This window comes from Cervus elaphus, chromosome 4, assembly GCF_910594005.1.
Source record: "Cervus elaphus chromosome 4, mCerEla1.1, whole genome shotgun sequence".
NCBI lineage: Eukaryota > Metazoa > Chordata > Mammalia > Artiodactyla > Cervidae > Cervus > Cervus elaphus.
Genome location: NC_057818.1, coordinates 24,575,607 through 24,647,695, shown reverse-complemented (window position 1 = coordinate 24,647,695; position 72,089 = coordinate 24,575,607). Strand labels below are relative to the sequence as shown.

The 72,089-nt window shown below is 46.4% G+C and overlaps 1 long non-coding RNA gene across 1 annotated transcript; it reads left to right on the top strand.

The window, feature by feature from the left end:
* Positions 1 to 11,677: 11,677 nt before the first annotated feature.
* On the top strand, positions 11,678 to 70,487 carry LOC122691721. Its single transcript, XR_006340489.1, has 5 exons — positions 11,678 to 12,155; positions 12,251 to 12,379; positions 13,074 to 13,194; positions 31,060 to 31,124; positions 69,896 to 70,487. It is a non-coding gene; the product is annotated as an uncharacterized LOC122691721 (long non-coding RNA).
* The last annotated feature ends 1,602 nt before the right edge of the window (positions 70,488 to 72,089 follow it).

Genomic DNA, 72,089 nt, shown 5'->3' with positions numbered 1-72,089 from the left:
CTTCGGGGTCATCGAATCCATTCCCAATTGAGGAAAGAGAATAATAGCATAGCAAGCCCCCTACACATGAACCTTCATGTTGTGAGCTTTCAAAGATGCAAACACACGTTCCATCAGCATCAGGCATGGGTGAGTGCAGCTTGTCCTCTGTCTCCTATTGCTGACGATCCTTCAGCTCTCCCATCTCGTCTCCCTCTTCCGATCCTTCAGCTCTCCCATCTCCTCTCCCTCTTCCAGTCAGTAGCTCTTCTTGCCCATTTACTTGATGGCAGCCCCTGTATGCCAGCAGATGTACTTATCACTGTACTTTTCAAGGTACTGTACTGTAAAATGAAAAATATTTTATTTTTTGAGTTTGTTTTTTATGTATTATTTGTGTGAAAAGTATTATAAACCTATTACTGTACAGTATTATATAGTTGATTGCGTTAGTTGGGTACCTAGGCTAACTTTGTTGGACTTATGAACAAATGGGACTTATGAACGTGCTCTCAGAGTGGAACTCATTCATAAGTAAGGGAATTCTTACTGTAATAAGACTTATTAACATGTGATGAACATTTCCTATGTAATGGGCATCCTGCTAAGGGCTTTCTGTATTTATTTCTCTCAACCATCCTAGGAAGTAGTTACTATAGATAACTCCAATTTGAGGAAAAGGAAATGAGGCACAGAGCATTTAAGCTATTAGATTAAATTTATATAGGAAGTAAACGTGTTTATTAAGATTGCATTTGCTCTATAACAAATAATCCCCCAAATGTTAGTGTTTAACACGCTAGAAATTCACCTCCAGACCACCTCCCCCCTCCAACATTGCAGGTGTTTCTGATCACTGGGTGGGGCCTTCTACAACACATGGTGCTTTGCAGACCCAGGCTCCTTCCGTCTTATAGCTCTGCTGTCTCCTAGAGCCTTGTAGGTCAACCACCCCCACCCAGTGAAAGGAGAGAGAAAGCACGGAGATGGGGTAGCTACTTCTTGAACCTTGACTCAGAACTGACATGCATCTGTCCCTTTCATATACTGCTGATGAAAGTCCGTGATGGAGGCAAACTTAGATGCATAAAGGGAAGGCAGATACTTCTCAGAAGCAACTCTGAAATGTGGATTAAAAGAGAGAAAATTGAGTGACCACTTGCCATTTTGTCACAGTAAATCCTCCCTGAAGGTAGAAAGCAGAGGGAGAAGGAAGAACTAGACATTGAAACTTCATCGGTTTCCTTGAACCAAGACTGCATAAGCTTTCCCAGAACCTCTCCAGCAGACTTCCACTTAGGTCTCATGGGCCACAACTGGGTCACATGTCCATCCCTAGATGCCCAGGATGCTAGGAAAACAGAGTAGGATTGTCACAATCTGTTTTCATCCATCGTGTTTCATCACCTGAGACTGGGTACATTCCCTTCTGGAACTAAAATGGGTTTCAATTAGCAAGAATGAAAGTGAAAGTGAAAGTGTTAGTTGCTCAGTCCTGGCTGACTCTGCGTCCCCATGAACTGCAGCCCACAAGGTTCCTCTGTCCGTGGAATTCTCCAGGCCAGAATGCTGGAGGGGTTGCCGTGCCCTCCTCCAGGGGATCTTCCCAACCCAGGGATTAAACCCCAGTGTCCTGCATTGCAGGCAGATTCTTTACCATCTGAGCCACCAGGGAAGCCCAAGAAAGAGGGGCTGGGCCTTGAGCAGTCAGCTCCTTGAGTCTATCACACATTCATTTATTCAAAATCGATTCCACAAATCCCCAAGCACCGACTCTGTGCCAGGCACTATTTTCTATAGTCCAAAGCCACCCTGCCTCCTACCCAGCACTTCAGTGAAACTTTCCTCATCCAGGTTACCAGGTACCTCAAGGTAGATACATATGAGAAAAATCCTCCAGGGATCAACTCCATGGCCCATTAGATGCTTTTGCCAAAGCAAGGTCACCTCTCTTCTTTGGGGTTCCCAAGAACAAATCCCAGAGCTCCAGGTTTAGGCATGGGAAAAGTATGCCCACTGTGGAGGTGGTCTCCCTAGCAACTACATCAGCAAAAGGGATGATGAAGAGCCAGGAGCCCTACCCACCAGGGGCCCCCTGCTTGGCTCCCTGGAGGGTAGTTGGGAGGGGTCTTTTACCATCATTTCTGATGCCTGAACCAAGTTCATGTTCAGAATGTATATAAAGTTATTTGGGCCAAATTTCCATGTTAACTGTTCAGATCAGAAATGCTCAATGTCAGTTAAATTTGGTTGGATTATAAGACAACACAGTCAAGATCAGGAACATGTGGCCTGATGTGATTTAACCCAGAGAAGAAATGCCTGTTCCCTTCTGCTCAGCTATAACATTATACGTATAAAGATACATACGCGCTTGCTCTCTGCCAGAAATGTCAACTGCTTTTGATCTCTCCCTTTAGATATTAAAGTTTCCCCCTGCTTGCCCCTCTGCTTGGCAAGCCCCTTAAGGGCTTTCAAACCAATAAACAAGCCCGGAGCTGCTGAGAGGGTGGAAGCTGTTTGCCTTTTTGAGCGGGTGCCCTGTGGCCCGAAGGTCGTGTTTAATCAGCCTCAAGGTTTTGCTTAACATTGACTTGGAGTTTAAAATAGCATTTCAATAACCTCAGCCCCTTCCTGCTCTCCCCCATCAGCCATGGGAGGAGGAAGACAGGGGCCCACGGGTTTGGGAGTTTGTGTGTTTGTTGTTAAGGTTCTGAAGCAAATGAGCTGTGTTTGGCTGGTGGCCATGGCGGAGAGATGCCCTCCTTGTTTCGGGGAGGGGCTTGGCCCTAATGCTAGGACCTGGTCCCGAGTGCACAAAATAATAGACTTATTGTAGCAGAATGCAGCTGGAGGCTGGGGTTGCATTTCTTTCTTTTCATCTTTTCCGACTCTAAAGATAGCTAATGCTCTTTCGAAGAGGGCGTGGAGCCACCCTGGTGTGTTTCTCAGTTATGCCCATAATATGGGGTGGAGGGTGAGAATAGTACATTACAGTCTTACCTATGAGCTAACTGCAAACTTTCCCAAGACTGAGGCTGATATAAAGCCCTTACTGCTGTTCCTTCCCTGGGAGGGATCTTTCATGCCACACAGTCTGGGATGGGCATTGACTGCTTCTGCTTGCTCTGGTTCTCCTCCCTCTGACCTTCCCCTACTTCTTGTTCCTCCCTCTGAAGGATCTTGGTCCTCCCCCGGTGGCATGATTCTTCACCCTTGGAAGCTGGTGTCATCTAAGACAAATTTTGTTCGTCTTACAGAGTCTGCCTGTTAAAGTATTCTTCCATTGCATCATTATACTTAGAAACACCCTCCTCATCTGGCCAACCAGTGAGTTCATGGACTCCTCACCAGTCTAGTATCAAATAGTTCAGTCACCCAGTATTAATCAGGATGAGTTCATTTGTGTTGCAGTAACAAAATAGAATCCATATCTCCAGGCACCGAAACTCAACAGACGTTCATCACCCATGAAAACTCCTGTGCAAATGAAGCTGCTCTCCAAGGCTTCTGGTTCCCCTGCAGTGACTAAGTGACCTAGACAGCTTCCACCCTCTTAACACAAGGCTTCCATGATCACAGAAGAGACAACTGGAAGGTTGACAATCAGCTTTCAAATGCTTTGGCCAACCCAATAATGCTCACTGCTTCTGCTCATTGACCAGCTCTAATCACACAGTCCTATATATTGCAGGAGATCTGGGGCGATATATGGATACTGGATGAGCAGGAAATCCCACACACCCCTGTGTCCACATCTCTGAACCTTCATAATAATCCCTAAGAGGGTGCTAGGATTCTTCCCAGGCTATGGGACGTTTTACTTCTGAATCTACTGAGAGCCATGAGATGCTAGTATCAGGACCCCGTTTTCCAGGGCAGGCTGCTTTGTATTTCTTTTTTAAAGATGGTCAGTCTGGGGCAACCATTAAGGACACTTGGGAAAGCAAAGTTTAATATTTATACTCAGGGGTCCTAGAGACAGGAGACCTGGCATGCTATGCAGAGCCACATGGGAAAGACACCAGGGTGATAGGAGGCAGAAGACAGCATGGGGCAGGGAACGCTGAGGCCCCAGCTCTTATTGGGATTCCCGAGGGACAGGCAAGGTAGGATTCAGTGAACCACCTCAGACTGGCTGGGGTGAATCATTTCAGCAGGTGTGGGCTGGAGGGGAGGGGGGCCTGTTGCTGACTGGTGCCTGGCCCTGTGATGACGAAGACAGAGGAATGTTGCCTTCTGAAGTGCAAGGCCACATTGAGAAGGGGTGGCAGACTGGTTAGTTTTCATATTAAAGTTCCGTTCCTGACTGGGCCTTTGCTGTCCAGGAATTGGCTACCAGGGAAAAACAGTTGCAACCTAGACAGAAAGTTTTTTTTTTTTTTTGCTTATTTATTTTTGGTTATGCTGGGTCTTCATTGCTGCAAGGGCTTTCTCTAGCTGCGGAGAGTGAGGCTACTCTTGGTTGCGGTATGTGGGCTTCTCGTTGAGGTGGCCTCTCTCATCGTGGAACACGGACTCCAGGGCGCTTGGGCTTTGGCAGTTGTGGAGTAGGGGCTCAGTACTTGCAGCTCCCAGGCGCTAAAGCACAGGCTCAGTTAGTTGAGGTGCATGGGCTTAGTTGCTCCGCGGCATGTGGGATCTTCCTGGATCAGGGATCAAACCTGTGTCTCCTGCATTGGCAGGCAAATTCTTCACCACTGAGCCACCAGGAAAGGTTTTGTGAGATGTAAACATATCATAATATACAGAAAATGAAAAAACAAATTTTCCTAGGGCTCTTTTGCTAGGGCCTGCCCAATACCCAGGCTCTAGTGAAAGCAGGAAGTCAAAGTTCAGATACTTAAGATCCTGGATAAGGGACAGCCCCATTTTTCACAGGTGGACACTGAGGCCCAGATACACTAGGAGTGGGTCTCTTCCTTTGCCTTCTTCCAGAATTTCTGGACACCCTAAGACTTCTTGTTCAGAAAAGAGACCCCAAACTCACTCCTCGATGAGTACCTGGGGACTTGATGCATCACCCTGACCAGGAGGGAACAGAGCAATTTTTAACCAAAAGACAGAGCAGTGCTTATCTCAAAGGGATGGAGTGCAGAGACCACTGGTGGCTGGATAGCCAAGAGGGAGGGAGAGAATTTTTGAAGGAGAGCAGGGGGCCGGCCTTATTACTGCTTCAAAACCACAGCACCCCTCTCTTGAAAGTGAAAGTGAAAGTGAAATTCGCTCAGTCGTGTCCAACTCTTTGGGACCCCATGAACTATACAGTCCATGGAATTCTCCAGGCCAGAATACTTGAGTGGGTAACCTTTCCCTTCTCCAGGGGATCTTCCCAACCCAGGGATCGAACCCAGGTCTTCCGCATTGCAGGCGGATTCTTTACCAGCTGAGTCACAAGGGAAACCCCCTCAAAACCCCCATCTGACCTGAAACTCTAAATATTTTCTTTGTTTTTGAACCTACTTTCTTTTCTCGCTCAAGGTCAATTCAGAAATACTTCCTTGAAATATTTCAGTGACTCCACCTGAGATGAGGGACAAGCTGCTGGGGGCTACTGCCCTGAATGACCTTATTGTTTGAGGATGCACTATGGGCTCCCCAAAGAGCCTGAGTTGAGGAATTTGCTAGAAAGCCTGGGAAAGGAAACCCCCATCCCTGGCCCTCACCGCTGAGCGAGCCCTATCCCAGTCCAGGCAGGTTTGAGCTTCGGTGCTCAAGTGGAAGGGAGCTAGTAATATTCCCTCTGAGCATCTGGAAACAGATGCCTCCAAAACCCATGGATTACTTGCCTGGCACACATGACCTGCTAATTAAGTTTTGCTATTTACCTCTGGAAAGAGAAGGGGCTTCCTGGACTCTGGAGAGGGCCTGACCCCTCCCCTCTCTCCTTTCCATTCTCCACCCCAATCAAGCCTGAAAACTCTTCTGGCTCCTAGAGGGAGAAAGGGTGGGTGAATTTTGGGGTCTGGAAAAGGGGAAAAATTATATAAGCCCATGCCCATGCCTGCCAACCCTCTCCCCCCAGGCTGCTCTTGAAACTGAAGAGCAATAATAGAGGGTAGGGGGTATGAGAACGAAGTAGTTCAGCCAAAGCGAATTAGCTCCTTCTTGCTACTTGACATTGAGCTCTCTGAAGGTCACTTTCCTCATTTGTAAAGTGGAAGAAACAATCGCATCTCCCTGTGAGAACTGTTGGGAAGGTTAGAGTGTTTGTGTGGGAGAGTCTGTTAGATGCCACCTCGATGTCTATTTGCCTTTTCTCATTACCAATAGGCCTTTGAGTCTTTTCTAGGGCAGCAAAGTGCCCAGATAGAAGACAATAATTACTGGTCTCCCTTGAAGCTAGGGATGACCTCTGAGATATGAGTGGAAGTTATTGGTGGTGGTAGAGTCTCCAGGAACATTAAAGGGGTCTGCCTTAACTGAGAGATAAGCCTACTGCTCTTTCCTCCCTGTTTCATTCTCCTTGTGTTGAATGCAGACTAGATGGCTGGAGCTCCAGCAGCCATCCTGGAATATAAAGTGATCTTAACAATAGATCCACGTGCCAAAGATGGTGGAATAAAGAGATGGAGATGTCACACTGGCCCTGGGCTGTCTGTTTCTGGATTTCTTCTAGGGGATGGAGAATTAACCTATTTTTGTTTAAGTCAGGGATTCTCAAGCTCTAGCCTGCATTGAAATAACATGGAGAGCTGGTTAAAACAAAGATACCTGGGCTCCAGCCCCAAGAATTTCTGGTTCAGTGGGCCTGGGGGTGAACCCTACAGAGTTTTTTTTTCTAACATGCTGTCAGGTGATGCTCATGGTGCTGGTATGGGAAGCACACTTTGAGAATCACTGGTTCAAATCATCATGAATAATTCTATTTTCCAAAGCATAATCCAACCCTAACTTACACAGAAGGATAAGGGCTTCACTCTCAATAAATGTAATTAATATTTTTGTACAGAATGAGGAAGGTACCTGTTCCCTTCCAAGGACCTAGTCGTGGGAAGAAACTAGAAGCTCAGTAGGCTGGAAGGGAGGGCTAAGCTATCTTGATGGCCAGCCTTACCCCCCACCACTGAAGGGCAGTCTTGATCTTAAGAACCCCAAGAAGACTGGGTAGATGCAAGGCTATGTGTGTGATGAGGTTGAAGCCCCACCTCGCACAGGCCTGTCGTGTAGCATCTCCTGTTCCTCCAAGTTCCCAGAAACTTAACAATATGCTTCATGATGAGAAGGCTTTTTTTTTTTTCCAAAGCAGGGACCATGTGTAGATCCAAGCATTCTGTGTGTATTATCTCATTTAATCATCACAACCCTCTTCATGGACGAGGAAGCTGAAGCTAACAAAGGATAAGTAACTTGTCTGTAGTCACAGAACTACTGAGCAATGAAGCCTAGATTTGGACTGGAAATGCCACACTATAAAGAGCCACTCAAAGCTGAGTCAGCCCTGCCCTGGCATTGGGCTTTGCGTGCACGCTAAGTCACTTCAATTGTGTCTGACTCTTTGTGACCGCAGAGACTGCAGTCTGCTGGGCTCTTCTGTCCGTGGGATTCTCCAGGCAAGAATACTGGAGTGGGTTGCCATGCCCTCTTCCAGGGGATCTTCCCAACCCAGGTATCGAACTTGTCTCTCTTATGTTTCCTGCTTGGCAGACAGGTTCTTTACCATTAGCATCACCTGGGAAGCCTGGCATTGGGCTATGCTTGACTGTATTTCCAGAAATAAGAAAGCAAGAAGGCTTTGAGGCAGCTGGGGCAAGGGTGGGGTGACTGTCAGGGGCCACCCTCCCGCCTCTGTGTCTGTGGACCCTCACTGAGGACTGAACACCAAGCCCTGGAGACATTGAGAGGAGGCAGACTCTCTTTGGGGCAGGTGGGCTGTGTTGATGGATTAGAAACCATGTCTCTCCCGAGGCAAGGGGGTCAGTGGCCCTGCGCTGCCTGCTGCTCCGATAAAATATGAAGTTCAGAAACTCCAGGCAATCTTCTCTCTCCACTGAGTGATGACCTTGTAATTGGCTCTCAAGCTGGCTTGATTTATCAACTCCAACCTGGGCAGCCAGAAAAGGATGAATTAGCTTCTGGGGGCTGCCGAGGAGAGCAGGGTCCCTGGGAGCACGATGCCATGGGCGTGGGGGCCGTTTGTCACCACCAGGCCCTGCTTAATTGTGGGAAGATGAAGCGAGGAGGTGTCGGATTGCACTGTATAAATCACGGTCTCTTGTAGTTCAACCTGGGCCGAGGCAGCAGCAGAGAGGAGGCTCCTGTTTGGAGGAAGTTCCGGGACAGAGACCTGTATCTCTGCCCAGCACCGCTTCACGAGAGAGGCAGCTTGGGTATAGGTTTCAAAGAGGGCCCTTTAGGGAGGACTGGAGAGCTAAGTGGTGTTACAGCCTCAGGGGAATCCTGTGTACTTTGCAGTCAGTGTTCCTGGGTTCAAATCATGATTCAGCCATTTACCAGCTGGGGGACAGTGGCTGAGTCACGTAACCTCTCCCTGTTGGACATCATGGTTAAGAGCGCTGAGTCTGGGACTTCTCTGATGCTCCAGTGGTTAAGAATCCACCTGCCAAGGCAAGGAACAAGGGTTCGATCCCTGATCCAGGAAGATTCCACATGCCGTGAGACATTTAAGCCCATTCACCACAGCTACTGAAGCCCGTAAACTCTACAGCCTGGGCTCTGCTACAAGAGAAGCTACCACAATAAGAAGCCCGAGCACCACAGCCAGAGAGCAGGCCCCACTTGCCGAAACTAGAGAAAGCCCATGTGCAGCAACAAAGACCCACAGCAGCCAAAAGTTTATAAGTAAAATAAATAAGTGAATAAATGAATTTCAAAAAAGAAAAGAGCACTGAGTCTGGATTTGAATCTGGACTCTGCCCCTTACTGGCTCTGTGGCCTTGGGCAAGTTACATAATCTCTCTGTGCCTCAGTTTCCTCATCTGAAAAATGAGGATAATAATACTATTGAACTTATAGGATTGTATGAGTTTCCTAGGGCTGCCATGACAAATTGCTACAAACTGGGTGGCTTAAAGCAACAGAAATGTATTGGTTTATAGTTTTGGGGCTGGAAGTCCAAATTCAAGGAGCTGGCAGGGCCATGCTCCCTCCAAAGGCTCTTGGGCAGAATCTTTTCCGGCCTCCCTCACCTTCTGGTGGCTCCAGAGTTCCATTGTGTGTGGCTGTGACACTCTAGTCTCTGCCTTTGTTTTCCATGGCCTCCTCTTCTCTGTTCCCCTCTTCTGTCTCTTATGAGGACATTTGTTATTGGATGTAGGACTCACCCACATAATCCAGGGTGATGTCCACTCAAGACCCTTAACTTGATTGCATTTGCCAGGACCCTTTTTTCAAACAGGTCATGTTCACAGAACTTAGACATATCTTTCTGGGTGTCACCGTTCAACCTACTACAAGGGCTATTGAAAATTAATGAATTTGTAGGAATATTACTCAGCCATATAAAAGAATGAAATTGTGCCATTTTCAGAGATGTGGATGGACCTAGAAACTGTCCTACAGGGTGACATTAAGTCAGAAAGAGAAAAACAAATATCTCATATTAACCCATATATGTGGAATTTAGAAAAATGGTACAGACCAATTTGCAAAGCAGAAATAGAGACACAGACATAGAGAACAGACGTATGGACACCAAACTGGGAGATTGGGATTAACATGTATACTCACTGTGTATAAAACAGATACCTAACGAGAACCTACTGTATAGCACAGGGGGGAAAATAGAAGGTACAGTCGGCTTGTAGGACATATGTTAAGTTAACCTTAGAAATGCATCCCAGTACACAGTGCTGTGTGTGTGTGCTCAGTTGCTCAGCTGTGTGACTCTTTGTGACCACGTGGACTCTAGCCCACCAGGCTCCTCTGTCCATGGGATTCTCCAGGCAAGAATACTGGAGTGGGTTGCCATTGCCTTCTTCAGAAGATCTTCCTGACCCAGGGGTTGAATCTGCATCTCTTGTGTCTCCTGCATTAGCAGGCAGATTCTTTACCGCTGTGCCACCTGGGAAACTCTCCCAATATATAGTAGGTGCAGACAAATACTGTTTGATTCCACTTGTACAGGGTACCTAGAATAGCCACATTCATAGAGTCACAAAGTACATTGGTGTATGCCAGGGGCCAGAGGGTGTGGGGTGTGAATGGGGGAGTCAGTGTAAATACTGGGGGCAGAGTTTCAGTTTAGGAAGGTGAAAAATTCAGGAGACGGCTGATGGTGAGAGTTGCACAGCAATGTGAATGTACTTAATGCCACTGACTTGTCCAGTTAAATATGGTTAAAATAGCATGTTTTATATTATATGGCTTTTACAATAAAAATGTTTTAAAATATTTGTAAGGTTCTAAGAAGAGGACCTGGCACACAGCCAGAACTATACAAGTATCTGATACATGAATGTGCGTATATATAAAATTGTATATATAATGTGGCATGCTGCAGTTCAAGGGGTCACAAAGAGTCAGACATAGCAACTGAACGACAACAAAATATATGCTATATATTTAAATATATAATATATTAACATATTTAATACACACAATATATACATTAATATTAATGCATATATTAATATATGTACATTAGCACATATTAATATAATCAATCTACATGTATATGTACAGAAAATAATGGTACACATTTTGTACAAGTCAGGCTATTGGAAGGATTAGAGCTCATGATGAGCATATAGTAGCCGTCACTGAAACACCCTCCCCCCCGCCTTTTTTTCCTTTTTTCCTTTCTCCATCTCACTTATTTTGCTCCTTTATTGCTTCCTGGGTTATTTACCAAGGAACAAAAAAAATACATATGTTTACATAAAAGCAGGTGTGCAAGTGTTCGTAGAAGCTGTAGTTGGAATAGCCAAAAAGTGGAAACAACATAAATGTCCCACATGTGGGACATAGATATACTGCACTTTATCCAGGTGTTGAAATACTACCCAGCGATCAAAAGGAACGAACTGCTGAGACAGCAACACGGCCAATCCCAGATGTAGCATGTTAAATGAAATGGCTACGATATGTAGGCTCTCATCTCCACAGCATTGTGAAAATAGCAAAAGTCTGTGGAAAGAGACAGATCACTGATTTCTCAGGGTGGGGAGAGGTGTACAAAGTTGGGGGCTGGAGAGGGGAAGGGAGGGCTGACTCTGGCGGAGGCTGACTCTCTTCTGTTCTTTGTGGTCAGAGTGACACAACCGTGTTTATTAAACCAGCAGAGTTGTGCACTCTAAGGGTGCATTTTTACTGAATGTAAATTATACCTTCATTTAAAACTGAAAACAAAAATTATCTGAAGAAAAGTTTCTATCGCTATGGAACAAAAGCTGGAAAATCCCCAAATTGCCTTAATGTTAAAGGTCTTTCCCAGCGTGTCAGTGTGGGTTCCTGGGGAGATTCAGATGGCGCCCTCCCCTGCTCTGAGCTCAGGCCAGGGGCTTGGTCGGTGGATCTGTTACCCTGTGTCTGAGCATCTGCTGGGTGCCCCGCCTGGGAGACACGGGTCCTCCCCGCCCCTCCCGGTGTGGCCTCTGCTGAACAAACACTGACCCCTGCTGTCTCCATCAGTTCCTCCTTCCTTCCAGCCTGGTCTTGGGGCCAGAAAACTGTGGTCCATTCCCAGGTCCGCTGGGGCAAGAATAGGCAGCCAGCGCTTCCAAGGGGTGGAGGAGGTGCTAGGAAGTCGCTTCCATACCCGGTGCTGGCACAGGGCAGAGCCAGGGCAGGAAGCCTGGAGCTCTCAGGCCCACCTGGCTGCCGACTTGTCCAAGCTTCCCAGCCCAGGCCCGGGTGTGGGGAGGAAGGAGGAATCAAGGGAGTCCGTAGATGGGGCAGCCCTGGGGGCAGACCCAGGCCTCTCTGGGCCTCAGTCTCTCCAGCTGTTAGGTGGGACTATCAATCCCCGCTCTCTGACTTCACCCATTTATTCATTTATTGATATGGATACTGAGCACAAGCACCGCAGTGCATCCTGGGATGAGCATCAGTGCCGGGGCCCTGGCCGCACAGAGCTCATAGACTCACAGGGATTGGGAAGTTCATGGAAATGTGGTGCTGACAAGCTGTGGACACGGCCAGACCAGACTATGAGAAGCACCTGCGGCTGGGTTACTGTTTACACCTTCTTTGCTGGGGACGACCTGGAGAATAAGGTGAGGCAAAGCCAGCTGGGAGCCGGAGTGTGGGCTGCAGGACCAGGTAGATTCTGCACTTCCTGGGCAACTTCTCCCTAATCCTCCCATCCTAGAGCTGCCCAAAGATGTCCTTGGATGCTTATTCCAATGAGATGACCTCAGTCCTCTGCGGTGAAGACAGCCTAGTTACCTCTGGGGTGATCACATCCAGAGAAAGAGGAGGTGCCTGGGCCAGTGACAAGGTGACTAAGATTATACGATCATGAATGTACACTTGCCTACCTGTATATTTGTGTGTAGATACATGTGCATATGTGTGTGTGTGTGTGTGAGGATAAGTGAGCTACATGTACATATGAGTGTGTGTGTGTGAGGATAAGTGAGCTACATGTACATATGAGTGTGTGTGTGTGTGAGGATAAGTGAGCTACATGTACATATGAGTGTGTGTATGTGTGTGTGTGAGGATAAGTGAGCTACATGTACATATGAGTGTGTGTATGTGTGTGTGTAAGAATAAGTGAGCTACATGTACATATGAGTGTGTGTAAGTGTCTGTGTGAGGATAAGTGAGCTGCATGTTCATATGAGTGTGTGTATGTGTGTGTGTGTGTGAGGATAAGTGGGCACGGTTGTGTGGATCTCTCAAGCATGTGTGGGTGTAAGTGAATGCGTGTGTCTGTGTACACGTGGCTGTGTGCATGGCATTGTGGCCTGCGCTTGCCTTTGTGTTCCTGTGTGCACGCGCAGCCTCAGTCTTGCATGCATGGCTGCATGAGTTCACGTTTGTGTTTCCGGACCTGCGGGGAGATGGCGTGTGTCTGTGTGCGTCTGTGAGGGCATATGTGCTGTATACTGGGGGAGCCTGCACGTGTGTTTGTGCGTGCATGGTGGGCACAGGGCTGCCAGGATCCAGACCTGCTCTCCCTTCCCCAGGAACCTTGTCTGAGGAGGGGGCTGCTACCCCTGCTGCCAAAGGCTGAGAGCCCAGGGAAGCACACCCCAGCCTTCTTCTGGGGACCGAGGTGACGGGGGTGTGACACCGGAGCCTCCCCAGGTAAGAGCAACACCCCCGCGGGGCAGGGCCAGGCGGGGCACGGTCGGCCAAACACTGACAAGCTCCCTTCATGTGGTGGCTTGGGCCTATTTCTGTCTTGTTTGGCTCATCCTGGCCGGGTGTTCCCGCCCAATAATGCCCCGTTTCTCCACCCAGCTATTTCGGCCGAGGAATGTGCTGTCTGTGTCTCAAGCAGAAAACCAAAAACCCCCATTATGGTTAGCTGTCCTGCGGCTCCGAGCAGCCACTCACTTATTTAGGTTTCTCCTGGTCTATATTTGTCGACGGATGACATGTTGAACTTGGAAAGCACGGCGTGGGGGTGGGGGACCCGGGCCTCTTTAGGCAGGGAGGCGGGGTTATCCTCGGCCCTCCCCAGGGGTCGGGGCAGTGTTTGACTTCTCCGCTAGGGGGCGCTGGCCTTTTTGCTCTCCTCTCCCCACCCTGAGTCGCCCGGCGACGACTGTGCATGGGCCCCCAGACCTTTGGATTCAGCATGAGGTCCAGGCTAGCTCCCTGTTCCCCCTGCTGGCCTCAGCTGCAAGGTTGCCCCCACCCACCCCAACCCCAAGCCCACCCCGCTCCACCCCCACAGCATTTTCCCCAGCCCGGCGTCATAGGGATGGGTAAGGTATGGAATCTAGAATGAAACTGTCTGGTATAAGCCTTGGCTCAGCCATCTCCTAGCTGGGTGACTCAACCAGTTACTTATCTTCTTCCTGTTGTCATCCTTTCATCCCTGAAGCAGGAGTAATACTCTATTTCGCTGGTTTAAGACTCAAATTTTCACACTCTGTTGATGGCCACACAATCAATGAAGCATGGCGTTATTTAATTGGCCACATTTTTTTCTATGTCTTCATGATAAATACACAGAATAATGACGTGGTTTATAATCAAAGGCGTTTAGCGTGCTATGAAATATGCTAGTATGAATACTAGTGCTATTACAGGTGGTACATTTAAATTAAGATAACATAAGGAGGTTTTAATAAAGGAGTACAACATGTGGGCAGGATATAGGGGAACCACAGGCCATAGTGAGATACCTGAGACTAGCAAGAGAAGGGTTGTTATGATCTCAGACTTCAAGACAGATGTTGGGAAGTGCATCTTAGAGCCATAAAGGAGACAATTGGTACAGATAACCATTGAGAGCAGTGACCTTCGTGTGGGGTGGGTGGTGAGGGTTGGGGGGCACACAGCCAGGTTGAGGCAGGCTACTGGCTCTACTATCTGTGTGATTTAGGGTAACTTATTTATTCATGTTTTAGTTTATGTGCTCAGTCAGTCGTGTCCAACTCTTAATGACCCCATGGACTGTAGCCCACCAGGCTCCTCTGTCTATGGGATTTTCCAGGCAAGAGTACTGGAGTAGGTTGCCATTCTCTTCTCCAGGGGATCTTCCCAGCCCAGAGATTGAACTCAGGTCTCCTGCATTGCAGGCAGATTCTTCATCATTTGAGCTACCAGGATTGTTGCCCAGGCTTAAATAAGGAAAGACAAATTGAGTGTTTAGAACTTCTCAGTTCTAAAGTGAAGTTGCTCAGTAAAGTGAAGTTGCTCAGCTGTGTCTGACTCTTTGCGACCCCATGGACTGTAGCCTACCAGGCTCCTCTGTCCATGGAATTCTCCAGGCAAGAAAATTGGAGTGGGTTGCCATGCCTTCCTCCAGGGGATCTTCCTGACCTAGGGATTGAACCCAGGTTTCTCGCATTGCCAGTGGATTCTTTACCATCTGAGCCACCAGGGAAGCCCAAGAATACTGCAGTGGGGAGCCTATCCCTTCTCCAGGGGAACTTCCCGACCCAGGAATTAAACCAGGATCTCCTGCATTGCAGGTGGATTCTTTACCAGCTGAGCTACCCGAGGAGCCCAAATCAGCTATGTGTATACATATATCCTCTCCCTCTTGAATCTCCCTCCAACCCCCACATCCAGCCCCTCTAGATCATCACAGAGCACCGAGGTGAGCTCCCTGTGCTATATAGTAGCTTCCAATTAGCTGTTTTACACATGGTTGTATATATATGTATATTTGTTCATTGGGAGTTTTTTTGTTTTTCTGCTTAAGTTAGCTCAAGTTGATTTCTGTCGCTTGCCGCTAGAAAACCTTAATGCTACAGTGACGCAGCAGTGATGTAGGACTGAGTCAGGGTCCTCCCCAGCAGACACTAGTGATGCACAGTCTCTGCTTACTGCTGAGGGCCAGCCCCCGCCGTACCCCTCCCCACCCCTCCCAGCCCCCATAGGACCAGAGCACAGAAGACAAGCTTCCATGGAGACTCTCTGATTGACATGGGAGTAGAGGGTCAAGAGCCTTGATCCTCTCATTTTTCCCCTTCTTCAACCCCCAGCACCTCAGTCCTAGAATCTTCTAGAATACTGGCTCCCCTACAGTCATGTCCACAGTCCACTTTGGGCAAACCGAAGCCCCCAGACCCTCTGTCTCATCCTATCTGACGGGCAGAAGGAAAAAGGAGGCCCTGAGGACATGAAAGGGCCCCCGGGGTAGCACTGCAGAAGCTCACAGATACATTCTGCGAGAGAAATAAGGGCACAGGGGTGATTCAGAGCCAAACAGCAACACCTACATGTTTCAGAGTCTGGTAGTTATTGGAAAATCATGGGTCCCACACTCACTGGTGCAAATATGCCTCCCTGCACGCTGTGGGGTTAACCAACCACCCGCCACAAGCTACAGTGATGACGAGGGAACCAAACCAACAGTTACTCATAATTAAATGTAAGAATAGCAGCCACTGCAAACCAGGGCCAGCCCGAGGCAGCCCTGCCGGGGCCCGAGCATCTCGCGTGTGAGATCCCGGCCTGTGGGAACATGTGGTAGCATTCTGTGATGCCGCCAAGCCTTGCACGGCAGCCCATCTTCTTTGCCAAATGCTGAATCAAGTCTTCAGGAAGCTCTCCTAACCTGCTAATTTTCGGTTATAAATATCAAGTTTTGGTAACCCTTATTGACTCACTGGATCTGTGAGTGAGTGGCTATTTATTTGTAGGATTGTGTATCCTTTGCTGGAGGAAGGCTCTTCCTTTGGAAAGTCATTCAGTCTAGATCTTGAAGTGGGAAGGAAAATAGCCTGAAATAGTCTCATAAAAGTTGAAAGACCTGGGTTCAAGATCTGGTCATATACCATCTGAGCCTCCAAGTCTCACGAGAAATCACTACGGGAAGTTGTACCAGCTGCTGCTCTGGCTGCCCTGGGCAAATACCTCAGAGCTGGCATATAAGGAGCTTTGCATCCCACTGGAGTGGGGATTTCATCAGACAGGCAGCAGGGCTGGGAGATCCAATAGCTTGGAGGAAATTGTGGAGAACCTGGTTCCTTTGTCTCTCCATTCTGTCTTCCTTGGCATGGCTCCTCCGTGAGTTATTCTGAGAAGCAAATGCACAAGGATGTGATTAGGGAACCACCAGCTGACCCTGAGTGAGGAGAGAGGGCAGTGAGGTTGGGTGGGAGTGTCCTGGACCTCCAGGCAGGCCTGCAGAAGGGTCAGTAAAGCTGTTGGGGAGTTTAAGAGCCACAGTCCCCAGGTCACCATTAGAGGAGTCCCATGTCTCTCTGGATCTAGCTTGGCTTAGTAGCCCTGTCACATCCATTCATTGGCTGGGAGCAGCCTGTGGGGGGAGTGGCCTGGGTATAAAGATGGAGATGGATCTTGGAGCTCAGCAGTTGCTGCCCTTGGACCATTATGGTCCCTGTGGTTAGAGGTCGGCCGGGGAAAGCCTCCACTGAGCTTTGGAGTGATGCTGCTTCCCCCCAAACCCAGGGTCTTCTTGATGGCCTCGGTGGATGCTGTTCCTGCTGGGACCTTTTGTGGAAGTGAGTCCTCTGATGGCTCTTCCCACCTCTCATGAGATCTACTTCAGCACACCCACCTCCCTCAGCCTGCATCTCTCCCTCCGCCTCCTGCCTGGGGCATCTCAGACATTTCCAGTGGGACTCTTGTGAAGATCAAATTGAATAATAACTTTAATTTTTAAAAATTAATTTTGGCTGTGTCACACGGCATGTGGAATCTTAGCTCCCTGACCAGGGATCGAACCTGAACCCCTTGCATTGGAAGGTGAAGTCTTAGCCACTTTAAGACTTTAACTTAATCTAGAAAATAACAATGAGATCCTAAGATGAAATACTCTAGAAAATAACCCAGTTAACACAAAAATAATTTTGAAAGATTTCTCAACTGAGACACTGTTTCCTCTAGGCTTCTAGTAACCACCCTAGTAGTGAGTTTGTCCCGTTTTCTGGGATCCTTGGTGGCACAGTGGTAAAGAATCCACCTGCCAAAGCAGGAGACGCAGGTTTGATCCCTGAGTCGGGAAGATCCCCTGGAGAAGGAAATGGCAACATGCTCCAGTATTCTTGCCTGGAGAATCCCACGGACGGGGAGGAGCTTGGTGGTCTAGAGTCCATGGGGTTGCAAAAACTTGGACACAACTGAGCGACTCAGCACACACATTGCGGTCCTTGCTGGGGTGTGAAGCCCTCAGGCCCTGAGAAAGTGCCCTCGATCAATGAATTCTTGTTTATCTAGTTTTATACTCCAGCCATGTTGAACAAGATGACTTAAGCCCAACCCTAGGAGCATGCCCAAGGGTGCTGCCTGAGCCACAACACAGTGCTAATTCTTGCATTCTTTAACCACATAACCCCTTCCTGTCATCTCAGGCTTGGCACTAATGTGGGATTTCACCCTGGTGGTCAGCTCCCAGGGGAAGCGTTTATTGCCTGGTTGAGGAGACCCTTCGTGGCATCTCCTAGCACAGAAGAGGTGCCAGCTCTTTTTAGGGAAGGGCAGGTCACCTCCGCAAACATTGAGGGCCCAAGGGAGTTGTAGAATCCACATTCTCCAGGACATCCACCCGGGGGCTCCCATTCCATACTTCAGGGTCCCAGGTTGTCCCAACTAGGGTCCTGACCTTTGCATCACTGAACTGCATTGACGCTGTGTTGGACATCCGTGGAGTCATGCAGTTCTTACAACTGAGCCCTCCACCTCTGCTCAGCTGTGTCCACCCTTCCCGGACAGGTGATAAAGGACTCTCTCTGAGCTACCACCAAAGCCCTCTGGTCCTCACACTTGCTATTAACTGCCTGGGAATTACTGTCAGTCTCGTATCTACCCATAAACTGCAGGGGTCGACACAACTTAGCATCAGCCAGCCAGCTCCGCTGTCTTTGTGGGTGTCGCTCAGCTCATATATTTCAAATACCTGCACCATCATTCCGGCCTCAGCATCCACCTCCACTAGTATGTTTCCCAGGTCGTCCCAGTAAAATCTTTGACAATTGAGCTGGCACATTGTGCAGAGGATTATCCTGCTCCACCTACCAACCAGGACATCACCCTCTTCTCTCACCAGGTGCTGGGAGAGTCAGTCCTGCACCCTCATCTTACCACCTGTTGTCTCAGGCCACTCCTGGTACCCCAGGGGTTGAAGTCTGAAAAAAAGATGCCAGAGGAAGAGAGAGGGGAGGAAAGTTGGAGAGAAGTCATAGACAGTGATGCAGTCTCAGTGTGGTTTATCAGGGGCTGAGAGCAGCCGGTGGGAAGCAGGACTTTGGCACAAAGGTGGTGATGGATTTCAGAGCAGACAGGACATACACCCACCTCTAAAGCAACAAGAATCCCATGGAATGCCATGTGTTGAATGGCTCAAATCAGCCAGAGTTTCTTTCTGGAGCCAGAAATGCAATGGAGGGATCCTGAATAACACCCGCACTGTCAGGAGGAAGGAAAAGGCAGGAGGGCTAGGAAGGTCACCAACCATGTCCACTACAGAAGCTGCCTTAGAAAGAACAAGACCCCATCTTCTTGCAGATGAAGGAGGCAGGGGTCTAGAGTGGAGAGGAGAGAGGTACGCTCATAACTGGGCACAGACAGGACTGGGAGCTGTGTCGGCTCCTTCCCAACGTGGTTTCACACCACTTCTTCCTGGCAGCCTTGCAGTGCCCAAGGCTGCATCAGGTCAGGAGATCTGGGCCTTGCTTCTTACTGAGCTGGCCTGGTACAAACCTGCCCTTTTCAGGATTATCAGCTGTTTGGGTTTCTTGAGCATAATCTGGGGCATGGCCACTTCTCCCTGGAACACTGGATCAGTACCAGGGGTGGGAGGCGGGTACTCACAGTCAGCTCTCCTGAGATATTTTTAGAGCAATTAAATGCAGCAATAACTCCTCACTTTCTCTTAAGGCTCATTTCCTATTTCTCTATTAAAGGGAATAAAAGCCCATCCTGGAAGGATGCCCGACACCCTCTTTGGGGAAGGAGGTGGGACCGGATGCCAGGCAGTGCTGGTCAAGGTCAGATGGAGTTTGCCTGTGAATCCCCCAGGAGGCTTGTTTGATGAGTAGCCACCTCCACCTCAGCAGGCTCTTCTGAAGTGATGTCCAAGTTCCTTCCACTATGACCTGGGCACCAGGGATGGTTCAACAACGGGGGCCGACCTTCCTGGTATGGCTCAGGGGGCTGTCTTAGCTCCATCTTAAATGTGCCATCTAAATTATCCTCAGGCTTCCCAGGTGGTACAGTGGTAAAGAATCTACCTGTCAACGCAGGAGACACAAGAGATGCGGATTCGATCCCTGGGTCAGGAAGATCCCCTGGAGTAGGAACTGGCAACCCACTCCAGTATTCTTGCCTGGAAAATTCCATTGTCAAGGAAACCTGGTGGGCTACAGTCTGTGGGGTCGCAGAGTCGGACACAGCTGAGCATGCACACACACGCATCATCTTTGCCTTCCTGCAGCCTGCCAGAAAGTCTGTATTTTGACATTTTCTCTTGTTGGATAGCAGAGGGTTAATTCCATCGTTAGGCATTTGCTCTTGGGGGTTGTCGCTCTGCAAGCCACCTACTTTAAAAGAGAAGTACTCTTAGAAAGAAGATCTAACATCAATGTGACTTAGTTGGGAAAGAGTGTTGAACCCCGGGCTTGGAGGCTTACACTTGAAACCTGCTTCTGCCATTTAAGAGGTGAGCAATCTTGAACAAATCATTTCTCCTCTATGAGTCTCAGTTCCCTCACATATCTACTCTGAATACTTATCTTCATAGGCCCTCTCTTCTGGGGCTCTTGTGAAGATCAAATTGAATAATAATTTTAATTTAAAAAAAATAAATTTTGACTGCGGCATCACATGGCATGTGGAATCTTAACTCCCGAACCAGGGATCGAACCTGAACCCCCTGCATTGGAAGGCAAAGTCTTAACCACTTTAAGGCTTTAAATTAATCTAGAAAATAACAATGAGATCCTAAGATGAAATACTCTAGAAAATAACCTGGTTAACACAAAAATAATTTTGAAAGATTTCTCAAAAATAATAAAATCTAAATAAAGCAATCTAGAAAATCATCTAGAAACTAAAGAAATGAGATAATTTGTTGTGAATGTCTGCAAAAGATAATTTAAAAAGTGTTACTAGGAAAATGAAAAGGAGGGCATCTAGATTTGCCTGAATCTTGTTTGATGAGTCAAATCCATTGATCAAGCCCTCAGATGCTGTGTTAATATCACATTGCTATGGAAGTAAAGTGAAAGTCACTCAGTCATGTCCAACTCTTTGCGACCCCATGGACTAAAGAGTCCATGGAATTCTCTAGGTCAGAATACTGGAATGGGTAGCCATTCCCTTCTCCAGAGGACCTTCCCAACCCAGGGATCGAACCCAGGTCTCCCGCATTGCAGGCGAATTCTTTACCAGATGAGCCACTAGGGAAACCCATGGAAGTAAAGGGTTCCCCTTGATTTCCATACTTATCTCCTGGTGGATCAGTTTTGAAGGTGTGTGATTCATCACTGATCCCTGAACACACTTCAGAGGCTCTGCTAGATGCCAGCTCTTGGCGGGCAAAGCCTGCATTTCCCTAACAAGGAACACCCAGCTCAGCGGCCCTCAATGTGGGAGATATAAGATCCTGGCTGATGAGTCATAGAGACCCCCAGCCGTGGCCAGGAACATGCCAAGGAAAATCTCCCCACACCGTTAATGGAATGCTTACCCCCAAGCCAGAGCCTTGCCCCTGGAGGGGTGTGTTTTAAATTTTCCTCTCTTCAGATTCCATGTGTCCCCCTCTGTCACCCCATACTGACTCTTCTGAGTCACAAGCATTTATAGCTTTTGACTACTCAAGTCTATATTAATTAAAGAGCAGACTCGAGATAGGAGAGCCAAGTGTCTTATTTCATAACGTAGATAATGTTAGAGATTTTAATTTACAAGGAGAGCGGAGACCGGGGTCTGTCTGCTGCAGAAAGAGCTGCAGAAAGCTTCTTAGTTTCTGAATCTGATATCTCGAGACTCTCTGAGTTGCCATAAATTCTGATAAAAATGTCTTCCCAGCGGCAAAAGATAATTTTTATAAGCTTTTGGAAGGGGACTAATAAAGCAGTAATCTACCGTCTTCCATTATTTAAAGACCTGGCTTGAGGGATGTGATTTGTAAGGGTTTTTATATATAAATATATAGACATATATTAATTATATGTCTCAATCCATCACCCTCTCTGGAAAGGAACTGTGGCAGAGAGCTTTGGTTTTCCCAGGTCTGGCCTCTTGCCTCGGCTGGAGCTGGAAAGATCTGTCTCTGAGACCTAGCCCTGCCGATCTCCACGCCTCCAGGAGAAGTGATCAAAGGTGATGGTGCAAACCATCTGCATCCCTCCCCTGGACCCATGTGATAACCTTAGGGTTACAATTCATGTCTGACAAACATGATTCCACTGTGACAAGGCCCAGTGGCGATGAGGGCGGCTTAGTCATCATCTGACAACAGACACATGTTGGGGACCTTCCCATCTGCCCCTTGCCCGAGTATTCTAGCTCCGGGGTTATCATGCAGACACCAGCCTGAGCATCCAATAACAACCGGCTTAAGCTCAGAGCCAGGGAATGCAGTCCTTGCATCTGACTCCAGGAGACCAGGACCCCTACTGGATGAGGCAAAGCAGAATATTGAGGCTGTAGGATTTGTGTGGCTTATTCTGTGAGAACCTTCCATGCCCCCATAAAGGGCTTGTGATGCTACAGGTTCAATCAATATATGGTCCAAGTCCCTGCCCATCAGTCTCTCTGACTCAGTCAAGCCAAGGTGCCTTGGGATGGTGACAAAGAGCTGAGTGAAGATGTTCCTTAAAGGGACAGAAGTTATTCTGTATCTGCCGTTTCCCCCGTGTCCTCTTATACTCTGAGCGCACAAGGGGACCCAACACGAGGAAGATACCAGTGAAAATGGTGGTGTTTCACCCCCAACCTCTTCTCCCTTCAACCTCATGGTCTATGACCCCCTCAGTGTGATGGGCAAGGAAGCAAATGCAGACTAGTGAGATCCAGGGGCAGAAGCAAGATTCAAATCCAGGTCCCACTGACCCCAGAGGTTGTGTGGTATTTGTATTTCAATACAAACATTGACATATAGATAAGGAGAATACATTTTTAAAACGAAAAGAGAAAGAGACTTCCCTGGTGGTCCCGTGGTTAAGACTCTGCTCTGCCAATGCAGGGGGCATGGGTTCGATCCCTGATTGGGGAACTAAGTTCCCACATGCCTGAGAGGGGTGACTAGAAGTGGTTTTTTTGTTTGTTTTTTTTTTTTTAAAGGGGGGAAGGAGAGAGAGAGAGGAGGAAAGAGGAAGGGCTTGGCAAATTTGAATCAGCCACCTGGATTAGTTGCAGATTGCTGTGCTAAAAAGGAGGAGAGCGTCTATTTGGAGAAATAGCCCACACAAGTGAAGGGGAGGTGCAGAAGACCCTCAGAAACCTGCAAAAACTCTGCAAGAGACCCTGAATGACAGCTCACTGGAGAGCCCAGGGCTGAAGCCAGGAAGATAGCAATAAAGACAAGGTCTGGCCATCATTTCCAAAGCCAGAGGTCTCCTCAGCTCCATGGGAGAGAAGCCCTCCCGGGATGCCTGTTGGCTTCCTCCCAGCTGTGGCTGGACCAAGAAATAGTTGCTCTCTGGCTGCACCAGGAGCCTGGACCAAGTTGCAGGGCTTGTTACTTTATCTGCAGTCCCTGCTCTGGGAGCCATGGTACAGCTTCAAGGCTTGGGTAGCGAGACCCTGGGGGGCATTATGATCCCTTGAGTAAGACAAGAGAGGGGAGACAAGGATTTTCCCATCGTGAAACCAGCAGCAACTGACTTCCTGGGATGTCCAGACCTCCTACTACAAAGCTCACACACTGGGGCCATGTGTGGCTGAGGTCACAGGCAACAGCTTTCTCCCTATTTGTGAAAGTCCAGATTTCTTAGAAGTCAGCAGCAGCCTCCCCAACCCTTGCTTTCTCCCTACCCCCTACCACCTTTCAAGAACTGCACCCTTTTTCAATGCCCTAAATTAAAATCTTCCCTCTGGGGAATACCCAGGATGATGCCCTGGCTGAACCCTGAGTGAAACAGGAGACCAAACTGTAACTGCCTGCTACCCAGAGGAACAGACACCTAATCCAGTTTTGTAAAACTAAGAGACCTTCTCATGCTTCTTTGCACATCTGAGTATACAGACTGGTAGTCATAGTCGCTACATGCTTTTGAAATAGTTGGGGCCCTCAGGAATGAGCTGTGTCTCCTACCCTGTTGCAGATCTCGACATTTACAAGGCACTTTCACAGCCACCACTGATGCCATCAACAAGCCTGCAAGGTGGCCACGATCTCCATCAGTGGATGGTTGTTGTTTAGTCACTAAATTGTGCCTTACTCTTTGAGACTCCATGGACTGTAGCCTGCCAGTCTCCTCTGTCCATGGGATTTGCCAGGCAAGAATACTGGAGTGGGTTGCCATTTCCTATTCCAGGGGATCTTCCTGACCCAGGGATTGAACCCATGCCTCCTACTTGGCAGGTGAATTCTTTACCACTGAACCACCAGGGAAGCCTATTTGTGACTTAGAAACATGGATCTCTGGGATAGGAGCAAATGGAAACAAGGTTTGGACCCTGCATTAGTCTGCTTGGGCTGCGAACAAATACCACAGACTGGGTACCTTAAACAACAGAGATTTATTTTCTCCTGGCTCTGGGGGCTGGAAGTCCCAGGTCAGGACTTGGCATGGATGGTTACTGGTGAGAGTTCTCTTTGTGGTGTGGGCTTCGCTGGTGGCTCAGACAGTAAAGAATCTGCCTGCACTGTAGGAAACGTGGGTTCAATCCAGGTTGGGAAGATCCCCTGGAGAAGGGAATGGCAACCCACTCCTGTATTCTTGCCTGGAGAATTCCGTGGACAGAGGAGCCTGGCGAGCTACAGTCCACGGGGTCACAAAGAGGTGGACATGACTGAGTGACTCACACTTTCACTTTCTCTTCTGGGTGTACAGATGGCATCTTCTCTCCTTGTCTTCAGGTGGCCCTGCCGCTGTGTGTGCATAGGGAGAGGGAATGAGCTCTCTGATGTCTCTTATTTTTTTTTTAAATTTTATTGGAGTATAGTTGTTTTATAGTGTTGTGTTAATTTCTTCTGTACAGCAAAGTGAATCAGCAACACATGTACGTATATAACCTCTTTTTTCGATTTCTTTCCCATTTAGATCACTACAGGGTACTGAGCAGGGCTCCCTGAGCTACCCAGTAGGTTCCCATTAGTTGTCTATTTTATACATAGTGTCAATAGTGTATACATGTCAATCTCCCAATTCACCCCACTGCCCCCCCCACTGATGTCCATACACTTGTTCTCTATGTCTGTGTCTGTATTTCTGTTTTGTAAATGTCATCTGTACCACATTCCTAGATTCCACACATATGCATTAATGTATGATGTTTGGTTATCTCTTTCTGACTTACTTCACTCTATATGACAGATGCGAGGTCCATCCACATCTCTACAGGTGACCCAGTTTCATTCCTTTTTATGGCTGAGTAATAGTCCATTGTATACATGTACCACATCTTCCTTACCCATTCCTCTACTGATGGATGTTTAGGTAGCTCCCACGTCCTGTCTGTTGCAAATAGTGCTTCAGGGAGCACTGGGGTGTTTGTGTCATTTTGGATTATGGTTTTCTCTGAGTATACGCTCAGTAGTGGGATTACTGGATCATATAGTAGTTCTATTTTGGTGTCTCTTCTTATAAGGTCTGTTCCTATAGATCAGGCCTCATCTTTAGGACTGTCTTTAACCTTAATTACTTCCTGAGAGGCTCTACTTCCAAAGACAACCATATTGTGGGGGAGAAGGTTTCAATATAGGAATTTGTGGGGACATAAACATTCAGTTCATAACCACACCTCTAGCTTGCTGTTCATAACATCACACTAGGAAACTGAATGCATTAGGGAGAGGCATCTGAGGAGGGTGAAAAGAGAAGGAAAAAAAAAAAAAGGATGGGGGTGAAGGTCTTTGCCTAATTTCAGCATAAATCAAAGTGTCACACTATTTTCCCAGCCTTGAAACAGATACTCCCCCTCCTCCCACCCCCAGCCAATGTATTGAATCTGGAAAGTCTGTCGACAGGCAAACTGCAGAGGCTTTTGCTTGGCCTACTTAATACCTTTTAGAAATTTGAATTTGTCCCTCATATTTAAAGCTTGGAAGACTTCCTATAAAAACCCGGGTTTCTGGCTTCTCTTGAAAAATCAGATTATTTCTCACTGGGACTGCCTGTCAACCTAGCAACCGTCAGCCTGAGTTCCAGCGTGACCTTCTCTGATGGAGCATCTGACCTATTCCCTCGCTCGGCCCCCAGTCCCCACCCCGGTCCCCTGGCCCCTGGTCGGGGCCAGGCCCCCCACCCCGGCCCCTCTGGGAACACACTGGCCCCGTGGGCCTGGGGGAGGTGGGGTGCCATGGAGCAGCTCACCCTCCCTGAGCTTCTTTGCAGAGGTGACGGCACAGCATGTGTCCTCTTTGATTCCAGGGCTGCTCGTTCAATGTCCAGCTGCTCCTCTCCCCCACGACAATATCGCATAATTCACATGAAAGCGGATTAATATACAGGCAGGAAATTCAGACATGCGATATGACTTCTAAGGGCCTTTTTATTTGTATGGGAAAAGGGAACATCCCAAAATATTCACTGCTCCTCCCCGCTGGGGTTTGAAGATCATCCTTCAAGACCTTGTCCCACTGACCACTTGGACGCTAACCAGAGAATCCTGAGGGCTGAGGGTGGGTGGCTTCCTGGGTACCCCATGCTGGCTGCCGGCAACACAAGTCTTCCATGTAAAGAGTCCGATCTTCACGTTTATTTATTATTAAAAACTCGGTCTCTAGCTCTGCATCCTTTACTATTTTTTGGCTCTTGCCTGAAGCCTCTCCCACCACCCAGCTCCTGTGATTATCTGTGTTTAAAAGTTTCCTCTCCTGACCCAAGAGGAAGCAGGCCTGTTATCCACCGTGCTGTCTAGCCCTGAAAAATGTGGGCTGAGGAAATGGTAATAGTTCCCCATCCTCCCACGCGGCTCCCTGCTCCTTAGCTGCGTGACCTCGGGCAAAGCAGTTTACCTCTCTGAGCTTCTGATCGACCTTGGGCAAAGCAGTTTACCTCTCTGAGCTTCTAATCGCTCTTCTCTTAAGTGTGTTTTGCCACACCTCAGGGAAAATCTACTGTGATCGCAGATGAGGAAAAATTTTTGAAAGATAGAAAACAATAAATAAAGCTTAGCCACAATGAATTTGTCAGGAGCCCTAAAAGAAGACACTTCCCTGGTGTCTCAGCTGGTAAAGAACTGTCTGCCAATGCAGGAGACCCAAGAGACACGGATTTGATCCCTGTGTCGGGAAGATCCCCTGGAGAAAGAAATGGCAACCCGCTCCAATATTCTTGCTTGAAAAATTCCATGGACAGAGAAGCCTGGTGGGCTATAGTCCATGGGATCACAAAGAATCGGACATGACTGAAGATGCATGCGTGTCTCCTAAAAGGAAACAGACGATAATTCCAAACAGGTAACAAAAGACAAGGTTAATGAAAGGATAAAGGAGTGGGATGGGTTGAGGATACTGACAAGGGACGGGACAGCCCCCTGGGGATGTATCTGTGAAGGTCTAAGCAAAGAAGTAACTCTCACGGAACCCAGGAGTGGGCTGAATTAAGAGGGCTGTCTGGGAGGAGCAGTGGCCTTCGGTATGGTGTGCAGACAACCCACGGTGACTGACAAGGGTGGGGAAGCTGGAGGAATAAATATCCCAGTGTGCTTCACCCCTCCCCCTCTAGTGTGCTGTTGGGACTTCCAGTGGCTAAACCCACCGAGAAGCAAGAGAGTGAGGGAGCTCCTTGGCCCTGTCTTAGACATCAATGTCTCAAGCCCCAGAGCAGGGTGGAGAAGAGTGGAGATTGGATCTGGAGGAGCAAACAGAAGATGTCTGGGACCACCTGGGAGTGAACAGTCGCTGTGTTTCTAAAGTGCTCCAGACATCATGGCAATGCTTTGGATCACCATCTCACTCTTCTCACCAGCCCAGGGAGGTGGGGACTCTATTGTCCCCATTTTACAGATGAGCAAACTGAGGCTTAGACAGGCAAAGTGACGCCCTCAGTTACTAAGTGGTAGACACAGGAATTGAAAATAAAAGCCTGGACTCCTTGAGAATGCTGCTGTGTCATCTCTTGGATAGAGAGCGAGAGAGACACTTATTGTATCATCATCCTAGATCATGGCACATATTGACACTTTCTGCTTTGTTCAGTATTCAGGGATCAGGTCCTGTCTTCAGGCTTCCCTGGTGGCTTAGATGGCAAAGAATCTGCCTGCAGTGCAGGAGACCTGGGTTTGATCCCTGGGTCAGGAAGAAACACTGGAGAAGGGAACAGCAACCCACTCCAGTATTCTCGCCTGGGAAATTCCGTGGACAGAGGAGCCTGGCAGGCAACAATCCATGGAGTCGCAAAGAGTCGGACACGACTGAGCGACTAACACTTCCACTTCCAGACCCTGTACTCAGCACCATGGAGATATGCTGTCCTGGCCGCAAGGGCACATAACGTGACCAGGAGCCTGGTGAAGGCAGGAAGCAGGGCCACCAGTGCAGGCACGCAGGGTGGATGGGATGGGCGATGCAGATGGAGAAGAACGTAAGGCTCAGGGGATAATGAGATCTGGGGAGCGAGGAGACAGTCATTCCTCTTGATGACCCCAGGGCTTCCCCAGGGTGGAGCCTCTTGTCAATAGATGGGGAAGTAAGTGGGAAGGTGGTGGAGACAAGGAAGGAGTTCATTTTTAGATGCCTGCAGAACATGCCACCAGACACGTCCAGCCAGCTGTTGGACAGTGTGGGGCTTTGAGCAGGTTATTTAGCTCCTATTTCCCAAGAAACCAAAGCAGCAGGGTTGCCTTCCCTTTTTTCCGTCATCCATGAATTCACAGAGAGGTCAGCAAGGCCCTAGGGAAGCTGAAGCCAAAATAAAGAAAGAGCTCTGGTCTCCAATCACTCAGGAGAAGCCATCTAGGTACCAGGCACTCCTGTCTGAGACTACTGTGTGAGTAAGCAAGATAACTTCTGTTGTGTGGAGACACTCATGTTTTAGGGTTTATTGGTTAACAGCAGATACAATTAACTCGCCAATGTATGAAGCTTCTCTGTGGCTCACATCCTCTCTAGAAAGACTCAGCAGGCTAGGAAGCTCAGAACTGCCTCCAGAGGGACCCCTGGCTTCTAAGAGTGGCTTCTGCAGACGACACAGAAGCACATCTTCCTCCAGGGAGCCGGCTTCAGCCAGGGTGAGGAGAGCCCAGGCTGAGAAGGAATTTATCCCCCAGAGCTGGGGGCCTCTGAGCGAGGGGCTTCTCTTTGGGGATCTGTGCAACTGGGTTTGCAACTTTGTTCTGCAGAGACCCGGAAGTGGCTTGGGCCCTGGGGCTCCACAGATAATTGTTCCAACTTTAACAACAGGCTTTGGGATACAGTGAATGTCTGCAGAGGGCTTCCCAGATGGCGCTAGTGGTAAAGAACCCACCTGCCAATGCAGGAGACATAAGAGAAGAGGGTTCAATCCCTGGGTGGGGAAGATCCCCTGGAGGAGGGCATGGCAACCCAGCCCAGTATTCTTTTTTTTTTTTCCTAATTAATTAATTTAATTTGAGGATAATTACTTTACAATACTGTGATGGTTTTTGCCGTGCGTAACATGAATTGGCCACAGGGATACATATGTCCCCCGCCCCAGACCCAGTATTCTAGCCAGGAGAATCCCATGGACAGAGGGGCCTGGTGGGCTACGGCCCATAGGGTCACAAACAATCGGACACAACTGAAGCAACTTAGCATGCATGCATGCATGAGGGTCTGCAGAACTCTGTGGCAGGGAATTTATATCCAATTCCCTCACTTTCTTATTGTACATTGATTGAAGCAGTTCTTATTTAGCTCAAAGTCTGCAATACAGAGCATTTTTTAAAAAATAATCTTGTTTTTTTTGGGGGGGTATTTTTCCCCAAAATGAAGCCACTTTCCGTTGAGTAATTGAGACCCATCTTGCTTGTTTCCCCTCCAATGCTGGCCCCACCGCCACTCTCCCGGGAGCCCCAGAAGAACCAGTGGGGCAGCAGCCAGGGCTTCCCAAACCATGGCCTAATTCAGTGCTATTTGATATTCCTGCAAACCCAGGACCCACACGATGCACTGGGACAGTTTGTTTGGAGAACATATTTCCGCCCCTTTGTACTGCACGCCTGGGACCAAATGACATGCATGTCTTTTCTGCAAATCTGGAGTTTGCGAGCGAGCTGGAGGGAAGACAGCTTGAAACCACGTAGCCAGGCTAGTTTCTCTATCCATGAGATGGGCGCGTGGCTACATGGCCCCGCCACTTCAAAGGGTAGTTAAGAGATTGCCTGGGAAAATCTCCTTGTCAGGAATGCCAGCTTCAAGGAAGAGAAAAGCCTACGATTGTGATCTGAATGAATAGGGGTTTCTTTTCCCCCCATTACCAGCTCTCTGGAGGTGGCAGTTTGGGGCACTGATTGGCTCCATGATGTTATCAGGGCCTAAGGTCTAGCTCATCTTTCAATTTCCTCTTCATTCCTTGTTGACTTTGGATCTTGTGCAATTGCTTCCTAGTCTCCCAATGGCTGGTGACTCTCTCAAACTCACATCTGCATCCAAGGCAGAACGGAGTCAAGGCCAAGGCTTTATTTACTTATTTAAAATATGTATTTATTTATTTATCTGCCTGCCTGGGGCCTCAGTTGCATTCAAGTGGAATCCTGAAGGACAAGGAGGAGTGAGCTGGGGTGGTAATCCTTGGTGCACTCCCTCTGGATGCTGTAAGTGGGACTCTGATGGCCCACAACTGCCCTTTCTCCAAAGACTCATCAGCTGGAGGAGCCACTTCACCCAGAAATGCATATGAGATTCCATGTTCCCCTGCCCCTGTGATGGGGAAGACACCAGTCAATGACTGATGTGCAGGCACAAAAATCTAGACTCCTTGCTTTAAGAAGGAACAGCTCATACCATCACTCTCTAGAGCTCCCTGTGGATCAGGCTGAGGACTGACTTTTGCAGAATCCACAGCTTTGCCCAGTTTCTTCCCCTGCCTCTTCTTTCATCACTCTAAGGTTCTCCTGGGAATGAGTCCTCAAAAATCACTTGTATAAGTATCCCCACATCAGTCTGTTCCTAGGAGCTTATCCTGAGACATCAGATGGCCAACAGCTCCAGCGCCAAGGAACAGTTTATAGAAATCTTTTCAGTGACAAGAGAAAATAGGGGGAGGTCAGGAGAGCTGTAAGCCTCCATTCAGGGTGAGTGGCTGAGCCATGGAGTCAGGGCACAGGGTGATGCCCTAATGCTGCCATCCCCTGCTGAAAGGCCCAGAGTTTCTACCCCAGCTGTTCTCTGGACCTGGGTCTGGTGAGGTACCAGTTGTAACCAATTTGCTCCCTCTGTGTTATCTTTTCCAGGAGTACAAGCCAGCCCAGCTTTGAGAGATAGAGAGCAAGAAACCGATATCCAGGGGAAGCCAGAGGTATGCCTTGCTGGACTGTAATGCACTGAGTGTTTTGCAGGCCCTGTGGATCAATAGCAATGCATAATTGAGAGATGAAACACTGCCTGGTTACACAGCCATGAGCCTGAGAGATGCTGTGGGCCCTAGCCAGCCCCAGAGTCCTTCTGAGGCTTGCTGCCTGGTTTCAAGGCATCTCCCTCAATCCCTACCTTCTCCATACTCAGGTAGAACAGCCTCCATCTAGTGGAGGTGAAGCACATGCCAGATATGGGCAGTGTGGGATAGTGGTTAAAAATGCAGACTCCGGAGTCAGACTGTATCAGCTAGCCATTGCCACAATAATGCTGTGTAACAACAACAAAAAATGTTTTTGATAAAACCTCATGGCTTATAAAAATGGAAATTAATTTAGCTGATACCTCTCTTGGTAAGCTGAAACAGCACCACTGTTAGCTGGGTTTGCTGATGTATTTGTGGTTCATTCAGGAATTAGCTGATCTAGGCTGTGGAGCTGGAGTAGCTCTACTTTACCTAAAGATCTGTGAAATTTGTTCCACTTGTCTGTTTTCTTTCTTGGTCCAGTGAGCTAGCCAGAGAATGTTCTTACAAGCAAAGAAAATGGAAACACGAAACCTCTTATGGCCTAGACTTAAACTGGCACACTGTTACTTCTGTCTCATGATCTTGGCCTAAGAGAGTCACATGATTCAACCCAAAGGCAAGGATGGGGAAATACACTCCACCTTTTTTACTGAGAAGTACTGCAAAGTCATATGACCAAGGACAAAAAAAAAAAAAATAAGCACCAATAATGCAATTTATCCCAGACTGCTTCTTTGGAATTCTAGCTCTGCCACTTGCTAGCTACGTGAGATTGAGCAAGTCACTTAACTTCTCCGAGCCTCAGTTTTTCCATCTATAAAATAAAAATACTAACGGTAGCTTCCTTTGGGGTGGTTGGTAAATAATTGTTCTTAGCACCATAAAGTTCTGTAGTCAGGAGGAAACCATCCTTGGGGTAGAGCCAGTTCTGGGGTAGCAGAGAGGAGATAAGAAGGAATCTAATCCTTGAAATCATTGAACTGCTTGACTGAGTGACCAGAAGCTCCCTAACAGTAGATTTCTGTAAATGTATAAATTTTCTTACTGTTTAAACCAGGGTAGGTCACTTTTCCATTACTTGCAGCCAAAAGCTTCCCTTATGATGTAGATGTCTTAGTACATATGGATTGCTACAACAGAATACCATAGAATGGGAAGCTTATCGGCTTCCCTGGTGGTGCAGATGATAAAGAATCCACCTGCAGTGCCGGAGACCTGGGTTCAAGCCCTGGATTGGGAAGATGGCCTGGAAAAGGGAATGCCTACCCACTCCAGTATTCCTGGGCTTTTCTGGTGGCTCAGACAGTGAAGAATCTGCCTGCAATGCAGGAGCAACAGAAATTTATTTCTGACAGTTCTGGAGCCCAAGGAGTCCAAGATAAGGTGCCAGCAGGATCCAGGTCTGGTGAAGACCCTCTTCCTGGTTACAGACTGCCGGCTTCTCATCATGTCCTCATGCAGTGGATGTGGGGAGGAAGCTCTTACAGGTCTCTTTTACAAGGGCACTAATGCCATTCACGAGAGCTCCACCCTCATGACTAATCACCCCCTTAAAGCTCTGCCTTCTAATAGCTTGGGAGTTAGGTTTCAGTGTATGATTTGAGTGGGTGGGGAGGATACATTCGACCATAGCACTAGACCAGACTATTATTGTTTTACAATCTTTTTTCTTAATCCTTTATTCTTTTAGGAATGAATATCTCTTGAAATGAAATAATCAGCAATATTTTTAGTTTCACAAGTTTATTTTTCTTCCATTAAACTCAAGTTAAATATATTCAATAGCTTTTTTTAAGAAGTCTGAATGGTAGGAGCCCATTTGTATAATTTGTTTTTATCCATCTGTCCATCTTTCTATCAATCTACATATTGTTCATCATCATACATCTGAGTGAAACAGCAGGAGTAATATGCATTAGTGTGGAAATGGTGATTTCTTAGTAGTAAAATTTAGAATGATTTTCCTTTTTCTTTTCATTGTTCACCTTTTAAAATTTCTTGTTTCTTTTAAATGAACAGGAAACTTTTTATTTTAACTGAAACTAGAAGTTATTATATATTTTCTTTGTAATACCCAAGCTGCTGCTGAAGGCAGTGAAAGTGAAAATCGCTCAGTCGTCTCTGACTCTTTGCGATCCCGTGGACTATATAGTCCATGGAATTCTCCAAGCCAGAATACTGGAGTGGGTTGCCTTTCCCTTCTCCAGGGGATCTTCCCAACCCAGGGATCAAACCCAGGTCTCCCACATTGCAGGCAGATTCTTTACCAGCTAGGCCACAAGGGAAGCCCTAACAGCCATTAGCTGAGTGCCCAGTGTGATCTAGATGAGTCTCTTGCAAAGTAGACTAAAGGTTGCATAGCTCTAATCCAGCCTTCTTCCTCTTCCCTCCCTTCCGGCCAAGTTTACTTCCTCAAAGGTCTTTCATCACCATTATCTTATGGCCTCAAGACACACCTGTGAAATAGCAGGTCCCAAGTGTAATTGCTAACCCTATCTGACAGCAGGGTAAATTGTATCCAAAGAGGTTAAGTGGCTTGGCTAAAGCCCTCAGCCAGAATCCAGGTCTCCAGATTTCCAGCCTGGAGCCTCCCAAGTTAGGTCTATTAGGAAGTTTTTGATTCAAGCCTAAAGGTGCATCTTCACAGTTCAGGATTTGGCACATGGGTTCTTTGTCTTCTGCTGAAATCCCATTTGAGTTCAGCCTGATCTAAAACTGTCTAAATGAGACTTCCATTCTAATGCTCAGAGAGGCTTTTATGAATAACGATCAGCATTGGGGACATTTTTTTTTTTTAAGTTGCTAATATTAATTTTACAGAAATAAAATCTGATTGAATTCCTCCTGGCTTTCCCCATTAACTTAATGTTATGGACTTTTAACGGATGTTTTAATTAGACATTCCTAGTAATGGGAATAGGGCTCAATTTTCAAATGAGGGCCTAAGCTGCCAATATTCCCATTTGGACTTTTAATTAAGGTGAGAAAATATTAACCAATTACACCAGGTTATTGCCGGGGCTCTTTGTAGGATGGTGAGGGTCACAACAGAGCAGGCACTCAAGGACCTGAGGGTAAAGGAGGGTGAAAGTAGGGTTGGGACATCAAAGAAGGGCAAGCCAGTACCTTCGGAGAAGGGGATTCTGTGTCAGCTATTTCACCATGTGAAGATGCAGATGTGGAATCTGGCTCCAAGTACTTCCCTGCATTTCTCTCTGATTTTTTCTGAGGTTTGCGGAATACTCAGTTGGCAAATGTTATCAACTTGCTTTTGCTGTGTAACAAAACACCCCCAAATGTCATGGCTTTAAAAGCAACCTTTTATTATCTCACAATTCTGCATAACAGCAATTTGGACTGAGTTAACTGGGGATTTCTTCTGGTCTAGGCTGGATTTGGCTCATCCTGACCAGACTTGTTCATGTCTCTGTGGTCAACTAGTGGATCAGCTGGGGCTGGCTGGATGATGATGGTCTTGGTTGGGATAATGGGGGCCTCTCTCCTAGTAGGTGCTCATTCCCCGACAGGCTAGCCCAGATGGCAGGGTTTCAAGAGCTGCCAGAGCATAAGCTCCCATGCTCAAATGCTTTCCCAGTCTTTGCTTGAATCTCATGTGCCACTGTCTCATTTGGCCAAAGAAAGTCATGCAGAGAGGACAATCCAAGGATGAAGATTTTATAAGAAGCATAATTAAATTGGGACAATCCTGCAATTAACCCACCACAGCAGGTTAGGTGAAAAGCAGCTGAGACACTAAATCAGAAGTCCCAAATACAAGTGCCAGCAGAGCATGACACGAGAATGGATGAAGTAGGAGGCCCTGAGAGACCCTGGTGACCACACTCTGACTAAAGGGACTCTCCCCTGCTCAGCCCCAGTGATCATCATCAAGCAGGGACACAAGCCACCAGTGGCCGGAGAGTCTCTGTTCTCTACTGTAACCAGATGTCTATATTTTAGGAGACAGTCCTTCAGTTTTTGAAACTTGGAAAAAATTTTAAATGCTATACAGCTATTAGAGAAATGGGAAGAAAATTTAAACAGGAACTCTACAAAGGAGGACATCCAAATGGGCAATAAACATATGAAGTGGTGGTGGGTCTCATCAACCATCAAAGAAATACAAGTTAAACCCAGGATGAGGTATCGTTCACAGCATAATCTCAGATGCTGCTAGTTGGAGGGAAAGCTGGGACAAAAAGTTATTGAGAAGAGTTAAAGATATGCAAAGACTGTATGCAGAAATTCCACTCCCTGGCACATATTCAGAAGTGTGAGCCCCTATTCACCAGGTGATACGGTCAAGAATGAGCATGGCAGCATTGTACCAAAGAGAGCAACACTGGAAACAACCCAAATGTCCAACAATAATCGAACTGATAAATATATTGTTGTGTAGCAATACGATGGAGTACTATACAGCAGTGAACATGACCAAGATACCAAGATATGAAACAACATGGTTGAATCTCACAGATGTGATGCTGAGCAAAAGAAATAAGACACAAAAGAATGCATACTGTGGAGTCTCTTTCTAGAAAGTTCAAAAAAGTGTAAAACTAAATACTGTATTTACATAAGATAAAATAATTTTTAAAAGAGATAAAGCATCATGAAAAAGCCTAGACAGTGGTTATCTCTGGTGACAAAGGAAGGGTGGTGATTGGCGGAAGGCGTCTCGGGGGCTGTCAGTATTCTCTTTCCTGACGCGGGTGGTGGTTTCACAAGCTGGAAATCCCATTCTTGGAGCAGAGCAATTTTTCTGCTCCAAGTGGTCTTGCGTGGGGCCACTTGGTGTTATTCAGTGGGAGGCTGGGCTAGTTTGGAGGATCTAAGATGCCTTAAGTCACATTTTTTTTTTTTTGGAAAGACTGGGCTCATCTGGGCTCCTGTCCCTACCCCTGTGGTCTCTCCAGAAGAGTTGCTGGCATTCTCATATGGCTGCTTGGGGCTCCAAGAGTGAGCATACCCAAAGACAGGAGGTAGGAGCTGCTGGTCTTGGCAAGCTCAGGGCTGGAAACTAGCATTTCTACAGTGCTATCATCATTACAGCAGTCACAGTGCACCCAGGTCCAGGGAGAGGGAACGTGACCCCACCTCTTCATAGGACGATGTCAAAGAATCTTTGGCCACTTTTAATCTGCCATAATACAGCAGATTATTACATAATTATACACTATTATATAGCATATTATAGTATATTATGCATATAATATATGCATATATTATGCATATTATAGCATATTATACAGTATTATGTAGCAATAACACATTATTATTATTGCTATTATTATTGTGTATTAATTATTGTGGTGTTGGAACAGACTCTTGAGAGTCCCTTGGATTGCAAGGAGATCAAACCAGTCAATCCTAAAGGAAATCAGTCCTGAATATTCATTGGAAGGACTGATGTTGAAGCTGAAACTCCAATATTTTGGCCACCTGATGCAAAGAACTGACTCTTTGGAAAAGACCCTGATGTTAGGCAAGATTGAAGGCAGGAGGAGAAGGGGATGACAGAGGATGAGATGGTTGGATGGCATCACCAACTTGATGGACAGTAGTTTGAGCTAGCTCCGTGAGTTGGTGATGGACAGGGAAGCCTGATGTGCTGCAATCCATGGGGTCGCAAAGAGTTGGACACAACTGAGCGACTGAATGGACTGAATTATGATGATTATCCCCGTGTTAGAAGTTTGAGGAAGCAGCACCAGAACCAAGGTTTTCCTATTGCTCTTGTTGAAGAAGCAGCCTTGAAAACTGGCTTCCTTCTTCATCTGCGGTGGGAGTCCTGATTCCTACCTTGTGACTATCCCTCCTTGTGACTATCAGACGGAGGGAGATGAGCAGGTTTTTGGCAGACTTGTGACCCAGAGGCTGTAGGCCTTTTCTCTTCCCCGTTCCCTGGGCCCACACTTCCAGAGCTACCTTCTCCTCCCCCATCCCCACACCCCAGAGTTGGGGGCCCTGCCCTGCCCCAACTCTGTCTCCAGGGAAACAGAGTGTGAGTCCCTTGATGAGCCTGCCAAGAGGAGGCTGTGTGTGACTGGGCATCACATCCGTTCCCTATCCACACCAGGATTTGCCTCTCCACTTCCTATTTTATTTGTCAAAAGATTTTAATAGAGTGGTAGATTAATACAGAGGTGACAGGCCTGCCCTTTGGAGCTGAGCTATCAGGGTTCAAATTGTAGTTCAGCCATTTACTGACTGTGTGGCCTTGAGTAGGTCATTTAATGTCTCAATGCCTCACTCTGCTTGTCTGTCCAACGGGGATACTAATGATTATATATCCCTGGTGTGGGGCAAATATGAGGATGAAGTGAGCTATGGTAAAAAAGCACCAAGAACAGTACCTGCTCATAGTAAGGACTAGGTAAATGTTTACCCTTATTTTTATTATTGCAAAGGGAAAAAGTACCTAGTAAGAATTATCTAGAAGAGCATATGGTGAAAAGTCAGTCTGCCCACAATTGTGTATTTTCTGCAGTTCTCCCCAGAGGCAACCTCTACCAGTAGTTTCTCAGATACACTGCTAGAAATGTTCATCCCAGTGTGTGTGTGTGTGTATGTGTATATTTTTTAAATCATATATATATATATATGCATATACCACACACACATGCACATACATAAACACACATATATTATGCTGCAGAATACTGAACACTTTTTAGACAGTTGTTTACACTTTGTTTTCTTTTCTTAACTCGGAATCAAGAAGATGTTTACCAGCACTCTTCACTCAAGGATTAGAGCTCTAATGGTAGGAGTTCAGGATAGATAGCCTTGGTTCAGTCTTTACCCTTCTTTACCCTAAGGAAGGTACAAAATCCATGAGGAAAAAATCCTTTAGGAGGTACTCCCCAATGTACCAGTTAGGTAGTTCCTGACCCTGCTTATGGCTTTTAAAAGTTTTGTCTCAAGTTGACTGTGTAACCTTGGAAAGTCCCTTCTCTCTGGCCTCAGTTTTCCCATCTGTTAAATGGGTGCTGGACAGGTTAGCTCCAAACCCCTCTGGAGCAGGACATTCCAGGGTTTTAAGGGTACAAGAAGCCTCTGCTCTAGCCAGGACCCAGGGACTTTCAGGCGTCAGCCCTTTTCTGCAGCCAGAGAGTTGCCTGGCCTCGCTTCACACAGCCTCTGTGAAGGGGCTGGGGACGTGTGTCACTGAGGCGGGGAGAGTCGGGTAATGAGGCCAGAGCGGGAAGAAGGCAAATGTCCTGGGACCGCCTGAACCGAACCCAGGGCACCCGGAGACGCCAGGCGGGCGGCTTCGGTTTGTGTTGGATGCCTCACAGCCCGCCCGTGGTAACCGAACCGGCTTTTGTTTGTTTGTCTAAATAGGAAGACAGAGGCTTGGGGCTGCCTGGGATGGCTCCACAAACAGCCCCGCGGCCAGAGTGGGCGGCCGGGGGCTGAGCTGGGCAGCCAGAGGCCTCTGGGACTGAGGCGGGGAGGGTGCCTGGAGGCCAGGCCAACCAAGCCCCCGAGGGGAGAGTGTGACAGGCAGACAGGACCTGGAGAAGCAGGGTGGTCATGCTGCACTCCGCTCGGAGAAGAGGAGGACAGGACAGGAGACTCTGGACTAGCCCAGAGCTAGTGCTAGGCTGTGTTAGGCTGCCCTCCCTCCACCCTGGCTTTGCTCTGCAGCCTCTGACCTCATCCCCGGGGATGTAGACGGGGGGCCCAATGTCTGTGGCTTGCCTCCTCCCTGCCCGTCAAACACAAGTCAGTGTCAAATGGTCCATTGATCCCTCCCTTCTATTGCGGAGGGAGTGGTGGCTGGTTAATTAGGGCCTCCCCTGGTCAGCAGAGGGAGCGGAGGGGACCAGCTCACTCTGAGGCCAGGAGAGCTGGACAGCTATCCATGGGCCTCCTTGACCCTCGGGTCCCCGAGGCCTTACTTCCTCTCTATCTCAGGGTGGCCAGGCTCTGGATGGTGGTGATGGGGATGAGCGATAGTCCCAGATTCAGAATTAGAGGAATGTTTGTGTTTTTGTGTGTGTGAAAGAGAAGGAAATACTGATCTAGATTATACAGATTTGGTACAGGTACAGAGCTAAATGGGCTTACCCAGTGACTCAGCAGTAAAGAATCCACCTGCAATGCAGGAGACACAGGTTCAATCCCTGGGTCAGGAAGATCCCCTGGAGGAGGGCAAGGCAAGCCACTCCAGTATTCTTGCCTGGAGAATCCCATGGACAGAGGAGCTGGCAGACTATAGTCCATAGGGTTGCAAAGAGTCAGACATGACTGAAGTGACTGAGCATACACACATGTACACATAGAACTTTTGAAGGTGCCATTTTTATAGCTCAAATATGGTCCAATACTGTCAATTTCACGTGGTTCAACTTAACAGTTGTAGTGATAGGATATATAACACAGACATACAGATGTATACACATATACACAGATATATAAATATGTTGCTGTTGTTTAGTTGTTAAGTTGTGTCTGACTCTTTTGCAGGAGAGGGGAAATTACTTAAAGGAAATTGGGGTGCTCTTTCCAGCAGGAGGGTTCAAGGAAGCTGGGTGGTCAAAAAAAACTCATGTCCACCACACACTTGGAATATAATCACACAAATACATTTTCCTTGAAATAATATGGTCAAAACGTCAGGGAGCTTGGAGAGGCCCAGATATTAACCACCTACCCAAATGTCAGCTTTATAGAGATTTTATAATTTAACAGTTTTACAAGCTATATCTGATGATTTCTCCCACAGGTGGTTTTTCCTCTTATGTCCTTACTCAACTACTCCTCCCAAGCCCCACCACATGGGCCACCCCCAAATATCCAATTTCCCAACAGGCATGTTTCCTCTAGAAAGAATCAAGGTGACTTCAGACCCTGACAAGGAAGAAGGCTCAGGACAGAGACCCTGGGGCTCAAAGGTTTTGAAAAGGAAAATGGCGTCAAATCTCATCTGTCACCAAACAGGTGATCAGTGCAACTATGGGAGGCTCAGGATCTAGTTCTGCCTCTTTTCTTTCACTGATCTCCACTGGGCCCACCTGCAAGGAAGAGCTCTGATCTCAGTAACAGACCCTTCTCAGTCCCAATGCCCCATCTCCTGAAGTCAGCACCCTGATTTCCTGTTAGAGACTCACCCGTCTCCCTCAGAGGCATTGTTTGTGTGGGATGACAAACTCCTGAGCGATACTATGCTGTGTGGAAGCCACAGGCCAAGTTCAGTCCTTTCCTCTCCCTTCTGCTCCTGGTGGTCAGTGTAGGATCTAGGTGTGACCAGCCAGGTGCTCTCACGGGGACTTCATGGAAACAGTGACACAAGGCTGAAGACATGGATGGCTCGCATCTTGACCAGGTCATTCCTACTGTGACCCCATAGTTGTGCTGGCCTTGCCCAGGCTCCCCTACTATATCTCAAGCTGGGGATTCCTTCATGTTCTGCCCATGAATTTCCTAATGCTAATTGCTTTCTGTTGCTTACAAACCAAGGACCTAAACCAATCAGTGCTCTAAGGACCCTTTCAGTTCTGAAGTTGTGTGATAGAATGACCCTGACAGAGACCACTCTGGAACACAGAAAACTCACTTTCTCCTCCTTCCAGGTAGCACCACCAGGTTGATTTCCCAGCCTCCCTTGCAGTTAGGAGGGACCACGTGACTTAAGTTCTGGCCAATGGGATGTGAGCATCCTGTGATGTGCGTCACTTCCTGGCCCCGCCCACAAAACCTCAGTGCAATTTTCCACCCGGAGGACTCACGGGTGTTAAGAGACTGGCAGGGCCGCAAGATGGAAGGACCTCGTCCTCAGTCTGTGCCACTGTTTTGGCTTCACACGGGTGACAAATGGAGTGTCATGGTTTCAAGCCATAGAGACTTTGAGGTGGTGGTGTGAGCCCTAAGCATACATACAGTAATGTTCCAGGTAAACGGTGCCTTCAGGTTACCAATGGAGATACCTGGCAAAGGCAGGAAGTGACCACTAGCTGCTGCATCCCTTGTCGGCCAAAGTGGCAAGCTCCCCTGGACCGGGGGCCAGGCCACATCTCCTGTTACACAGAAGTGGCTTGATTCGGGAGAGGCAGCGTGAGGTGGATCATGGGGCTGCTCCTTTATGGCTCCGTCAAGTATAATCTCCAGTTACATGGAGAGTGAATTTCCATCCAGGGACCCAGGGATTTCGAAGTGACTTTCGGATGATCTGGAGCCTTCCCCTCTGAGTTCACTGGGTTGGGCTTCTTTTCCCAGAGAACTCTGGGAAGATCCTTCCCCGAGTAGAGAAGCAGATGTTGATTTGCATATATGCATGTTTCTGGCCTCTGATGAGATTAGGAGGTGCATATTTAATCAAAGCCTCCAGCGAGGCTGGGCCCTGGGAGGCAGACTCAAGGGGGGAGAGGAAATGTCACAGCAAAGAGGGTGTGGGCCTGGGAGAAAGCGATTCTCAGAGCTGAGCCTTGTTTATAAAATCAGAGAGGGTCTGGAGGGACTCTGTGGCTGGCAAACAGGACTGATGATGGAGGCAGTCTTGGAAGTGAGGTCACGTGCCCCAGCCCCTGTATAAACTGCCTGTAAACTTTTGAGGCTCAGTTGACCCTATAAAATGGAGAGTTGGGGTGATGCCGCTGGACCCACTAACCAAGGGGCCACAGATCCAAGTCCAGGGGTCAAGGGTTCTATCTTAGGGGGAAATGCCCTTTTCCCACCAGGATGTACAGCTTAGCTAGAGGCCCGTCTGGGGTTGGCATGGCCCTTTTGGTAAACAGGGATGCCTTGCTTGTTTTGGAGGAGGAGGTTTAGAAATGATCCTAGGGTGAAATCTGTGCTCCTTGAGGTGTCTAATTCTGAAAGTGGAATACCCTGAAGTCTTTATAAAGGATGAACTACATCTACATGTGTTCTTTGAACACATGAAGTATTTTGCCCCCTCAGAACCTTTGCATTGGCTAGTTCCCTCTGCCTGAAATGCTAGTGCCTTGTCATTTACTCCTCAATTCCATTCCTGCAGAAATTCCTGCAGAAATGTTACCTTTTTGAGTAGAGGTAACATCTGAGAAGGAAACCTGACCATCCTGGCTTCCCACACCATCCTGGTTTCAATTCTTCTCTGTGACTCTAGCCCCTATCCCAGGATTTCTTAGTTTTCGAACTGTTGATACTTTGCACTGGAGAGTTCTTCACTGGGGGAGGCTGTCCTTTGCATTTTAGAATGCATTTAGAATGTTTAGCAGCATTTCTTGGGTCTACTTATTAGACCCAGGAGCATCCACCTTCCAAAGGTTATGACTCCAAACATGCCTCCAAACATCATCAAATGTGTTCTGGGGGCAAAGTCTTCCCAGTTGAGAACCCTTAGTCTAACCTGTTTTCTTTTTCTTTGTAGGACTTGGCACTACCTGAAGTATATTTTATGTCTGTTTATCATCCATTTCTGCCACTAGAATGTGAGGTCTTCTTGAGCAAGGACCTGGTCTTGCCTTGTTCACCAGGGTGGCCCCAGTCTTAGAGTAGCACCTCACATGTCAAGGAGCCCAATGATTGCTTGTTGAATAAATAAGTGAGTGAGGGGGAAAAAAAAAGCACCTTCAGCGAGAGGGTGTGGTAGGATGCCTTTCATGTCTGTGTGCACACGTATAACAAGATGCAGAGAGCTGTGTTCTCATGGCAGCTAGTGCAAAAAGCCTTCCAGGGAGAGGCCAGTTTCTACCTGAATGACATCATTCTTTGCAAATCCGCTTTGAGCAAAACGCCCCTGTGACTTCTCAAGGTCAGCTCTCACCTGGGCTTGAAATTGCTCTGCAGGAGACCAATACAGGACCCTCTGCTGGTTCTGACCACATTCATAATAAAAACTACTGTGTGTGGACTGAAATGCAGAGATTCTGCAGGACCTCCATCCCACACCTCTCTGTCCCTCTTCTTTATTCTCCCCTTTGTGAACTCTGCCCCTGTCACACTGGCTACCTTGGTATTCCTGGAACACAGCATTCATATGTTGCCTCAGGGCCTTTGCACTTGCCACGGCCTCTCCTGGGAACACTCTTAAACTTCTTATGTGGATTATTTTAGTGGCTTGCATCCTTCCCAACTCCTTGAAATGTCTTCTCCAAAGTTGCCTCTTCCAGGAGTCCTTTCCTGATTGCCTTATTTACTGAATGCTATGTTCACTGTCTTCCCCAAGAGAGTGTCAGCTCCTCCAGGCAGGCAAACTTGGTGGTTTCATTCTCTGTTGCATCCCCAGCGCTTAGATTATTCCTTGGTATGTTCTTGGTCACATGTGCATGTGCACAGGTGTGACTTATTTAACACATCGGGGTGAAAAAAATGACTGGCACACAGGTGGCTATTAAGACTGGGTTCCCCAAGTCAGACCCTGAGCTGGAGTCAGGTGAAAGTGATGCCTCAGGAAGCATTTCTGGAAACAGTCCACAGGGAGTGGGGAAGTGGGACAGGGAAAGGAAGGAAGCCGAGAGAAGATGTGTATCAACAAAGTCGTAGAGAGGGGACCTGGAGCTGGAGATAGCGTGTCATTCATTTGCGTTGTCCTGCTTAAGGGTGGAGGGGATCAAAGCCTTTACAACCCACATCCACCACGGTGCTCTAGAAGGATGTCAATGTCCAGGCACTTCTGGCTTTCTGTGCATGCAGGTAAAGTGTGTTTCAGCAACTTGAGGGCTGAAAAAAAAAAAAAAAGCCTCGATTGCAATTGGAGCACTCCTGTAGCTAAAGAAATGACCTCGGAACTTCCCTGGTGATCCGGCTAAGAATTTGCATCCCAATGCAGTGGACACGGGTTCAATCCCTAGTCTGGGAACTAAGATCCCACATGCAAATAAGCCCATGTATCACAACTACTGAAACTGCACATCACAACAATAGATCCCACATGATGCCAAGAAGATCCTGGTGCAGCCAAATGAATAAAGAAATATTTAGAAATTAAAAAAAGAAACATTTAAAAACTTACATAAAAAAGACCTCATTTCATGCGACCACACCTTTGTCCCTTGCAACCCACAATTCATTTTATAGGGGACTTGGACCTGCCTGCAGAGTGTGACCTGGGCTCAATGAGTGGGCATGTACCATGAACCCACATCCCCGCTCCCTGAGGTTCAGGCAGAGTTGCTCCAGCTCTCGGCCAGCTTGTCTGCTTTGCATCCTGAGGTTGAGTCTGCAGAGACCCTGTTACGGGAACAGACCTCATTTTCATCTGCTTCCTCTGCTGCAACTCCAGTATATTTCTGCCTTCTCACCACCTTCCCCCACCTCCTCCACTCCTCACCTTTATAGAGGCTGTGCTTGGAATGTCCTCTTTGCCACTTTCTACCTTGAAATACATTTTCCTTCCCTCCTTTCTTTTCTTCTTTCCTTCCTTCCTTCTTTCGTTTCTTCCTATCAAACATCACTTCTGAAGTGAGTGAACCCACTCTGCCCCCAGCTTCCATCCTATGGGACTACTACTCTTGTTGGTTTTCCTGTTTGGGTGGCAGCAGGGGCTCTGTCTCTCTGTACCCCCAGTGCCTGCTAGATGCCTGGCTTCTAGGACATGCATGGCACATGCTTAATGAATGAACCCACCACCCAATGACCAAAAATGACAAGTGGAAGGAGAGACGCCACTTAAACCTGAGCCCTTCTCCAAGGCACCTTCTCCCACCCCATGTGGACCTGGGGTCGAGCATTCAGAGGCTCCTCTGGCCTTTGAGGTAGCCACTGGGGACCCTTTTTCAGAGCCTGTCCTCCCTGGCACCCGTTTTCTGTTCTATTCCCCTCACCCCAGGTTCCCCCCTCCCCGACTTCCTCTTCCTCCCAGGGATCTGCCCTGGCCTTCCTCCCATCCCTAGGTCCTCAGTGACCTCCCCTACTTGATTTCCTGTGTCAGAAACTTTTGGAACCAGATCAGACTCCAGTGCCCCAAGAGTTAACCACCTCAAACGCGGTGCACACTGTTTACTGTCAAATGGATTTCTTGGGCCAGCCAGAGTGCTGGGGAGCCCGAGGCCGAGCTGGGTCGAGTAGAGGTTTATTTTTCTGCTGACTACTGTCTCCCAGTCGAGTATCTTTCCCAGGACAAATCTTCGGCCCCGTTTTCCCTGGCTCGCTCTCTCCCGGTATAAAAACAACTTTATCTCTAAAGAGCAAATAACACCCAGCGCTCATAACAGATGCCAAGAACTATTGCTGTTTTGATTTTTGAAAATAAAAATTCAACTGTGTTCAATAAAATTCAGAAGCCGCTTCCCTCTGTGGAAATTAAAGGAATCCAAGACGCTGGAGAAGCCACCGACCTTCCTAATTAAAGCTGCTGCAACGGCGGGAATCCGCTTCCTACAACCAGCTCGCTCTTGCTGAGCAGAGAACAAAGCCGACCCCCATCAATATTTCATTCTCTCTTTTCTTCCGCGATAACAATGCTGTGTGTTCTGAGTGCACCCCCCAAAAAAGACATGCAGAGCTATGTTAATTAGGGTTTAAATAATTGACGCCCCAGATCTCACTGTGTTTCCGGAAGTGTGCACGATGGGTTGTTGGCTCAGCTTATAATTGCATCTGTTTGCAGTCACAGCCTGTCTTTCTGTCTGTCTGTCCAATTTGGCAGGTACACTTAGGGAATGACTAGTAGTCCCAGTTTCGAGAAACTGCTTCCGTCCTGAAGTTCTGTGTGGTTTTTTGCTTTGGGTTGTAGATGAGAGACTTGGGGTCTCGGAGGAGGAGGGGAGCTCTGCACTCTCTCTTCTCTGGGCCAGTAGCCAGGCCACCCCCCGACCCTCCCCAGGCCTCTGACCCCAATCTGGGCACCCACTCTGGATGCCTGACATGCAGGAAAGTCATAGCAAACAGTCTTTCAGTGAAGGAAGGAAAGAAGGAGGGAAGGGAGGGAGGGAGGGTGAAAAGAAAGGGAGGATAAAGAGAAAGAGGAAGAAAGTATAAATGGATACATGGATAGGTGGATGGGTGGGAGCATGGATGGGTGGGTGAATGGAAGGATGCATGGATGGGTGAGTGAATGGATGGATGAGCTTTTCCTGTGGACCCATAATGATTATCTCTCCTCCTAGTTGGGAAATTTAAAACAGGGTAGGCAGTCTATCTGTCGGTCCTTATGGGCAGACAGCAACTTAATATCTTGTTCTATAAACTTGATGAAAGGAGCTGTGGTATGGTGGTTAAGAGCATGAACTCTGGGTCAGATTATCAAGGTTTGAATGTTCTTGCTTCTCTGTGTATCAGTTCCCTCATCTGTAAAATGAGGATAATAATAGTACCTACTTCATGGGGTTAGCTGTGTTTATGTCAAGCATTTATAAACTCCTATCCTAATTGTTCATTACAAAGGGTTGAATTCTAGGCAGTGCAGCAAAGCAAACAGGATAGAGGAGAGACTTCTAGGGGGACTTCAGGGGCTTCAGTACACAAAGGCATAAAGACAACCAAGGGATAGAGCTTCGGGGGGTGGAGAGAGAACTGAGGCTGCTAGCTGCTGTGCTGGAGACATGTCTGTTGCGGCTGTTGTTACTGGTTAGTTGCTCAGTCGTGCCTGACTCTTTGCCACCCCATGAATTGTAGCCCGCCAGGCTCCTCTGTCCATGGAATTCTCCAGACAAGAATACTGGAGTGGGTTGTTATTTCCTTCTCTAGGGGATCTTCCCGATCCAGGGATCAAACCCGCGTCTTCTTCATTGCAGGCAGATTCTTTGCCTCTGAGCCACCTGATATTTAGCAAGGCTCTTTTGACTGCCCGGAAGGACTGGCAGTGGCCCGCTTCATGGATGGCTATTCTTTGTGGGGCTCAGCACTCATTCCCTCTTCTTTGGGTAACTGTTCTCTTTTGAAGACATGCCCAATGCTACCCATCTCTATGTGGTCCTTGTTGGGTTAACACAAATCTCAAGCCGAGTCCCATGACCCCAGATGGGAACTAAAGGGGGAAAGTTTCTTTCTGTGCACTGAGGTTCCGAAACCGCCACTGACTGTCACCTTGTCATCCCCGGGGAGAGCGTTCCAGAGAGTGGGGCTGGAACAGCGTACAGCAGGGCTGAGACAGAAAGGCCCTGTTCTTAATTGCGTTCCACTCTCCCGAAGCTCAGACTTTTCTCGCACTACTGAAGACGTGCCCACTTGCCTTCCTTTCGCCTGCCCAGCCCTGGCTCTGGCCAAGCCTCCCTGGGTCCATCTCACACATCTGCTGGGACCAGTGTGACTATTCTCCAGGAATGTGGCCTTCCTTGGCCCCTTGAAATGTCCATTAAACATTCATCTTTGGGCCAGAGCAGCAGACGGAGGATAAGGAAACACGGTACCTGGGTCTGAGATGTGCAATAGCCACTCTTCCCTCTCCTGGGCTGGCAGCTGTCTCCTAACTGGTCTCATGGCCTCAGCATTGCCCCCTTCAATCTCCCCCCTACCCAGGGGCCAGGAGGTCTCCTGAAGGTTCAGTCTGAGCATGTAATTTCCTCCAGGATGAAGTCCCAATGTCTGGGTATGACCTCTGAAGCCCCTCCCATTAGGCTTTGCTATGCCCTCTTTTCACTTCCTTCTCTTCTCCTTTTTTTAAAATTTTTATTGGAGTATAGTTGCCTTACAATGTTGTGTCTACTGTACCGCTAAGTGAGTCCACTATGCATGTACATATATTCCCTATTTTTGGATTTCCTTCCCATTTAGGTCACCACGGAGCACTGAATAGAGTTCCCTGTGCTATACAGCAGGTTCTCATTAGTTATCTATTTTACACATAATATCAATAGTGTATATGTGTCAACTCCAATCTCCCAATTCATCCCACCTCCCTTTTCCCCTTGGTATCCACACCTTTGTTCTCTACATCTGTGTCTCTATTTTTGCTTTGTAAATAAAATCAGCTATACCTTTTTCTCTTTTTCCCGATTCCACATGTATGCATTAATATTTATTTTTCTCTTTCTGACTTACTTCACTTGGTATGACAGTCTCTAGGTCCATCCATGTCTCTACAGATGACTCAATTTCATTCCTCTTTATGGAATGGATAAAGACTATGTGGTACATACATACAATGGAATATTACCTCTTCTTAGTCTACTGGCTACCAGCCGAAATGCTGAACTCCGGCCTTTGGACTTACTGCTCCATGCATCTGAAATCCATTTCTCCTCCCCTTCCCTTCTTTCTTCCCATCTCCTCCTCCCCTTCCTCCTCCCTCTCCCCTCCCCTTGCCCCACCCCGGAACCTTCCTGACTCCTCCATGACTCCTTGGCCAGGTCTCCACTGGAATACCCCCAGCCTCCTGGTTCATCCCTGTGCTGGCCCCACACCTTCTAGGCTGGAGTTATCTGTCACCCCCACCAGACTCTGAGAACCACAAGAGCCATGTATTAATTTTCTATCACCGCTTTAAAAGTTACCATAAACTCAGCAGCTTACACTTGTTACCTCATTGTTGCCCTGGGTCAGGAGACCCGGCATGGCCTAGCGGGTCCTCTGCCCAGGGTCTCACAAGTCTGCATTCAAGATGTCAGGCAAGTTCCATGATGCTGTGATTGTTGGCGGGACTCAGATGCTTGAAGCTGCGGCTCTGAAGTCCTTTCTCACTGGCTGTCAGCTAGGGCTTGGGGGGTGCTCGGGAGATGCTCTCAGCTTCAAGAGGTCACCTATAGCTCCTTGTCACATGGCCTTTTGGTACCCCTTCCCAACCCTGGCCGCTTACTTCTTCAAAGCTGGAGGAGAAATCCTTCCTCTTCAAGAAGGGCCCAGTTGGGACCTACCTGGTGATCCAGCAGCTAAGACTCTGAGCTTCCAATGCAGGGATCCCTAGTTCAAGCCAACATATAGTGGCGCTGGTGGTCAAGAACCCACCTGCCAATGCAGGAGACACAGGTTCGATCCCCGGGTCAGGAAGATCGCCTGGAGGAGGGCATGGCAACCCACTCCAGTATTCTTGCCTGAAAAGCCCCATGGCCAAGAGGAGCCTGGCGTGCTACAGTCCATAGGGTCACAAACAGTTGGACATGGCTGAAGCAACTGAGCACACACACAGACACACACACTCATATATATATATATATACTTTATATATAAAATATATATACTATTAATTAAAAGAAGAGCCCAGTCACTCTTTTAAAGACTTTTCACCTGATTCAGTCAGGTCTGCCCAGGATAATCTCCCTTTTGATTAACTCAAAATTAACTAAAATCCACTGATTTGAGACTTTAATTATATCTGAAAAAAAAAAAAATTCCTTTCACCTTCCCTGTAGAGTGTAACCCAATCACGGAGTGAAATCCCATTGTATTCTCAAGGCTGTACATACTCCAGGGGCAGTTTTTGCAGACCACATGTTCGCAGGGGGCAGGAATCCTGGCCGTCATCCTAGAATTCTGTCTCCTACATGGGGGAACTTGGCTCCCTTATCAACACCATGTGTCTAGGCCCTGGCACATGGCAGGTGCCCATAACCCTCTTTGAGCATATGAATGAATGAATGAATCAAATGGCTGTGAGGCTCAGACCTTCCTTTTTGGAAAAGGGGTTGGGGTACAGATTAGCCTGGAAGATGACCCTGACTCACCACATAATCCACTCCTTTGAAGAGACCTTCAGTTGCCCCTTGTCCTGGCACAGACCAGGCTGGACACATGAAGACAATCCCGGGCATTCCTCAGTGATGGGCTGGTGGAGGTCACTTGAGTGTAGGCTCCCCTGGAACAGAAACTCGGCTTCCCCAGTGACCCCAGGTCACCCCAGGGTGAGAAGAGGCCTCCGTTTTCTCCGGAACCGGCTTCCTTGTTTCTCTGTGCTCCCACTTTGGCACACATGGCGTCCGGCTAGAGTCAGTGAAGGATCCCAGGGGACACCTTGACTTTGGGCAGGAATCAGGGATAGACATTGTGTGCAGTGAGCTGCGAAGAGTCGCTCGCTGAGAGGCCCGTGACATCCTTTATTTATTTGCATTGAAATATTTATCGAGATGTGAGGCATCTATAATAGATTTGTCAGCCACTCGGGCAGGCCTGCTGGGGGAGAAATCTGGGTGGCCTCTCTCTTAGGCATCACTATATTCATGCAATGAATAACTCACCTGGAAAACATTTCCTGGGGACCCACTGCAGATCAGGCACGTGTGTGATGGAATCAGATTTAGTCACTGCCCTTGCGGAGGCCCAGGAGATGAAGATGGGGTAGGGGAGAAACTCACGTCTACTGAAGGCTTGTTGTGTGCTAGGTGTTTTGTACATGTCATCTCAGTTGATTTTTACAGCGGCCCCTTGATGTAGGTGCATAATTACGTCTCCTGTAGAGATGAAGAAAGTGAGGTTCAGAGAGGTTAAGTAACTTACCGAAGGTCACACAGTCTTGCTTAATCTAAATTCAAGGTCTTTCTGCCACATCATGTATCCTGAGACCTGAACTGAAAGCTCTTCATAAATTTCAATGACTGAGGGAAGCAGAGGGTGGGGTGTAAGGATACCAGACGTGGGGTGGAGCATGGGTTGGGGGGATGTGGGGACCAAACCCCCGCTGAGAAGCTAATGATAGGAAAATCATTATGCTCCTCATTGGCTGAGCCCTCTCTCTGCCAGCCCCCATTCAAAGCAGCTTACTTCATTCTGCCCTCCCAACAACACTTTGAGTGAGTGAAAGTCGCTCACTCGTGTCCGACTCTTTGAGACCCCATGGACTATACAGTCCATGGAATTCTCTAGGCCAGAATACTGGAGTGGGTAGCTTTTTCTTTCTCCAGGGGATCTTCCCAACCCAGGAATCAAACCCAGGTCTCCTGCATTGCAGGTGGATTCTTTACCAGCTGAGCCACAAGGGAAGTCCCAAAAACCCTTTAGGGTAGATAGTATAGCCTTCATTTTATGAGTGAGAATGTGAGGCTCAAATTGGAGAAGCAGCTTGCCCCAGCTCACCAGGTACCATGTGGCTGAGCTGGGATTTGAAGCCAGGGTTCTGCTTCCGGGAGCATCTGGGAAATTGTTCACAGCAGCAGCAAGGCATCTTGGGTCCTGATTGGGACCAGGCTGCTGCTCAGAGGCCGTCATGCGCATTGGCTCATCCTGTCTTTACAAGCACCACTGCCAGTCTTGATTGTCAATAGCCTCAATTTATAGAGGGGCAATTAAACCGCAGCTGGGTAAGTCCGTCACACAGCCAGGAAGGGACAGAGCTCAGAGTAGAGTCCAGGCAGTTTGGAGCCCACAGCCCATCTGTTTCATCCTTGTAACTTACTGCCTTACTGCAAAGTACCAGGGGCTTGGCAGTGGCCCGTAGACCAGGGTGAGTACCCCTAGGCAGGGGAGAGGACTTCCCTATAGGCTGGGCCCAGGATACACAGGCCCAGCTCCTGTGCTTCCTGGGGTCCCTGCACCTCTGAGCTACTGGCTTCCTGGGATTCTGCTGTTTTTACCCTGCCTATTCCCTGGTATCCCATCATTTCTGCCTTGCCCTTGACTTTTTTGTAGGCCTCCAGTGTGGGACTCAGCAGGGCCCCAGAAAGATCTTTCCTGGTCCTTCCAGGCTCCTCCTCCTCAGCCAATACCAAATCCCCATCCTTTAGTGCTGCTTCTCTGGACAGAGTCTGGTGGACAGTGGTCTGGATAAATATGTCACTCAGGGGCAAACAAGCGCAGACACAGCTGCAAAAGGCTGAGAGGAGAAATAACACAGGCTTAGGGACTTCCCCGGTGGTCCAGTGGTTAAGTGGCTCCTTTTAAAATTGGATTTCCCGTGTTTTTATTATTAAGTTTTGAGAGTTCTCTACATATTCTGAATACAAGTCCTTTATCAGAGTTATGATTTGCAAATACTTTCTCACAGTCTGTGGCTTGCCTTTTCGTTCTCTAAACAGTACCTTTCAAAAAGCAGAAGTCCTTAATTTTTTAAAAGTTTTTTTGATGTGGATCTTTTTTAAGGTCTTTATTGAATTTGTTTTTATTGTATATTTGCTATTATTTGTAAAATATTTTTTGTTATTGTTTTATTATCTTTTGTTTTCTTGGCCATGAAGCATGTGGGATTTTAGCTCTCTGACCAGGGATTGAACTCATGCCCCTTGCATTAGAAATCAAAGTCTTAACCACTGGACTTCCAGTGAAGTTCCCAGAAGTCCTTAATTTTGATGATGCCCAATTGATCAATTTTGATCTTTTATGGAACATGTTTTTGTTACCTTTTCTAAGAAATGTATGACCTCAGCGAAGGTCACAAAGTCTTTTTTCCTTTTCTTCTATAATTTTAAGTTTTACATGTTAGGTCTATGATCCATTTTGAAGTCTGTGATTAATTTTTATATTTAGGGAGAAGTATGGATTGAAACTCATTTGTTTGCATATAATATCCAATTATTTTTCATCATCTATTAAAAATTTGCCCTTTTCTCATTGATTTCTCTTTGCATCTTTGTTGAAAATTGGTTGTCCATATATGTGTGGATCTATTTGTACACTCTCTGTTCTGTTCCATTGATCTTTTTGTCTATCTTAACATCAATACCACACTGTATTGATTACTATATTGATTACTTGATGTCAGAGAGTGTTAGTCTTCCAACTTTGATCTTCATTTTCAAAAGTATTTTGGCTATCCCAGGTCCTTTGTATTTCTATATGAATTTCAAAATCAGCTTGTCCATTTCCACAAAGATATTTTCCTTCTGATTGAAATTTCATGAAATCATCAGATCAATTTGGGAAGAATTCTTATCTTAACTATATTGGCTTGTCCAATGCATGAACATGATACATCTCTCTATTTAATTGGATCTTTTAATGCCTTTCATTACCATTTAGTAGTTTTGGGGGCACAGATCTTGCATATATTTGTCAGATTTATTCTTAAGAATTTCATATTTTCCAGTACACGGTATATTTTATTCAAATTTTCAATTATTCAGTCAGAGAATACAGAAATATAACTCCTGTTGATATAGTGGTTTTGAAAGTTGCAACCTTATTCCCTTTGTTTGTTAATTCTGGAAGTGCTTTTGTAGATGCTATCAGATTTTCTACATAGAAATCATGTCATCCATGAACAAAGACAGTTTTATTTTTTCCTTTCTGATATGGGTGTTTTTAAGTTGGTTTTCTTGCCTTATCACACTGGCTAGACCTTCTAGAACAGTGTTAAATAGAAATGGGCAGAGTGGACATGCTTGTCTTGTTCTTGATCTTAGAGGCAATCAATGTTTCACCATTAAGTTCGATGTTAGTTGTGGGTTTTTGTACATTCCTTTATCAAATAAAGGTAGTTTCCTTCTATTCATAGTTTGCTGCAACTTTTTAAAAATCAAGAACCAATATTGGATTTTCTTGAATGCCTTAAATGTATCTATTGAAATATTCATATATACATATATATATATATATATATATATTTAAGTTTGTTAATATAGTGGATCGCACAGAGTGACTCTCAAATGTTAAACCAAACTTGGGTAAACTCTACTGGGTCATAATGTAATATCTTTTATAAATTGCTAAAATGTTGTTTAGAATTTTGCCTCTATATTCAACAGAGATATTGGTTTGTAGTTTTCAGGTAATATCCCTGTCTGGTTTTAGTGTAAGGGTAATGCTGGCTTATGAAAGTGGGGAAATAGTTCATCCTCTTCTTCTTTTTTTTTTTTTTTAATTTTTTATTAGTTGGAGGCTAATTACTTCACAACATTTCAGTGGGTTTTGTCATACATTGATATGAATCAGCCATAGATTTACACGTATTCCCCATCCCGATCCCCCCTCCCACCTCCCTCTCCACCCGATTCCTCTGGGTCTTCCCAGTGCACCAGGCCCGAGCACTTGTCTCATGCATCCCACCTGGGCTGGTGATCTGTTTCACCATAGATAGTATACATGCTGTTCTTTTGAAATATCCCACCCTCACATTCTCCCACATAGTTCAATAGTCTGTTCTGTATTTCTGTGTCTCTTTTTCTGTTTTGCATATAGGGTTATCATTACCATCTTTCTAAATTCCATATATATGCATTAGTATGCTGTAATGTTGTTTATCTTTCTGGCTTACTTTACTCTGTATAAGGGGCTCCAGTTTCATCCATCTCATTAGGACTGGTTCAAATGAATTCTTTTTAACGGCTGAGTAATATTCCATGGTGTATATGTACCACAGCTTCCTTATCCATTCATCTGCTGATGGGCATCTAGGTTGCTTCCATGTCCTGGCTATTATAAACAGTCCTGCGATGAACATTGGGGTGCACGTGTCTCTTTCAGATCTGGTTTCCTTGGTGTGTATGCCCAGAAGTGGGATTGCTGGGTCATATGGCAGTTCTATTTCCAGTTTTTTAAGAAATCTCCACACTGTTTTCCATAGCGGCTGTACTAGCTTGCATTCCCACCAACAGTGTAAGAGGGTTCCCTTTTCTCCACACCCTCTCCAGCATTTATTGCTTGTAGACTTTTGGATAGCAGCCATCCTGACTGGCGTGTAATGGTACCTCATTGTGGTTTTGACTTGCATTTCTCTAATAATGAGTGATGTTGAGCATCTTTTCATGTGTTTGTTAGCCATCTGTATGTCTTCTTGGAGAAATGTCTGTTTAGTTCTTTGGCCCATTTTTTGATTGGGTCATTTATTTTTCTGGAATTGAGCTGCAGGAGTTGCTTGTATATTTTTGAGATTAATCCTTTGTCTGTTTCTTCATTTGCTATTATTTTCTCCCAATCTGAGGGCTGTCTTTTCACCTTACTTATAGTTTCCTTTGTAGTGCAAAAGCTTTTAAGTTTCATTAGGTCCCATTTGTTTAGTTTTGCTTTTATTTCCAATATTCTGGGAGGTGGGTCATAGAGGATCTTGCTGTGATTTATGTCGGAGAGTGTTTTGCCTATGTTCTCCTCTAGGAGTTTTATAGTTTCTGGTCTGACATTTAGATCTTTAATCCATTTTGAGTTTATTTTTGTGTATGGTGTTAGAAAGTGTTCTAGTTTCATTCTTTTACAAGTGGTTGACCAGTTTTCCCAGCACCACTTGTTAAAGAGGTTGTCTTTTTTCCATTGTATATCCTTGCCTCCTTTGTCAAAGATAAGGTGTCCATAGGTTCGTGGATTTATCTCTGGGCTTTCTATTCTGTTCCATTGATCTATATTTCTGTCTTTGTGCCAGTACCATACTGTCTTGATGACTGTGGCTTTGTAGTAGAGTCTGAAGTCAGGCAGGTTGATTCCTCCAGTTCCATTCTTCTTTCTCAAGATTACTTTGGCTATTCGAGGTTTTTTGTATTTCCATACAAATTGTGAAATTCTTTGTTCTAGTTCTGTGAAAAATACCATTGGTAGCTTGATAGGGATTGCATTGAATCTATAGATTGCTTTGGGTAGAATAGCCATTTTGACAATATTGATTCTTCCAATCCATGAACACGGTATGTTTCTCCATCTGTTTGTGTCCTCTTTGATTTCTTTCATCAGTGTTTTATAGTTTTCTATGTATAGGTCTTTTGTTTCTTTAGGTAGATATACTCCTAAGTATTTTATTCTTTTTGTTGCAATGGTGAATGGTATTGTTTCCTTAATTTCTCTTTCTGTTTTTTCATTGTTAGTATATAGGAATGCAAGGGATTTCTGTGTGTTGATTTTATATCCTGCAACTTTACTATATTCATTGATTAGCTCTAGTAATTTTCTGGTAGAGTCTTTAGGGTTTTCTATGTAGAGGATCATGTCATCTGCAAACAGTGAGAGTTTCACTTCTTCTTTTCCTATCTGGATTCCTTTTACTTCTTTTTCTGCTCTGATTGCTGTGGCCAAAACTTCCAACACTATGTTGAATAGTAGTGGTGAGAGTGGGCACCCTTGTCTTGTTCCTGATTTCAGGGGAAATGCTTTCAATTTTTCACCATTGAGGGTGATGCTTGCTGTGGGTTTGTCATATATAGCTTTTATTATGTTGAGGTATGTTCCTTCTATTCCTGCTTTTTGGAGAGTTTTAATCATAAATGAGTGTTGAATTTTGTCAAAGGCTTTCTCTGCATCTATTGAGATAATCATATGGTTTTTATCTTTCAATTTGTTAATGTGGTGTATTACATTGATTGATTTGCGGATATTAAAGAATCCTTGCATTCCTGGGATAAAGCCCACTTGGTCGTGGTGTATGATTTTTTTAATATGTTGTTGGATTCTGTTTGCTAGAATTTTGTTAAGGATTTTTGCATCTATGTTCATCAGTGATATTGGTCTGTAGTTTTCTTTTTTTGTGGCATCTTTGTCTGGTTTTGGAATAAGGGTGATGGTGGCCTCATAGAATGAGTTTGGAAGCTTACCTTCATCTGCAATTTTCTGGAAGAGTTTGAGTAAGGTAGGTGTTAGCTCTTCTCTAAATTTTTGGTAGAATTCAGCTGTGAAGCCATCTGGTCCTGGGCTTTTGTTTGCTGGAAGATTTCTGATTACAGTTTTGATTTCCTTGCTTGTGATGGGTCTGTTAAGATCTTCTATTTCTTCCTGGTTCAGTTTTGGAAGGTTATACTTTTCTAAGAATTTGTCCATTTCATCCAGGTTGTCCATTTTATTGGCATAGAGCTGCTGGTAGTAGTCTCTTATGATCCTTTGTATTTCAGTGTTGTCTGTTGTGATCTCTCCATTTTCATTTCTAATTTTGTTAATTTGGTTCTTCTCTCTTTGTTTCTTAATGAGTCTTGCTAATGGTTTGTCAATTTTGTTTATTTTTTCAAAAAACCAGCTTTTAGCTTTGTTGATTTTTGCTATGGTCTCTTTAGTTTCTTTTGCATTTATTTCTGCCCTGATTTTTAAGATTTCTTTCCTTCTGCTAACCCTGGGGTTCTTCATTTCTTCCTTCTCTAATTGCTTTAGGTGTAGAGTTGGGTTATTTATTTGGTTTTTTTCTTGTTTCTTGATATAAGCCTGTAATGCTATGAACCTTCCCCTAAGCACTGCTTTTACAGTGTCCCATAGGTTTTGGGTTGTTGTGTTTTCATTTTCATTCATTTCTATACATATTTTGATTTCTTTTTTGATTTCTTCTATGATTTGTTGGTTATTCAGAAGCGTGTTATTTAGCCTCCATATGTTTGAATTTTTAACAATTTTTTTCCTGTAATTGAGATCTAATCTTACTGCACTGTGGTCAGAAAAGATGACTGGAATGATTTCAATTTTTTTGAATTTTCCAAGACCAGATTTATGGCCCAGGATGTGATCTATTCTGGAGAAGGTTCCGTGTGCACTTGAGAAAAAGGTGAAGTTGATTGTTCTGGGGTGAAATGTCCTATAGATATCAATTAGGTCTAGCTGGTCCATTGTGTCATTTAAGGTTTGTGTTTCCTTGTTAATTTTCTGTTTAGTTGATCTATCCATAGTTGTGAGTGGGGTATTAAAGTCTCCCACTATTATTGTGTTACTATTAATTTCCTCTTTCATACTCGTTAGTGTTTGCAGTACATATTGCGGTGCTCCTATGTTGGGTGCATATATATTTATAATTGTTATATCTTCTTCTTGGATTGATCCTTTGATCATTATGTAGTGTCCTTCTTTGTCTCTTTTCACATCCTTTATTTGAAAGTCTATTTTATCTGATATGAGTATTGCGACTCCTGCTTTCTTTTGGTCTCCGTTTGCATGAAATATTTTTTTCCAGCCCTTCACTTTCAGTCTGTATGTGTCTCTTGTTTTGAGGTGGGTCTCTTGTAGACAGCATATATAGGGGTCTTGTTTTTGTATCCATTCAGCCAATCTTTGTCTTTTGGTTGGGGCATTCAACCCATTTACATTTAGGGTAATTATTGATAGGTGTGGTCCCGTTGCCATTTACTTTGTTGTTTTGGGTTCACGTTTATACAACCTTTCTGCATTTCGTGTCTAGAGAAGATCCTTTAGCATTTGTTGAAGAGCTGGTTTGGTAGTGCTGAATTCTCTCAGCTTTTGCTTGTCTGTAAAGCTTTTAAATTCTCCTTCATATCTGAATGAGATCCTTGCTGGATACAGTAATCTAGGTTGTAGGTTATTCTCTTTCATTACTTTCAGTACGTCCTGCCATTCCCTTCTAGCCTGGAGGGTTTCTATTGATAGATCAGCTGTTATCCTTATGGGAATCCCTTTGTGTGTTATTTGTTGTTTCTCCCTTGCTGCTTTTAATATTTGTTCTTTGTGTTTGATCTTTGTTAATTTGATTAATATGTGTCTTGGGGTGTTTCGCCTTGGGTTTATCCTGTTTGGGACTCTCTGGGTTTCTTGGACTTGGGTGGCTATTTCCTTCCCCATTTTAGGGAAGTTTTCAGCTATTATCTCCTCGAGTATTTTCTCATGGCCTTTCTTTTTGTCTTCTTCTTCTGGGACTCCTATGATTCGAATGTTGGGGCGTTTCACATTGTCCCAGAGGTCCCTGAGGTTGTCCTCATTTCTTTTGATCCTTTTTTCTTTTTTCCTCTCTGCTTCATTTATTTCCACCATTTTATCTTCTGTCTCACTTATCCTATCTTCTGCTTCCGTTAGTCTACTCTTGGTTCCCTCCAAAGTGTTTTTGATCTCATTCATTGCATTATTCATTTTTAATTGAGTCTTTTTTATTTCTTCTAGGTCTTTATTAAACATTTCTTGTATCTTTTCAATTTTTGTTTCCAGGCTATTTATCTGTAACTCCATTTTGTTTTCAAGATTTTGGATCAGTTTTATTATCATTATTCTAAATTCTTTTTCAGGTAGATTCCCTATCTCCTCCTCTTTTGTTTGACTTGGTGGGCATTTTTCATGTTCCTTTACCTGTTGGGTATTTCTCTGCCTTTTCATCTTGTTTAGATTGCTGTGTCTGGAGTGGGCTTTCTGTATTCTGGAGGTCTGTGGTTCCTTTTTATTGTGGAAGATTTACCCAGTGGGTGGGGTTAGACGATTGGCTTGTCAAGGTTTCCTGGTTAGGGAAGCTTGCGTCAGTGTTCTGGTGCGTGGAACTTGATTTCTTCTCTTTGGAGAGCAATGGAGTGCCCAGTAATGAGTTTTGAGATGGGTCTATGTGTTAGGTGTGACCTTGGGCAGCCTGTATGTTGACGTTCAGGGCTATGTTCCTGCGTTGCTGGAGAATTTGCGTGGTATGTCTTGCTCTAAAACTTATTGGCTCTTGGGTGGTGGTTGGTTTCAGTGTAGGTATGGAGGCTTTTGGATGGTCACTTATTACTTAAAGTTCCATGTAGTCAGGAGTTTTCTGGTGTTCTCAGGTTTTGGGCTTAAGTCTCCTGCCTCTGGATTTCAGTTTTATTCTTCCTGTAGTCTCAGGACTTCTCCAGCTATACAGCACTGATAAGAAAACTTCTAGGTTAATGGCGAAAAGATTCTCCCCTGTTAGGCACACCCAGAGAGGGTCACAGAGTTACATGAAGAAGAGGAGAGGGAGGAGGGAGATAGAGATGAGCAGGAGGAGAAAAAGGGGGACTCAAGAGGAGAGAGACAGATCTACGCAGCTGTCTGTTCCCAGAGTGTTCTCCGTAGCCCAGTCACCTACAAAGATTCACAGAATTGGATTGGGAAGAGAAGGGGAAAGGAGGAAATAGATGTGTTCTGAGGTAGAAAACAGAGAGTCAAGATTGGGAGAGAATAATCTTCAGTTTAAAAATAGGGCTTCTCTTCTTTTTTTTTTTTTTTTGTAAGGTTATAGTGTGTTGAAAATGAAAATTAAGGAGTAGTAGAGGAGTACTAGAGGACTTTAAAAGAAATAAGAGGAAAAGAAAAATAGAAAATAGAAGAGAAAAAGGAAAGAAAAAGAAAAAAAAAAGAAGAAAAAAGAAAAAAAAAAAAGAAGAAAAAAGAAAAAAAAAATTTTTTTCCCCCTAATTAAAAAAATCGTAAAAATCTATGAAAATGAAAGTTAAGGAGTAATGGGGGAGTAATAGGGGATTTAAAAGGAAAATAAAAGAGAAAAAATAAAAAATAAAAAAAAGAAAAAAAAGAAAAAAAAAAAAGAGAAAAAAGTAAAATTATATCTAGGAGTTTCTCTTGAGCTGTTGCGGTCAGTGTGGGTTCGGCTCAGTTTCAGATAGCTCCTCATTCCAGCTTACACTTCTCAGTATCTACAGGCCCCTTACGGTGTAGTCGGTGTTTTCTAGAGGGATTTTAATCTGTTGCACCAGTCCCTTCTGAAGCGGTTCCCTTTGTTTATTTGACTTCTGTTTGCCGGTCTCTTCAGAGCCTCATTTCCGCCCTGACACAGGCGGGCGGAGGTGGACTCTTATTCAGGTAGCTAGTTCCGTCGCTCTGCGGGGAGGGGCTGACGCTGTGGGGATGGGCTGGCGCTGCAGGGAGGGGCTGGCGCTGTGAGGGCGGGCTTGCGCCGCGGGGACGGGCTGGCGCTGCCGGGAGGGGCTCGCCGCTTTCTCCGTCTGCGCTGCTCAGGCTTCCGGCTGTTCTATATGGAGCGCGCCCCGCGCTGCGCGAGGTTCCAGCCCTCGGGTGTTCCACAAAAGCGCGGAGCGAAAAGCTGCGCCTGCTCTCTGTGTCTTCCCCGTCAGAGCGGTCCAGGCTGCCAGGGGCTTGGTGGGCGCACTCTCCCCAGGTGTGGCGCGCCCACTCCCTTCTGCGGACCCAGTCTTAGTTTCCGCTGGCGCCAGTCGGGTGTGTGCGCCTTCTGCCCTCCGCGTCCCCAGCCCCAGTCCCCGCCCGCGCCGGTCGGGTGCCTGCGCCCTGTGTCTCGCCGCGACCTTCCCCTCCCCCCTGCCTCCTGCCTCCGGCGGGGCTGGGCCGGGTCGCAGCCTGCGAGCTCTTCTCTGGACTTTCTCGGTCTCTTTGTTCTGCGAACGGCCGGCAGTGTGTTCGGGCCAGTTAATGTACTCTCTCTCTCTTGGTCTCCCACAGTTCAAGTTGGCCCCTCACAGAAGCTCCCTCCAATTGTCCTCAGGGCACTCAGGCCCGGACCCTACCCCAAGCAATGCCGCCCAAGACTCCCTTCCCGGGACGAATCTCCGTCCTCAGCTCTTTTGTCTCACTTTTTATCTTTTATATTTTGTCCTACCTCCTTTCGAAGACAATGGGCTGCTTTTCTGGGCGCCTGATGACCTCAGCTAGCGATCAGAAGTTGTTCTGTGAAGTTTGCTCTGCGTTCAGTTATTCTTTCGATGAATTTGTAGGAGAGAAAGTGGTCTCCCCGTCCTACTCCTCCGCCATCTTGGCTCCTCCCTCCTCTTCTATTTTTCTGGAACAGTTTTTATAGAATTAGTATTATTTTTTATTAAATATTTAGTGAAATTCATCAGTGAAGCCTTCTTGGTTTAGAGTTTTTCTTTGTGAGGAGGATTTTATTTTTACTAAAATTTAATTTCCTTAATGCATTTGGCTATTCAGAATATCCATTTGTTTTTGAATGAACTTTGTAGTTTTTTCCAAAGAATTTGTCTATTTTATAAAGCTATTGAATTTATTGGCATAAAATTGTCATACTAGCCCCTTAGTATCTTTAAAATATCTGTAGAACTATAAGTTCTATATAAGAGGCAAGGATACACAGAAGACCTTTTCAAAAAAGGTCTTAAGGACCCAGGTAATCATGATGGTGTGGTCACTCACCTAGAGCCAGACATCCTCTAGTGTGTGTCTTAGGAAAAGTCAAGTGCATCTTAGGAAGTATTAAAACAAACAAAGCTAGTGAGGGTGATGGAATTCCAGCTGAGCTATTTCAAATTCTAAAAGATGCTGCTGCTAAAGTGCTGCATTCAATATGCCGGCAAATTTGGAAAACTCATCAGTGGCCACAGGACTGGAAAAGGTCAGTTTTCATTCCAATCCAAAGAAGGGAAATGCCAGAGAACTTTCAAATCACCATACAATTGTGCTTATTTCACATGCTAGCAAGGTTATGCTCAAAATCTTTCAAGCTAAACTTCAGCAGTACATGAACTGAGAACTTCCAGATGTATAAGCTGGGTTTAGAAAAGGCAGGGGAACCAGAGGTCAAATTGCCAACATTCTTTGGATCATAGAGAAAGCAAGGGGATTCAAGAAAAACATCTACTTCTGCTTCATTGACTATGCTAAAGCCTTTGACTTGTGGATCACAACCAATTGTGGAAAATTCTTAAAGAGATGGGAATACTGGACCACCTTACCTGCCTCCTGAGAAATCTTGTATGCAGGTCAAGAAGCAACAGTTAGAACTGGACATGGAACAATGTTGTTGTTTAGTCACTCAGTCGTGTCCAACTCTTTGTGACCCCATGGACTGCAGCACGCCAGGCTTCCCTGTCCTTCACAATGAATGGACTGGTTCAAAATTGGGAAAGGAGTATGACCAGGCTGTATATCATCACCTTGCTTATTTAACTTATATGCAGAATAAATCATGCAAAATCCTGGGCTGGATGAATTACAAGCTGGAATCAAGACTGCTGGGAGAAATTATCAACAACCTCAGATTTGAAGATGATACCACTTTAACAGCAGAAATGAAGTGGGACTAAAGAGCCTCTTGATGAAGGTGAAAGAGGAGAATGAAAAAGCTGGCTTAAAACTCAACATTCAAACCACTAAGATCATGGCATTCATTCCCATCACTTCAAGGTAAATAGAAGGGAAAAACGTGGAAACAATGACAGATTTTATTTTCCTGGGCTCCACAACCACTGCAGATAGTGACTTCAGCCATGAAATTAAAAGACACTTGTTTCTTAGAAGGAAAGCTATGACATACCTAGATAGCATATTAAAAATCAGAGACATCACTTTGCCTACAAAGGTCTCTATAGTCAAAGCTATGGTTTTTCCAGTAGTCATGTACGGATGTGAGAGTTGGACCCTACAGTAGGCTGAGTGCCGAAAAATTGATGTTTTTGAATTGCAGTGCTGGAGAAGACTCTTGAGAGCCCCTTGGACTTAGGAGATCCAACCACTCAGTCCGAAAGAAAATCAACCCTGAATATTCATTGGAAGGACTGATGCTAAAGCTGAACCTCCAATACTTTGACCACCTGATGTGAAGAGCTGACTCATTGGAAAAGACCCTGATGCTGGGAAAGACTGAGGGCAGAAGGAGAAGGGGGTGACAGGAGATGAGATGGTTATGACATAGGAGACAGTGGGGCCTCTGGGCTGAACACCTGGTGTTTGTCAAGAGAAATAAAACTGAGCCTTTGTTCTCACCCAGACACTCCAAGATCAAAGCTAGTGGCAAAAGCTGAGCTGTGCTAAAGCAAAGAGACAAAGTGGCCTCTCTTGAGGTCAAAGAAGACTTCCCTGTCTGCACATGTGCAGGAAGTCTTCTTGAGAGTCAAAAAGGGAGGGGACCCCACCCCACAATAAGTGTAGATCCGCAGCCATAGGCATCTGAGGTGGGATCCATTTAGTTGCACACACATCTTGGGGAGGGTCCATGGACCAGTCCAGTGTGAAGAAAGAAACAAGATAATTGGCCCAAGGTAAACAAAGACCCAGAAGGAAAGTCCTATATAAGTGATTTATGTCACCTCCTTATGGCGCGCCCCCTTACTCAGAACGTCTGCACTCCTTGCCAGGTGTGTATCTCTGCCTAGTTTCTGATGTACTGTTCTCCTCATTAGTGAGGACGCCCACACTGTCTCTCCGGGTGTGTATTTCTAACTTGCTTCTGATTTAGATAAATTGTTTTCCTCTGTGCGCTCCCATGTATTGTGCTCTGTCTCTAATATTAAACTTTGTACCCCTTTTCACAGTTTTTGCCACCTTGAAACATTCTTGCTTTCAAACAGGGGCCACAGCCAGGGTCACTTTGCTTCTAGCCTCTAGCCCCTGGTGATCTGGTGGTTAGGACCCCTAGTTTTTATCCAGGTTACCCAGGTTTAACTCCTGGGCAAGGAACTAAGATGTCTCTTCAGGATCACTTGCTGCTCTCCTTCCAAGATCAGTTAGATAGCATCACCAACTCGATGGACATGAATTTGAGCAGACTCCAGGAGACGGTGAAGAACAGGCATGTTGCGGTCCATGGGGTCGCAAAGAATCGGACATGAACAGCAACAACAAGAGCGTACAATGACTTCACCTCTCTCAGTGCTAGCACTGATAACCAGTGTCTTCTCTTTCTACAGACCAATCTGGATAATGATTTATTAATTTTATTGATCTCAGAATACCAGCTTTTAGTGTCAACAATTTAATGTTTTCCATTTCATTGATTTCCACTTTAATCTTTATTGTTCTCTTTCCCTGTTTACTTTGGGTCTAATTTGTTCCTTTCAGTTTTTGTTTGTTTTTTCTTGTTTATTAAGATAGAAGTGAATGTCATTGATATAGACCGTTATTCTTTTTTAGTGAGCATGTTTAGTGCTATAAATTTCCCTTCATACTTTCTGGATGTATTTCATGCACTTTCATATTTTTTCTTTTTATTAACATTTATTTTAAAAAAATCTAATTTTCCTTTGATTTCTTCTTCGACCCATGGTTTATTTAGAAGTGTGTCATTTAGTTTCCAAACATTTGGAGGTTTTCCAGATATTTTTCTGTAATAGAGTTCAAACGCAATTCCATATGGTCAGAGAATATACTTTGAATCTTTCTAAACTTATTGAGACTTGTTTTATGACCCAGAATATGGTCTATCTTGGTAAATGTTCTTGTGGAGAATGTGTATTCTGCTATTGTTGGGTGAAGGGTTCTGTAAATGCCAACCACATCAAGTTGATTGATACTGCTCTCCAAATCTTGTACAGTCTTACTGATTTTCTGCCTACTTCTATCAATTATTGAAAGAAGGACATCCAACTGTTATTGTGGATTTATCTATGTCTCTTTGCAGTACTTCTTGCAGATTTTGCCTCACACATTTGGAAGCTCTGTTATTAAGTGCATAAATGTTTAGGATTACTATATCCTTTTGATGAATGGACCCCGTTATCATTATGAAATGAACTTCTTTGTCTCTGGCGGGATCAGAGCAGTGTTTTTTAAAATCATATTTATTTTATATATTTTGATTGTGCTGTTGCTGCACGTGGGTTTTCTCTAGTTGCAGCGAGGGGAGGCTCCTTTAGTCGCGGTGTATGGGCTTCTCATTGCAGTGTCTTCTCCTGTCGCAGAGGCTTCAGTAGTTGTGGCATGAGGGCTCAGTAGTTGGGGCTTGCAGGCTCCAGAGCGCACACTCAGTAGCTGTGACACACGCGCTTATTGGCTCCACCATGTGAGGGATCTTCCCTGACCAGGGATTGAACCAGTGTCCCTTGCATTGCAAGGTGGATTCTTAACCACTAGACACCCAGAGAAACCCCAGAGCAGTGTTTAGTCTAGGGGTAATTGTCCCTGTTATTAAGGCCCTTCTGAGTACTCCACTCCATGTTCCATGAGTTATGAGGGGTTTCTACTCTGGCTAATGGGAAAAGGTATCACTGCAGGTCCTGTGTGAATGCCAAATACTATTCTTTTTCATCCTTCTGGGTGGTTTTTTCCCACTTGGGAAGCTTCCCCACATGCACGTGCTGATCATCACCCTATGAATACTTCTGAGGGCTGTCTGCAGGTATCTCTGCAGCGGCCTCCTTTCTTGTACTCTTCCCTGTACATTTCTGCTGCCTGGTCTCCATGTATTCTTCACTCCATCTCCTCAGCCAGGGAACCCACTGGGTTTCCTTCCCCTATGCCATGGCCTAGAAACTCTCCCCAGGCAGTAAGCTGGGCTATAGCTTATCTCATTTGTTGTCCATCTCTTAGGGATCTGTGTCCTTCATTATCTCATGAGCAATGTCTTAAAAAACATTAGTTCACATAACTTATCCAGTTTTAGCATTGAGATGAAGCCTCTAGTTCAGCCATTTTGGCTGGAAGTGGAAGTTTTCAGATATTTTCTAAAAATAATTTCTACTTATTTATTTATTTTGGACTGGGCTGGATCTTTGTTGGTGGTGGGCTTTTCTCTAGTTGTAGAGAGTGGGGGTTACTCTCTAGTTGCAGTGTGCGGGCTCCTCATTATGGTGGCTTCTCTTGTTGCTGAGCATAGGCTCTAGGGTGCGCGGACTTCAGCAGTTGCAGTTCCCAGGCTCCAGAGCACAGGCTCAGCGGCTGTGATGCACAGGCTTAGTCGCTCCGTGGCATGTGGGATCTTCCTGGATCAGGGATCAAACTCGTGTCTCCTGCGTTGGTAGATGGACTCTTTACCACTGAGCCACCAGGGAAGCCCTAGCTATTTTTTAATCTCTTCATTTTTAGGTGTCTGTATTGACCTGTGGCTATGAAAGTAGAGGCTTAGATTTCTTACAGAATATTCTCAGCCTTTCCATCCCCTTTTTCCTTACCCTAGCCTCCCAATATAAATTTTGTTAAAATAGCATTAAATATTCACATTATAATGACTTTGGAAATATTACTCACATCGAGTCATCTGGTATGCTGAGACCAAGGTCTTTTATTTTAGTTGTCAGTAGAGTTAATATTTGTCTTTTTAAAAGGCTTCCTTTCTTATCTAATGGTTTATGCTTTTAATTTAAGAGTTTCATACTCAAATAACATGAAAGCCAGCAGTGGCTAGAGGAGGGAGATTACTGAAGGACCTGGGCTACATGGACTGAGGTCGTTCTTGTGTCTCTAGCATGGCAGGGAGGGTAGGGCAGGGACTTTGGCTTTGACACAAAGCTCTCCACACACCCTAAATACCCCTGGTATATTCTGGAAAGGAAGGAAACACAGGAACTGGAATCAATAGAGAGGTTAAGAAGCATGAACACAGAACTGAACACAGGATTCTGGTCTTATCTGTGCTGCAAGTGTTCTGTGTGACCTCAAGCAAGCCTCTTCTCTATTGAGATGCCAGCTACTTATCTGTGACATGAGCATGGGGTTAGATGTAAAAGTCTCTTCTAATTTCCAAGACTTCCTTGGCTATGAAGACACTGGGGTCCGAGAAGCTCTCCAGGCACCTGCATCCATTCAGCCAAGACTTGGACGATTCTTTGCATATAATCAAGCAGACATTGTTGTTTGGGGTCACCAACATGTGTCTGGACCACATGACCTGCCTCGGGGCCTTTGCACTGGTTGTTCCCCTGCTCTGGTTGCTCTTTCCTAGATGCATTTCTTTGCGCAAATGGCATCTTCTCACCAAAACCATCCCTCATCACTCCATGCTTCCCTGGCTTTATTTTTCTGATAATCAGATTCATATTACATATTTGTTTGTTAACAAAGTCTAGGGGAGAAACAAGGACATTTGGCTGGGCTTTTACAAAGAACTGAAAGAAGGGACCGTTTATACTGGTTTGGGTGGGGTGGGGATGCTGAGACATCCAGGACCAGCAGTGGAGGAAAACTGTCAGTATTCCTAGAGCTGAAGACAGCAGGGAAGGGGAGGCTGGTGTCAGAGCCTGGCTGGCATCCTGGCAGAGGCCCTTCTGGAGGGAGCCAGAAGCATGTTGCCAAAGCTGGGAGGGAGTGGGAAAAAAATACTCCAATTTTTCTCTCTCCTTTTGCCCTCCAATCTCAGCACCTCCCACTGGCCAAACCTACCAGAAGTCAGAGGAAAGGTGAGTCTGAGATATGCAGTCCATGGGGTTCAGCCTCCTTGGTCAACAGAGCAAAGCAGAGAAAGGCAGAGAGTCGATCAAGTAGTGGGAGCAGGTGGTGGCTACTATGGTCTCTGTGTTTGTGTCTTCTTAAAATTCATATATTGGAAACCTAAGGTTTAAGATGGTGACTGCAGCCATGAAATTAAAAGATGCCTACTCCTTGGAAGGAAAGTTTTGACCAACCTAGATAGCATATTAAAAAGCAGAGACATTACTTTGCCAACAAAGGTCTGTCTGGTCAAGGCTATGGTTTTTCCAGTGGTCATGTATGGATGTCAGAGTTGGACTGTGAAGAAAGCTGAGTGCCAAAAAATTGATGCTTTTGAACTGTGGTGTTGGAGAAGACTCTTGAGAGTCCCTTGGACTGCAAGAAGATCCAACCAGTCCATCCTAAAGGAGATCAGTCCTGGATGTTCATTGGAAGGACTGATGCTGAAGCTGAAACTCCAATACTTTGGCCACCTCATGCGAAGAGTTGACTCATTGGAAAAGACTCTGATGCTGGGACAGACTGAGGGCAGGAGGAGAAGGGGATGACAGAGGATGAGATGGCTGGATTGCATCACCGACTCGATGGGCATGGGTTTGGGTAGACTCTGGGAGTTGGTGATGGACAGGGAGGCCTGGTGTGCTGTGATTCATGGGGTTGCAAAGAGTCGGACACGACTGAGCAACTGAACTGAACTGAACTAAAGGTTTAAGATACTAGGAGGTGGGGCCTTTGGGAGGTCATTAGGTCATGGTGACAGAGCCCTTAGAAGTGGGATTAGTGCCCTTATAAAAGAGATCCCAGACAGCTAGTTTACCCTTTCACTGTGAGAGAAATCAGCAAACCTGGAAAAAGGTCCTCACCAGAACCTGACCATGCTGGCACCCTGATCTTGGACTTCCAGCCCGCAGAGCTGTGAGAAATAAATTGCAGTTGCTGATAAGTCACCCAGTCTGTGGTATATTATTTTGTTATAACAGCCTGAATGGACTTAGACAGTGGCTAGTGACTAACACATTTGTTTGTTTTGAAAAATTCTATTTTAAAAGTTAAATTTTTTCTATTCAACATGTAAGATCCAGGAGACCAAAGATTTTGTCTCTTTTGGTTGTTACCATTTTCCCACGTACTTAGAACTTTGCCTAGGCACTAGTAGGTGCCCCATATATGATTGTTAATGAATAGATGAAACAAAACAAAACCAAGGATCTAACAGTGGACTGCTTTGTGGCCAGGAAAGCAACGTGTGTATGGAGGAATGTCATATTGGTGTTCGATTGACTTTTTGCAAGTGGTTTTAGAACAGCACAAATGAACGTGGAAATTCAGCCTGCCCTTGGCCATCACTGCCACTGCTCATTCCCCAGCCCCACTCCACCCCAAGTTCAAGAGAGAATTCTGGAGACCCATCTTTGCTTCATGTGGCAGAAAACAGATTGAGGGGAAGGAAGGGAATTTTCAGGACCTTTTCCTCGTCATGGTAAAGGAGCCATGAAGAGCTAGAGTGAATGCGGTTGACCTAGGACCCCCAGCGGGTCAAATGTCCAGGATCCCCTGCCAACTCTGGATGCTGCCTCCAGGGTACCACATTGCTAAGCTGCAAGATGTGAAATGCTTATTTAAGGAAACTTTAGATGTGCTCTGATCAGATACATCCACGTGGGTCATCCCAGCGTCTCCTCCCTATAGAACCATAAGCATTTTTAGATCCATGGTCCATTAATTCAGAAGGATGGTTATCAGTAGAATTTCAGGCCAAGGGGCAGACCAAGGGAAGGGATTATGTCTGGGGTGGTTCTGCCAGGACAGAGGGGCTTCTGTGGGCCATGGAAGTAGATACTGAGGTCACTCCCAGGCCACACCAAAGTTTGACCCTGAAATGACCTAGCTCTGGAGCGGAGTGACTTAGGAGAAACAAGGCAAGCAGGTTGTGGCCTCTGTGGGCCTGGGATTCAAATCCCAGAGCCTCCTTGCTCTGAGATTTCTTGGTGATAAATCAGATCTCACACTTTCTCTATGCGATTGTTCTGAAGATTCAATAAATCAGAAAAGTTCCACCAAATGCCTGGCACAGAGTATAGGCACCCTCAAGCCCCTCCCTCTCTGGCTTTTTCTGCTTAGGCGTCCTCCCGAGACCCTGTCTTCACTGTCGCAGTGATAGTAGCCAGACAAGCCAGCCCATCCTTCTACCCCGATCAGCCTCTCTGCGTTTGAAAACTTCCAAGGCAGGAAAAGTTTTTTTTTTTTTTCCCCAGGCCGACTCCATCTACCGTTGCCACCATGAAAGCCCCTCCGCCTTCCCCCGACGGGCCTGTCGCGCTGTCTTAAGAGAAACCCTCATCTCCTCTGCCTGGCGCGCATCGTCGCCAAGAAGGGAGGGAGCCGAGGGAGACGCACTAATGGGGAACGCCTCGGCACAGGAGAAGACACAATGGATAAAAGAAGAAAGCGCATCCAAACACGAGTTCTTGTTCTCGAGAAGAAGGGCCAAGCCTGACTTTATAGCAACAGCTTTGAGAGCAGCAGCGGTGGGATTTCACGGCAGAGGTTCCGCGGGAAAATCAATAAGCGGGGCCGCTGTTTGGAGAGGCAGCAAGAAAGGCCACTAACGAGGCCAGATTGTAACAGTTCTGCGAGCAGCCACAATGCTCACCTTACACGGCGCGGCCGCGCGTTAGTAAATAATAAATCACAGCGGCCGGCGGGCGGCGGCGGCGGCGCCGGACAGAACGCAGCGCGTTTGACTGCAAAGCAGACCCGGGGCCATGAATTATTCACCGCCGCGCGGAGATAAAACACGGCCGCGGGAGGAGGCGCAGCCCTGCAAACAGGTGCCCGGCGCGGAAATCTGCCTTTTGATGACGAGCCTGGGCTGGGGCTGGGCCTGCCGGGCCGCCTTTCGGGGGGCGTCGGCGCTCGGGGCGCGGGAAAAGCTGGGATTAATCAGGGGCCGCAGCCGCCGCCCCGCAAGAGCGATTTGCCAGACTCCGGGGCTGGGAGCAATTACAGGCGGGCCGGCAGGGCTGGCGGCGAGAGCCTGCGAGGGCTGGCCTGTGTGTGTGTGCGTGCGTGCGTGTTTGTGTGTGTGTGCACTCATGCGCTTGCCGGAGTGCACGCATGCTCAGGGTGCTTGGGCGTGCAGGTATGCATAAGCGTAAGTACACTATGCATTGTGTATGTGGGTATGCATGTGCTGGGTATGTGTGGTTAAGCCTGCGTGTATGTTCCATTTGTGCATTGTGTGCATAGGTGCTGTGATCTATGTGCAAGTGTGCACATATGTGAATGTTCGATTATGTGTATCTGCAACGTATGAATATGCAGACATGCATGCACGTGTGTGCAAATGTGGTGCATTTGTCCATGCAGACGTGGTGAGTGTGGGTATGTGTGAGGGTGTGCATTCTTGTGGGTGTGCAGACACGGTGCATGTGTGCTTCACGTGCAGTATGTGTGTGCAGAAGCATAGTACCCCTACCTATACAGCATATGCAGACACGCATGTGAGCGTGTGCAGGCTACGCCTTGCTGTCAGCTCATTCCTGCACGTGAGGTGTTGGGGTGTGCATACATGTTGCCTGTGTGTGCCTACGCAGTGTGTGTGGCAGGTATCTGATTGTACAAATGTGGCGTAGGTGTGCATCTGTGAATGTGTGGTCATTCACGCATGAGGGCATGCACAGGGCACCTGTGTGTGTGCGCATGGTGCGTGTGTATATTCATCCATGCTTTGTGAAGTCTAAAAGGTTTGTGGTGTGCGTACACTGTATATGTGTGTGTGTGCTTGTGGATGGTTATGCATACACGTGTAGGTGGGTGGCAGCGTGTGTGCAGAGGAGCTCACGTGTACTCTGAGTACTTATAGGATGTGGTCTTGCAGGACTGTTTGCTGGTGCCAAAGACACGAGCACATGGCTGTGTCTACTTGTGCAGATGGGCACATGGACCTCACGGTGTACGTTCATGCACGTGTACATCTCACTGAAGCTGGAGCAGCTCCACATGTGGAGCAGCCATATTCTCTCCTCAGTGCTCCCCTACAAGGAAATCCTAAATGTCATTGCGTCCCTAGAGCAAAGCCCAACACAAACACGTGTGCAAAGCGCTGATGAATGATGTGCATTCTACTCGAGGTTTCCTGGGGAGATTGAGAGAGGCTTTATTCCTTGCATTGCACTTCAGAAATTCTTTGAAAGCTATGTTAAACACCTTTGTCTTTTTCCAAAGTGCACCATGGAGCTGTCTCATCTTTTCTTTTCCCCTGCTCCCTTCTCCTATCAGCTCCCTTCCACCTTCACCTAGACACCCTCACCAAAGCTCATCTCCTCTTGAAACTGAATTAACTCTTCTCTCTGGGTTTTCTCAAACTGTCATTCCACCCATTTTATCAGCAAAACTATTCCCCAAGACCTTCTGTCTTTAAATAGCAAGAGGAGACTCTTTCCTGGT